Here is a 60948-nt window from a genome sequence, read left to right as displayed (position 1 = left end):
TTTGGCTTGCGGATGGCAACCTTCTCACTGTATCGTCACATGGTCACCCCTCTCTCTGTGTGGTCTGTGTCCTAATCTCTTCTTATAAGAACACCAGTCGTATTGGATCAGTGCCCACTCAGAGGACCTCTGTTTTACTTTCATCATCTCTTTAAAGGCCATATCTCCAAATACAGTTACATTCTGCAGTACTGGGCCTTCGAGCTTTAACATGTACATTGGGGCAAAACACCATTCAGCCCACAACATACCGTGATCAATTCCTGAATGTCTTTTCAGATAAATTGTATTAAAATGTTTATCCGCAAAAATACTTCTGTGCCTGTTGTATACAGTCCTTCTGGATGAAAGGCCCAGATGGGAATAAGAGATGCTTGAAAAACAGTGTCGAGTTAGGATTGCCGATCTGTGGGTCATGTTGATTTTGTAACAATAAGGAAAAACAAAAACCTAGCACCTAGGGAGCTCTGGGGGGAGAGCATTTATGATCTTGGTATCTCAGAACTATTTTGGGAGCTTTCCCCTCTTCCTGAAGGAAAACTCCCAGTGCTGCCTTTCCCAGCAGGAGAGGGCTTTGAGTTCAGATGGCTGGGCCTGTGACCACTTCTGTGCCAGGTATGTTCACTTTCTATACAGAACACCTTAATCTTCCACACTCGTGAGATGGATGACCTTGTGTATTGGACACACGAAACTGTGGTTGGGGGGCAGGGGGGAAGGAGTTCCTATTGTGGCTCAGCAGAAACGAATCTGACTAGTAACCATGAGGTTGTGGGTTCAATCCCTGGCCTTGCTCAGTGGGTTAAGGATCTGGGTCTGGCATTGCCGTGAGAGCTGTGGTGTAGGTTGCATCAGACACGGCTCACATCCCGAGTTGCTATGGCTGTGGTGCAGGCTGGCAGCAGTAGCTTCAATTCAGCCCTTAGCCTGGGAACTTCCATATGCTGCGGGTGCTGCCCTGAAAAAGCAAAAACAAAACAACAACAACAACAAAACACAAAAAAAACCCCCACAAAACTGTGGGGAGGAGTTCCTGTCGTGGCGCAGTGGTTAACGAATCCGACTAGGAACCATGAGGTTGCGGGTTCGGTCCCTGCCCTTGCTCAGTGGGTTAACGATCCGGCGTTGCCCTGAGCTGTGGTGTAGGTTGCAGACGCGGCTCGGATCCTGCGTTGCTGTGGCTCTGGCGTAGGCTGGCGGCCACAGCTCCAATTCGACCCCTAGCCTGGGAACCTCCCATATGCCGCAGGAGTGGCCCAAGAAATAGCAAAAAAAAAAAAAAAAAAAAAAAAAAACTGTGGGGAACTGACTGCCTTTAGACAGTCCCTCGGAAACTAAGGACTGGATGATTTTTTTAGACTGGACTGGAAACTCTAGGGTAGGGAGGCCCCGTGGTAAGCAGCTACCTGGGAGTTGGGGGGTGGGGTTCCAGATAACCTGACTGCCTGCCTAATGGATGCCCTGCATGAGGTCTCCTAACATTATAAAGTCGTTTCCAGTGATCCCATGTCCCCTGTGGGATTGTTTTTCACCTCTGTGCCCTATCACCACACTGCCTCAGCCCTGGCGGGCGTCAGGTCAGCTTGAATTTACTGGCCACAGCTGTGCTGCATCTGAGTCCATGCCTTCAGCCAGGTATAAACAAGTCAGACAGAAACCAAGGAGGAGGTTGCCTGGCTTTCTAAGATAGATTTTTTTTTTTTTTTTTTTTAAGGACTGCACCCGCAGCATGTGGAGATTCCTAGGCTAGGGGTTGAATCGGAGCTATAGCTGCCAACCTACACCACAGCCATGGCAATGCCAGATCCTTAACCCACTGAGCGAGGCCAGGGATCGAACCTGCAATCTCATGGTTCCTAGCCGGATTCACTTCCACTACGCCACGCTGGGAACTCCCCTAAGATAGACTTATGGTTAATGGGATTTACTTTGACTGATTTCAGACTTGTAACAGACATAACTGAGAGCAGTATTGCAGGTTGGTCTCACTCTTTCGTGTGGGGGGCCTAATGATAATAACTTTGCTCCAAGGAAGACTTGGCCAAGGGCCGAGGGGGTGGACTGTGCAGAAGAGAGCTACTAAAGCAGGCCTGAGACTGCTCTCCTTAGAAAGACCTGCTCCGTGGTTGGCCCTTGGCTGGCATTTCAGTTCTTGGATTTCAGGAAGGTTTTCACCATTTCCTCAATGATAAAGAGTCGCTCACTGGGCCTACACTGTGCAAACAATGTGGTTTATGCTGTATACCTGCGTTCCCTCCAGGAATCCGGAATTTGGGTTTGTGCTAGCAGAGGGCGCCCCCAGAAAAGCCCTAGGAGCTGAGTCTCTAATAAGCTTTCCTGGTAGATGACAGTTCATGCATGTCATCACACTCATTGCTGGAGGAATCAAGTGTGTCCTGTGTGACTCCACTGGGAGAAGACTCTGGGAAGGTGGGGCCTGGTTGCCTATGGATTTTGTCCCATGCGCCTCTTCCCTTTTGATTTTGCTTCGTAGCCTTTCGCTGCAATAAACCTTAGCTGTCTGTGAGTAGGACTATATGCTGAGCCCTGGGAATCTCTTAATGAATCATCAAACTGGGGGTGGTCTTGGGGAGCCCCAACACAGAGCACAAGAGAGACTTCTGGCGTGTTGGTAGTATTCTCTTTCTCAGTCTGGGTGCTGTTTACATGGGGTGTGTTCAGTTTGTGAAAATTCACTGAGCTGTACAGTTAAGATATGTATACTTTTCTGGCAGGGTGAGTCAACTTTATAAAAAGATAAAAATGGATATTACACATCACAGGGGTTAAAAAAGAATAACTTAAAAAACTTAGTAAACATTTTATCTTTTTAAAAGTTTTTTATGATAGTTGATTTACCGTGTTCTGTCAATTTCTGCTGTACAGAGTGACCCAGTTATACATATGCATATTCTTTTTTTCATATTATTTTCTATCATGTTCTATGACAAGTGATTGTATAGAGTTCCCTGTGCTATACAGCAGGACCTCATTGCTTATCCATTCTAAATGTAATAGTTTATTTAGCAAACTTTTTTTTTTTTTGCTTTTTTGCTTTTTAGGGCTGTGCCTGTGGTACATGGAAGTTCCCAGGCTAGGGGTCAAATGGGAACTGCAGCCACTGGCCTACGCCATAGCCACGTGGAATCTGAGCCAGATGTGCAACCTACACCACAGTTCACAGCAATCTTTAACTTACTGAGAGAGGCCAGAGATCCAATCTGGGTCCTCATGGATGCTAGTCAGGTTCATAACCCACCGAGCCACAATGGAAGCTCCCTATTCAGCAAACATTTTAATCACTCCTTTTTTTTTGTCTTTTTTTTGTTGTTATTGTTGTTGTTGTTGTTGTTGCTATTTCTTGGGCCGCTCCCGCGGCATATAGAGGTTCCCAGGCCAGGGGTTGAATCGGAGCTGTAGCCACCGGCCTACGCCAGAGCCACAGCAACGCAGGATCCGAGCCGCGTCTGCAACCTACACCACAGCTCAGGGCAACGCCGGATCGTTAACCCACTGAGCAAGGGCAGGGACCGAACCCGCAACCTCATGGTTCCTAGTCGGATTCATTAACCACTGCGCCACGACGGGAACTCCTTAATCACTCCTTTTTATTAGGCACTATGCTGGGAGCTTGGGATATGGGGTAGGAATGATGTCATCATGCCACTTTGTTTATTGGGAGTCAGGTAAAGAGATACTTGTAATTCGGTTGATTTTTGCTGAGTTCTAGCACAGACATTATAGGATGTCTAACTATTACTAAAGACCACTAACCTGGGTAATCGGCTATTGCAGGGTTTCCGCTCAAACATCTGCAGAAGCCGGACAGGCAAATGGGCAAAGGGGTAGCTGGGAACTGTGGCAAACTGGAAAGGTATGTAGGCATAGAGTTGCCACAGCAAGTAGTTTTCCTTAAGAAAAAGCCACAAAACTGATTTTTTAATGTGAGCTCTCTTTATTTTTGAACCTGTAAATGGATCCAAAAATTTAACAGCGGGAGACCAAACAAAACACCTCTGCAGACCAAATTTGGCCTTGGTCTACCAGTTTGCCAGGCATTCCACCAACCAGCCACACAGTCTCTCTTACCAAACAATTGAAGGTCCACTATTTTAGGCGCTGGGAGACAGCAGTGAGCCAGCCAGCCGACTTTCTTGCAGAATAGCGGGGTGGGGGCTCTGGTTCTGAGCTTCTCAAACTTCCCTAAGTGTAGGACTCACTGGGAGGTCTGCGGTGAGGCCTGAAGCTTTGCCTTTCTAACAAGCTCCCAGGTGGTGGTAATGCTGGTGGTTCCTGCACCATACTTTGAGTAGCCTTGAGCTGTAACCCAGAGGCTCAGGAGCAGCTGTTATTTGAAGGAGGGGAGTAGGGGGTTTGTCTTGAAGGTTGCATTTGCCTGGCAAGCATCCTCTTTTTACTTAGATTTTAGTTTACTGCAGGGACTTGGAAGAGAGGTGATGACGTCGAAGGCGGGTGTTAAGGCTCTCCCAGCTACCTCTCGGCGCTGCCGGGTCTCCGTTCTCAGTTTATAAGCTCGAAGGCGGGGCAGGGGTGAAGGAAGGTGGTGGGAAAAACTTCCTGGGGGAGGTGCACGTGGACTGCCCAACCTTCCCCAGCCGCCGAGAAAGGGAGAAACCCCGAACTCCCCCGCTCCTGGGGCTGGGTCTCGGCATCCCCACGCCGGGTCTGGTTTCCCAGGCATCCCACGTGTCCGCGAGTCCCCGTCAATCAAGCTTCTCCTCCCCGGGCTGGGCACGGGTTTAAAGGAGGCTGCTGCGCAAAGAGCTCCCATAGTGCCGCGCGGCGGGCGGGTTTGGATTTTAAATCCCCGCGGCCAATCAGTAGCGCGTAGGCTTTTGTAACGTTCCCGGCGCCGCGTTTGAATTCGAGGAGGGGCAGAGCGGTGTCTAGCCTCGGCCCAGACCCTGCCAGGTCCGCTGAGCAACTCCGGGGACATGAGTGCGGCGGCAACTACAGGGAAGCTGGCGCGGGCACCGGCTGACCCAGGAAAAGCCGGGGGCCCCGGAGTTGCAGCTCCCGGGGCCCCGGCGGCCGCTCCGCCGGCGAAAGAGATTCCGGAGGTCCTAGTGGACCCGCGCAGCCGGCGGCGCTATCTCCGCGGGCGCTTTCTGGGGAAGGGCGGCTTTGCCAAGTGCTTCGAGATCTCGGACGCGGACACGAAGGAGGTGTTCGCCGGCAAGATCGTGCCGAAGTCGCTGCTGCTCAAGCCGCACCAGAAGGAGAAGATGTCCATGGAGATATCCATTCACCGCAGCCTTGCCCACCAGCACGTCGTCGGTTTCCACGGCTTTTTCGAGGACAACGACTTCGTGTTCGTGGTGCTGGAGCTCTGCCGCCGGAGAGTGAGTGTCGCTGCTGGGAAACTGGAGCTGCCTGCAGGCTGGGGTTGGGGCGTCTGGACCCAGCTGCTGGGGAGGGGACCCCCCGGGACTCGGAGCTGCTGGAGAGGAGGTGCTGGGTGGGAATCTCGAGCTGGGAGTGGAGAAGGTCTCGAGTAGAGAGGGGGCTTGGCACTTGGGGCTGCTAGGGGAGGGGGATTCGGGTTTAGTGGAGCCCGGGTCGCGTTGCCTCTAGGGAAGGCGGCTCAAGGACGCTAGGAGTTGGGCGGAGTGGGGGAGGCGGGGGTCGCGGGAGAACCCTGCTAATGGTCTTCCGGAGTTGCTAGGTACGGGGTGCTCTGGACCTTCTGGAGTGGGGTTGGGTCAGGCACAGGGTAGTTGGAGCCAGACTTGGGGGCTTCCGGGGAGGAGAGGGGTCAGAAAAGGGATCTCTTGCTGCGGAAGAGGCCTGACGAGGGGGTGGCTGGGGGGAGGGGGCATACGGGGGACTCTTGAACTTGCTGAAGGGTTGAGAGAGGAGTCCCAGGTAAGGGAGCTGGTGGGAGAGAGGGTGCTCTGAACCGTTGTGGCCTGGCTTAGGGGAGAGTGGAGATCATCGCTGTCCTGGAGAAGGAATGCTGGGTAGGCTCCTAGGCAGCTTTCACCTAATGATACTGCTTCCCTGCCTTGGGCCTGAGTACCCACTGCCCGTTCCTCCTTCCTCCCCTCGCCCAGTCTCTCCTGGAGCTGCACAAGCGGAGGAAAGCACTCACCGAGCCTGAGGCCCGCTACTATTTGCGGCAGATCGTCCTCGGCTGCCAGTACCTGCACCGAAACCGTGTTATTCACAGAGACCTCAAGCTGGGCAACCTCTTCCTGAACGAGGATCTGGAGGTGAAAATAGGTGAGGAGCTGGGCCTGCAAGGGCGTTTGACATTGCAGGAAGTGGGAATGAGGAGGAGCTGGGAGAAAGGAAATGGGAAGGCGAGGAAGGAGGGAGGAAGAGAAGGATGCTCTGAGCTGTTGATTGCCTCTAGAATCATCTCATTAGTACAGAAATTTAAAACAAAGAGCCACAAACCAGCATCCGAATTCGTTTGCACTTTTTTTTTGAAATTGATGTGAAAATCTAGATTCAAAGCTCTTTTTAAAAAATTGGGAGCTTCAGCTGTCCAGGGACAGCCTTCCCTCAGGGCAGCTCTTTGCTAGACTGAAAAGCAGCGTGTTCCTTTAGACATCCGGTTTGCCACAGTCCCCACCCCTCCCTATTACTTCGTCACAAACTTGCCAAGTAGCAGTCTTCATGTTTATTTGCTTAATCCTGGAAGGCACTTGAGTTTTGCTCTCCCTATCAATTCCCTTTGAGAGGAAGACCTCCTTTCTGAGGGGAGGGGTGAGTAGGTCTCTGGGAGGGTGTCCCCCTGCCCCCCGGCCAGCATGGTGGGAGGATTCCTGGGGAAGCCTTGATGAGAGGCTTGAGGGAACTAACGACCCTGGTTCTCTTTGTTTGTTTTTCAGGGCCGCACCCGTGGCACATGGAGGTTCCCAGGCTAGGGGTCTAATCAAAGCTACAGCTGCCAGCCTACACCACAGCCACAGCAAGGCGGGGAGCTAAGCCACATCTGCAACCTACACCACACTTCACGGAGACGCCAGACCTTAACCCACTGCCTGAGGCCGGGGATTGAACCCACAACGTCACGGTTACTAGTCGGATTTGTTTCCGCTGCCCCACAATGGGAACTCTGACCTTGGTTCTTGAAGGTTACACCTGAACCAGCCGTCAGCAGTGACAGATGGCAGAGGCTAAAGTCTGAGGTCCCCCTCTTCCTCTCTCTGTCCCAGGGGATTTTGGACTGGCAACCAAAGTCGAGTATGACGGGGAACGGAAGAAGACCCTGTGCGGGACTCCTAATTACATAGCTCCTGAGGTGCTGAGCAAGAAGGGACACAGTTTCGAGGTGGACGTGTGGTCTATTGGGTGCATCATGTAAGTTGGGAGTTGTCTTCAGGACCCACGCTCGACATCTCCCCCAGCAGATCTTAATCCTGTAGACCTTTCTGCCTGTGGAAAGGCTGCTCCAAAGGACACACTGCCACCCAGGAAGCCTCATTTCCATATCTTTTTTTCTCCCTGATGTTTCCTGATTCCTGTAGCCTGGGCTGCAGGTCCAGGGAATGGAGGAGGGAAGGTCTCCACAAACTCACTTCAGTCCCTTGCCATTCAGAGTCTGGCACACCAGCCAGCAAGCAGCATCTAGGAACTTGTTAGAAACGCAGAATCTCAGGACCCAGGCTTTGAAGACCCTTGAGTGATTTCCTTGCACAGTAAAGTATTAAAACCTCCCATCTAGAAAGAAGCATTGGGTGCGAGGAATGAGGCCAGGAGTTACAGCTGGCGGCAGGAGGGCTTGCCACCTGTCTAGATCAGGGCCATCAGAGGTGGGTGGGTGGTGGGCAGAGTAGGGCCTGTTCAGGTGGTAGCCCTTTCGCTGTTGCTCTGGGTCCTGGAGAGTTAGAAATGAGTTGCAGTGATGGCTTTCCTACTTCTTTGCAGTGGGAGTTCTTCAAATGAAAGCTTGTAGCCTTGAGTACGAGAAGTATTAACTGTGGAGCTACCTCTGTAGAAGCTGCTGGCCCACCTGCTTTGACCTGTTGTGTGTTGGCTGGCGGCCTCTGGGGCCCTAGATTACTGCAGGCTCTAGCCAGAAAGTCACCCACCCATGAGAACCCAGTCTCATCACCTCTATTCTACTGACTCCCCCCACCCCCCATGCCAGTGGACTTTCGGGCTGCCCTCTGGGGCCCCAGGGTCCTAGTGAGTGTCCAGAAGATGTCTGACTTTCTTTCTGGCCCTAAGATGATTCCTCCTGCATCTGGGTTTTGGGTGGGCGCCTTGAGCCAAATCCCTCCTTGTGCTTACAGGTATACCTTGTTAGTGGGCAAGCCACCTTTTGAGACCTCTTGCCTTAAAGAGACCTACCTCCGGATCAAGAAGAATGAGTACAGTATTCCCAAGGTGACTGAAAACACTTTTAAGTTTACATTTAAGTCTTACCCCCCGTCCCCATCCCAAGCTATTTATTGAGCCCCGCATATCCTGAGGACAGAGGTAGGTCAGTCCCACCCTTAGGATACCCACAAGAGTTTTGGGGGGTCCTTATCTGAAATTGTATCCAGAATCTGACATTTGTGCACAAAAGCATTTTTAGGGGTTGGGGAGAGAAGTTTGTAGGTTCTCAAAGGTTGGGCAGATAACCCAAAAGATGTGTAAAATAAAAAGAGAGTGAGGAGTTCCTGTTGTGGCTCAGTAGAAATGAATCTGACTAGCGTCCATGAGGACGAAGTTTCGACACCTGGCCTCGCTTAGTGGGTTAAGGATCCCGAGTTGCCATGAGCTGTGGTGTAGGCAGCAGACTCTGCTTGGATCCCGCATTGCTGTGGCCATGGTGTAGGCCGGCAGCTACAGCTCCAATTCTACCCCTAGCCTGGGAACCTCCATATGCTGTAGGTGCGGCCCTAAAAAAAAAAGAGAGAGAGGAGGGAGTAGGAGGCAGACAGAGAAGCGCTGCTTAAGCCTTGGAAGTGGGCCGTCTTGATTCAGATGGTTTCTGCCACTTAGCAGCCCGAACACAAGGAGCCCCTGGCCCAGAGCACCTCGTGTCAATAAGCGCTCACAGAGTCACGAACCGCTGTGCGTGCAGAGTGGGGTGCTTTTGCAGCCACCAGCTTGAGCACATTGAGAGGGACAGGCTGCAGCAGCCAGGCACACTGCTGCTTTCCCGTTTGGTGTCTTTGCCTTGTGTGTGAAGCTAAGAGCCCTATCTCCATAAGGACAGACGGACTGAATCTGTCACCAAGGGTCAGTCATTGAACAGAGCACAGAATGGTTCCGAGCGTGGGAGCTGGAGCTGCCTGTGCCTCGGTGTGGGTGCTGGCTCCACCGCTTACTAGGGGTGTATTCTAAGGCACTTCACCCCTCTGTGCCTCAGTTTCCTCATCTGCAAAAGGGGGGAGTTACAGAGATCTTTGCGCCTTTGGTGCTTCTGTGGGGACTAAATGAGTTGATATACCTGAAGTGGTTAGAATGCTTTGCTGGCCCATAGTAAGTGCATAGTTGATGCTAGGCTATTACTGTGCATTTGACCTGCGCCAGGCTGGATCTCCTCACCAGGACCCCAAGCTTGGCGCTGTGTCCCTGTTTTCTAGATGGAGATACAAAGGCTCCAAAAGTCAGGTTAATTGTCACAGCTGGTATTAGGGGATAGAGCTGCGACTTAAACCAGGTCTTTACGAGCTCCGAGCCTGTGTTCTCAAGTGTTGCTCTAGCCGTGAGCAACTTGAATTGTGCCAGTGCAAATTCTGGCACAACAATGCCTTCAAATTAATCTCGAGTATTAAGAGGAAGGAGAAAGGATCATTCTCGCCACCTAGGTTGACACTTGTCAACTCGGTAAAGCTCGTAGTGGAATCTTGGCATGTCGGTAGCTGCCGCATGTGGCATGTTTGAGGCTGGGGTGGGGGCCCGCCCTCAGGTCCCCCCCTCACATCCTGCTGATGGCTGTCCCTCTCCGCTCCAGCACATCAACCCCGTGGCCGCCTCCCTCATCCAGAAGATGCTTCAGACGGATCCCACTGCCCGCCCAACCATTCACGAGCTGCTCAATGACGAGTTTTTCACTTCCGGCTATATCCCCGCCCGCCTCCCCATCACCTGCCTCACCATCCCACCGAGGTTTTCAATTGCTCCCAGTAGCCTGGACCCCAGCAGCCGGAAGCCTCTCACAGTCCTCAATAAAGGTAAACCAGAGTCTGAGTAGACCGCAGATGCCAAGAGAGCCTAGGCCTCAGGTGTGTAAACGGCTGGCCCCCAAAGCTCAGGTGTGCAGTGGGACAGGCCCCAGCTTCTGACAGAATGCCCTTCTTCCTACGGCCCTCTCAGGAAAGACAGACCTTAACCAGGGCTGAATCAGGCCTTTCATGCCTCCAAGGAAGAGTGACAGAATGCCATGCCTGAAAAAGTCTTACCAATTAAAAACATTGGCTGCGGAGTTCCCGTCGTGGCTCAGTGGTTAATGAATCCGACTAGGAACCATGAGGTTGTGGGTTTGATCCCTGCCCTTGCTCAGTGGGTTAAGGATCCGGCGTTGCCCTGAGCTGTGGTGTAGGTCGCAGACGCGGCTCAGATCCCGAGTTGCTGTGGCTCTGGCGTAGGCTGGAGGCTACAGCTCTGATTAGACCCCTAGCCTGGGCCGTGGGAGCGGCCCTAGAAAAGGCAAAAAGACCAAAAAAAAAATTTTTTTTGGCTAAAATCACCTTGTATAGTTCATTGGAAAAATGTTGAACAATTTCAGCTACGCACATAGAGCTCAAGGCAGTAGCCCCCCACAGCCCCACCAGACTCAACAGTCACGTTTGCTTCATCGCTCCTGCTTTGTTCCTTTGAAGTTTTTTTGAGCTTAATCCCAAACATCTTGCCATTTCACCCCCATACACTTACAGAGGATGCAGCTCTTTGAGAGGATGGACCTTTTTTACAAAACCACATCCCAATTGTTTCGGTTGTCCTTGTTTCAGAGAACAGAATTAGGAAGGCCATGATAGGGGTGGGGGCACCTTGAGTTGATGCTGCTAGTTCTGATTTGCATTTTTTTTTACCATATTATTTAGATATTATTTCAAAATTATGAAAAGGTGTAAGAGACAAAAACCTTCTGTATCTTGTACCCCTTTCTCCACCAATTAACATTTTTCTACATTTGCTCTCTCTCTCTCGCTTTCTCTCTCTATATATATAATTTTTCCCCTAAACTATCTGAGAGTAAGTTGTATACATTTTGGCCTTTGCTACTTAATACTTCAGTGTATATTTCCTAAAAACAAAGATTTTTTTTTTTTCGTCTTTTTGCTATTTCTTGGGCAGCTCCCGCGGCATATGGAGGTTCCCAGGCTAGGGGTCCAATCGGAGCTGTAGCCACCGGCCTACGCCACAGCCACAGCAACACAGGATCCGAGCCGTGTCTGCAACCTACACCACAGCTCACAGCAACGCCGGATCGTTAACCCACTGAGCAAGGGCAGGGACCGAACCCGCAACCTCATGGTTCCTAGTCGGATTCGTTAACCACTGCGCCACGACGGGAATTCCCAAAACAAAGATTCTTTTACGTAGCCACAGCACACCACACAGTTGTCAAGTTCAGGTAATTTCACATTGATGCCAGACTTAGAGCCATCTTATTCTCCACTGGGAAGTTACTACTTTAATTTTCCTTTGGTAACTTGTGTCTGATTTAAATGTAATAATATAGAATTTTTGCTTTACTTTTTTTTTTTTTGTCTTTTCTAGGGCCACACTCGTGGCATATGGAGATTCCCAGGCTAGGGGTTGAATCAGAGCTGTAGCCACTGGCCTACGATAGAGCCACAGCAACTCGGGATCTGAGCTGCATCTGCGACCTACACCCCAGCTCATGGCAGCGCCAGATCCTTAACCCACTGAGCGAGGCCAGGGATCAAACCCACAACCTCATGGTTCCTAGTCGTATTCGTTAGCCACTACGCCACGATGGGAACTCCTAGAGTTTTGACTTTAATTTTATACTTCTTTTCTCTTACATTGAAAACCTTGTTTCCTTACACTGCATACATGAATTTTCAACATATATAAAGTAGTTACTGTTATGATGTTTACTTCTTGCAGTTCTCTTTGTCCTCAGAATATATTCCGCTTAAAAAAAAAAAAGCCACTTGAGATACTTTCTCTGTGTGGGTATGGCACCAATTTAATATATGAGTTAATTTATAATACTGCTATTTTAAGGATTATATTACTATTTGCTTTGATTCATGATCACTTGGTTAAGGTGGTACCTTCACTGTAGATTTCCTGTTTTTTCCCTTTGTGATAAATTAATACCTTGTCGGTAGCTCCTCTGAGAGGATTCTGTTTCTCCTCAGACTTTAACCCACTGATTTTAGCATCCCTGGTGGATCTTGCCTGCAGCACTTTTTTTTTTTTTTTTGGGTCTTTTTGCCATTTCTTGGGCCGTTCTTGCGGCGTATGGGGGTTCCTGGGCTAGGGGTCCAATCAGAGCTGTAGCCACCAGCCTACACCAGAGCCACAGCAACACGGGATCCGAGCCACGTCTGCAACCTACACCACAGCTCACGGCAATGCCAGATCCTTAACCCACTGAGCAAGGCCAGGGATCAAACCCGCAACCTCATGGTTCCTAGTGGGATTCATTAACCACTGCATCACGACGGGAACTCCCAACATAGACTTTCTTTTTTTCTTTTTTTGGCCGCCCTGGGGCATATGGAGTGCCTGGGCCAGGGATCAGAACTGAGCCCCAATCTCGACCTAAGCCGCAGCTGCAGTAATGCCAGATCCTTAACCCACTGTGCCAGGCAGGGGATGGAACCTGTGATCCAGCACTCCCGAGACGCTGCCTATCCCACACAACGGGAACTCCACAGCAAAGATTTTCTTAAATGAAAATTCAGATCTTTAAATATTTTAAGAAGAATTTATGTTTTCAGGGAGAACTAGTGCATGAAGAATTAAACATTTAAGCATAAAGACAATAAAACTCGCCCATGCTTCTGTCATCCAAATATAAGCAATGTTAAATTTATTTATTTTTTATTTTTATTTTTTTTGTCTTTTTGCTATTTCTTTGGGCCGCTCCCGCGGCATATGGAGGTTCCCAGGCTAGGGGTCAAATCGGAGCTGTAGCCACCGGCCTACGCCAGAGCCACAGCAATGCAGGATCTGAGCCGCGTCTGCAACCTATACCACAGCAATGTTAAATTTAAATGTCAGTGTGTATCCTTTCAGACTTCGGTCATATATAAGGACATAAAGCAGATTTTAGCAAGGGAGAAAATCACTTCCATTTTCACTGCATGCCTGCTTAATCCATCTTGCTGATGAGTTGCAGTTACTGAGCCCTCCCTTTATCCTGGATGCTGAAGATGCATTTAATTCTTGGATAGAAAGCAGGCAGCTCCAAGCTGCTCGTGCCTTCGAGCTTGTCTCCCTGAGTGACCAGGGATGTCCTGAGGGCCCAGCATAGGGTCAGAGGCCTGAGCATCTGAAGCTCAGTGGCTGCATGCAGCCTTGAAGCCTTCCCATAGGTAGCAGTGAGAGTACCAGGCGCTGTCACCTGAGCAGGGCATGTCCACTCTCATAACCTGGCACTGACTCCATTTACCCAGAGCAGTGGCAGTGAAAAGAGCTGTTCCCTGGGGACAGTACCAGCGTGATGGGGGCGGGGGGGGGCTGCACCCTCCCGACCTGCAGCCTAATGACCGTGTCTCATCTTCTTCCCAGGCATGGAGAACCCCATGCCCGAGCGTCCCCGGGAAAAAGAGGAGCCCGTGGTGCGGGAGACCAGTGAGGCGGCTGACGGCCACCTCGGTGACATGCTGCAGCAGCTCCACAGCGTCAACGCCTCCAAGCCCTCAGAGCGGGGGCTGGTGAGGCAAGGTGGGCACTGCGGGCCGGGGCATCTGGAGCGGGCGGAGGAGTCTCAACCCTGGAGTGCCGGAGCTTGGCCCAGGCCCCATCTCCATCATACCTTCACTTCCCCCGTTTTCCCTACATTACAACCCAGACAGGGTGGTCTGCTGGCCCAGGCCCTCCGTGGTCGGGCCCCTTCTTTTTCTTTTTCCTTTTTTAGTCTTTTTGCCTTTTCTAGGGCCGCTTCCCGCGGCATATGGAGGTTCCCAGGCTAGGGGTCAAATCAGAGCTGTAGCCACCGGCCTACGCCAGAGCCACAGCAACTCGGGATCCGAGCCGTGTCTACAACCTACACCACAGCTCACGCCGGATCCTTAACCTCTTTTTCTGACTCATCTCTTCTGCCTCCATAAGCACCGTCTCTTCTAGCAGCTCCGCACGCTGCCAGATATATTTGCACATACTGACTTCCACTTGGGCCTTCAGGACAGTGGAAATGACAGACCTAGATGTGCTCCGCCCTGAGGGGCTCTGGCTGGCCCTGTTCCCTGCCCCTGGCATGCACGTCCTCCAGATCCCTGCATGGCTCACACTCACCCCCTCATGTGTCTGCCACGAGCATCTCCCTGCCCCGCTTCCTAGCACTTCTCAAGTTACCATATTTGTTTATTGTATTTAAAAGCAGGGATCATGGCCTGCACAGAACATGACATTTTCATGTACCTGGAACTCTCTTCTCACAATTTTTGTTGTTGTTGTTGTTGCTATTTCTTGGGCTGCTCCCGCGGCATATGGAGGTTCCCAGGCTAGGGGTCGAATCGGAGCTGTAGCCACTGACCTATGCCAGAGCCACAGCAACGCGGGATCCGAGCCACGTCTGCAACCTACACCACGGCTCACGGCAACGCCGGATCCTTAACCCACTGAGCAAGGGCAGGGACCAAACCCGCAACCTCATGGTTCCTAGTCGGATTCATTAACCACTGCGCCACGACGGGAACTCCTCTTCTCACAATTTTTCAATCACTCAGCATTCACTGACTCTCGCCACGACTGAAGTGACTTACATGTTTACACTGATGGCTCTGTCCCTACGGCCATTGCTCACTGTGCTGCGGTGGCACCTGGTACGTAGTGGGCTTTGGATAAATGGGGCAGCTGGACGCATGAGTGGATGCTCTGCACTGTGACCGTCCGTTCAGTGCTGCCTGTCTGAGCTTGTCGCCGTCAGAGGCCCTGCTGTGCTCTTTGGTGGGGGGTAGGGGGGGGGCCAGGCCTCTTGACCGAGCTGCATGGTGCGGGGATGAGGCTGGTCCTGACTAGTTGTCTTGTCTGTTTCTGCCGCAGAAGAGGCTGAGGATCCCGCCTGCATCCCCATCTTCTGGGTCAGCAAGTGGGTAGACTATTCGGACAAGTACGGCCTCGGTAGGTGTCTCCCAGGCAGGTGGGGGGCTCAGGTCCGGCCGCGCGCCCCTGCAAGTTGTTACGGGCTCTGGCCTTTCTTGGCTCCCAGGTTCTCTACTCTCAACACTCTCCTGTCTCCATCCCAGCTCCCAGTGCCCCCCCTGCTCCCCACTCCCCCTTTCTGAGGTCTCCCTCCACCTGCCGCTAGGGTATCAGCTGTGCGACAACAGCGTGGGGGTGCTCTTCAATGACTCCACACGCCTCATCCTCTACAATGACGGGGACAGCCTGCAGTACATCGAGCGTGATGGCACGGAGTCCTACCTCACCGTGAGTTCCCACCCCAACTCCTTGATAAAGAAGGTGAGTGCGGCCGGCCCTGCGGCCTGGTTATTGCAGGGGAGCGAGGGCCGTGCGCGGGCGGATGGGGCTCTAACCCCGGACTCCCTCCCTCCCTCCCTCCGCAACTAGATCACTCTCCTTAAGTATTTCCGAAACTACATGAGCGAACACTTGCTGAAGGCGGGGGCCAACATCACACCCCGGGAAGGCGACGAGCTGGCCCGGCTCCCCTACCTGCGAACCTGGTTTCGCACCCGCAGCGCCATCATCCTGCACCTCAGTAACGGCTGCGTGCAGATCAACTTCTTCCAGGTGGGCCCTGGAGAGTTGGGGTGGAGGGGGGTTCTGCCGCCCAGCAGCGGGGGGGCCCCCAGAGCCAGGCGGGGAGTGGGAGGCCTGGGGCCCGTCCTTGGCGGCCAGCAGGAGAAGGGCGTGCAAGGGGGTGGGGTGAGGACCCCCTCAGGGTCCCCCCATCCGCTGGGATATCTGCCCTCTCCTGGCCCCCAGCACCCCCGGCAGCTGGGATCCTAGATCGCCCTTAACCCCTGTCATCCATCCTCCTCCCGCTTCCCGCACCCCAGGACCACACCAAACTCATCCTGTGCCCGCTGATGGCCGCCGTGACCTACATTGACGAGAAGCGGGACTTCCGCACGTACCGCCTGAGCCTCCTGGAGGAGTTCGGCTGCTCCAAGGAGCTGGCCAGCCGCCTGCGCTACGCCCGCACCATGGTGGACAAGCTGCTGAGCTCACGCTCGGCCACCAACCGCCTCAAGGCCTCCTCGTAGCCACCCCCACTCCACCACCACCACCACCACCCTGGACTGGCCCCCTCGCACCCCCTCCAGCACCTTGGCCCATGCTGGTTAGCGCCCGTGGTGCTGTTTTATAGTGTGTCCCCTGCCCTGGGGGCCGGGGCGAGAGCTGTGTCCTCCCCGCAGGTGGGGGCCGCTGTGTAAGTTATTTTTGTACATGTCCCGGTGGGGCGTCTGTGGCCTCTTCCCCTTCCCTCAGCCCCACCACGTGAATTGTACAGAAGGTTGCTATTGAATTTGGGACTGTCCTTGCCCTGCCTTTATATACATTAAACAGATGTGAATCTTGCTTTGCTTGTGTTCCCCGAGGGGCGCCTGGCACCTGGGCTCTGGCCACGCTGTCGCTCCCGCATCCCCAGCGGCCAAGCCCCTGCTGATCTTTTTGATGCGGGGCTGGATCAGCTCCCAGCTGCCCCCAGGCTCGGCCCCTTGGCGCCCGTGGCCGGCGCGTAGTAGGGCAGGAAGAGGCTCTCGGAGGCGCAGCTCCGCATAGCGCAGTAGGTGTGGAGCAGCAGCTGCGGGAAGCGGTCTGTGAAGTACTGGACGAAGCCGTCCGGGACGGGGCCCAGGGCCTGCCGTACCACATCCGGGAGCTCCCTGTAGTGGTGCTTCTGGAGGGGTAGAAGCAGACAGCCGGGGCTCAGCTGGACCGGGCCGCCCCATCCGCCCAGGCCCCCTTCCGACCCCGGAGCTCACCTTGTTCCTCACGGCGCGGAGCAGGTCTCGCACTGACGTGCCTTTATACCACCGGAACCTCCTCAGATCTGTGGACAGGGAAGTGGTTGGCACGGCTGTCCCCACTGGATGCCCCCCCCGCCACCAGCCTCCCAGGCCACCTGCGTCTGGCCTCTACCTGACTGCAGCGGCACCGAGATGTGCTTGTGCCAGTCACTCCGGACCACTTCGGAGCCCCCCGCCTCCAGTGCTGTCACCAGGGGCCCCTGCTCAGGCTCCTTCTCCAGCCAGTCGCTGACGTCCTAGGACCCACAGAGCTCCTGAGCCTCCTGGCCAGTGTGGGAGGCCACAGGCCGGGAGGGGAGCAGCCAAAGCTGCACAGTTTAGGGCAAGGACTGTCAGCTCCCGCGGAGTGTGGTGTCTCTGTGCTGTGCCGGGTCTAATCCAACCTGTGATGGAGATGCTGTTGCCCCCACTGTACTACAGATGGTCAAGCTGAGGCTCGGAGGCTCAAGGCCACACAAGTGAAATGGGCTCTCTGGGCACAGGTATAGTAGGAGTGGCAACTAGGGCCGAAAGGAACAGTGTGTGCTGTCACACACGGACAGCTGGGTTTAGGAGTGTGGGCTCTGTCCTGGTTTTAGAGAAGGAGCTCTTTCTCCCCCCAGCCAACCTGGCTCCCCCTGTTCCTGCTGCTTAGGACCCAAACTTGGGATGTTCTGAGGCTGCTCCCAAGATTTCCCCCTGACCTGGAAGAACTGGAGCTGCTTGGCTCTGCTCCAGAAGAAGGGGTGGGCCAGCGCCTGCTGAGCAGAGGGGCGAGCCTGTGGCAGGGGGCTCAACATGGCCTCCACCAGGTTCCGGGCCACCACCTTGTCTGCAAAGGCAAGAGGGGAGGGTGGCTTCAGGCCCGCCCAGCCTCTGCCCTGCCACCTCCCCCCTCTGCCAGGCCAGCCCGGACCCCCTCACCGTGGGCCTCTTCCTCCAGGTGAGCCAGGCAGGGAGCCCCCGCAAGGATGTTGGCCTGGCGATAAAGACACTCTCCGAAGGGGTGGCTGCCACCAGAGAGCACGTAGTAGAACACGCAGCCTGCGGAGAAGATGTCCACGGCGCTGGTCTGGGAGCCAGAGGGACAAGCATGAGGAGGAAGTCGCTGCCTGGCTAGAGGCTCCCAGGGGATGACAGGGCAGCTGGGGACTAGGTTCAGACTACAACTCAAGGACGCTTTGTAAGAGGCATCTCCTTGGCCCTAGGTCCCCTTCCTCTGCACTGTTGAAAGGGGCCTGTGGTTTGCATCCCAGACCTGCCCCTACAGAGCCTCTAGTTAAAGTTTCCAGCTGTCATTTCTTCCAGGTCTGGTGGGTGACACAAGCCAGTGAAGCGGGCCAGGTGTGAGGCAAGGAGGCGGCTGTGCGGTCTGGAGGATCTGGCACCGCCCCTGTCTGCACGTGGCTGCTGGCACTTAGCTTCAGCTGGTTGCTTCCAGGGGACTCTCAGGTGGAGGGCTTTGATTTTTCCAAGAGAATCCAAAAATCCAGACTTTCATGTGGAATTTCCCACAAGTTAAAATACTGACCAACAGTTGGGAAAAAAAAAAAAAATCAAAGCTTGGGAGTTCCCGTTGTAAGGCAGGGGAAACAAATTCAATTAGTATCCATGAGGATGCAGGTTTGATCCCTGGCCTCACTCAGTGGGTTAAGGATCCGGTGTTGTGTGAGCTGTGGTGTAGGTCACAGACGCGGCTTGGATCTGGTGTTGCTGTGGCTGTGGCGTAGGCAGGTGGTTGTAGCTCTGATTTGACCCCTAGCCTGAGAACCTCCATATGCCGCGGGTATGGCCCTAAAAGGCAACCCCCCCCCAAAAAAAAAACCCCACAAAGCTTGCACAAGCACCTAACATTGGACTGCCAGGTTGTCACTTCTAGTTTTCTCTCGACTTCAGGGTGGGGGGTGTCTTTGCGGGTTACTCTCATCCATGCTTGTGACTTTGCCTCACATACTGACTTAAATGTCTATAACCCTCGAGTCTTGAACGCAAGTGTCTGGGGGTCAGACACTGCTCTGTGTTTGACTACATTCGCTCAGCTGATGCTCCCCCAAGCCCTCCACGTCTGGGTGGGTTCTATGCCTTAAACTCACCAGGGGTCAGAGTTATTGGACGTGGGGCCTGGGCACTTGAATTTTCTCAAGTTCCCCAGGGATTCTGTTGCAGAGAAGAGATAAAAAACATTTTCTAGCTCTGGGCTTCTCAACCTCAGTACTATTGACCTTTTGGAGCAGTTAATTCTTTGTCCTGGGGGACCGTCCTGGGCATCGTAGGATGTTTAGCAGTGTCCCTGGCCTCTGTCCACTAGATGGCAGTCACAAGCCTCCCTTCCCTGCCAAGTGTGACAGCCAAAGTTATCTCCAGGCATTGCCCAATGCCCCCCGGGCTGGCAAAACCATGCCTAGTTGAGAACCACCGCTCTAAGTAAGATGGGAAGATCGAACCCAGTTTACAGATGAAGAAGGAGGCTTGGGGAGTTCCCTGGTGGCTCAATAGGTTAAGGATTCGGCTTTGTCAATGCGATGGCTCTGGTTACTGGTGTGGTGCAGGGTTGATCCCTGGCCCAGGAACTTCTGTATGCCATAGGCATTGAACAGAAGGAAAGAAGAAAGGAAGGGAGGGAAGAAGGAAGGAAGAAAGAGTAAGAAAAGAAAGAGAGGAGTTCCTGTCGTGGTGCAGCAGAGACACTCCGACTAGGAACCATGAGGTTGCGGGTTCGATCCCTGGCCTCGCTCAGTGGGTTGAGGATCTGGTGTTGCCGTCGCAGACGCAGCTCGATTCTGGTGTTGCTGTGGCTGTGGTGTAGGTCGGCGGCTACAGCTCCCATTGGAGCCCTAGCCTGGGGATCTCCATATGCCGCAGGTGTGGCCCTAAAAAAAACCAGAGAAACAGGTTTGGAGGAGTGGCTGAAAAGTCACACGGCCGGTGATTCGGAGCTGGACAGAAGAGGCACTGGGAAGGGAAGGATTCCTGAGGACTCACAGGGCTGTCTGGGGGGAGAAGCTGCAGGAGCTCAGGTGCCATCCAGCCTTCTGTGCCGGGGATGCCCGAACGGAGACTGAAGCTGCAGCGGCCAGCAGGTAGCTTCTTGCAGAGGCCAAAGTCTGAGAGGACCACTCGGCCTCGGCCCTGGCCATCAGGCCCTGCGATGAGGACGTTGCCTGGTTTCAGGTCCCGGTGCACTGTGAGAGCAGAGCAGAGCTGAGAGCTGAGAGCCGAGAGGGGAGGCAGGGGCCTGGATGGGGCACGGGAGGCGTGGGTACCTATGTGTAAGGAATGCAGGTGAGCCAGGCCTGACATCAGCTGCTGCAGCGCCATCGCAGGCTCCAGGCCCCAGCTGTCCAGCTCCGGGTGTTCCACGTACTGGGGAGCAGCGAGGGGCAGAGCCTCACCCTGCAGCCCGGGACCCCACCACCACCCACCGTGGGCACCCACCCATCCCTGAGCCAGGCCTCACCTCCCGCAGCGAGGCCCGGCAGAGCTCCAGGGCGATGTAGTGGAACTGGGGTCCCCGCTCTGTGCAGAAGTAGCGGAGCACGTTGGGGTGCCTGTCTGACTCCTGCAGCAGCTGCACCTCCCGCCGGACCAGACCAAAGCATTCACGGAGGAGCCGCTTGACAGCCACCGCCCGCCCCTCGAACTGTCCCCTGGGCGGTGGTGAGCAGAGGGCAGATGACGGAAAAGGTTAGGAATGGCACCCACCTTGGGCATCCTTTGAACGAACAGCTCTCCAGGGGACAGGGGCCCTCTCCAGCCCGGCTCCTGGCCACCACCACTCACCACTCACCGGAATACAAAAGTCCCGCTTGCCCCGCGGCCCAGCACATCCTTAGGGTTGAAGGAAATCTTTCCCACCACGGTGAGCTGCTCGGCTGGGGGGAGAGGAGAGGCGGGAAGGTCTTGCAGAGCCTCCGCCCACAGCCACCACCCTGCCCGATCCAGACCCTGGCCGTGGCCTTTCTCCAGCTCCCCCCTTCCATGCCCGCCCGCTGCCAGATGGTCTGGGTCCAATGCCTGGTGCTGCCACTTATTGTGTGAATGTGGGCAAGTGATTTAACCACTCCGCCCTGGTTTTCTCATCTCTAAAGCCGGGCTAAAGTGAAGGATCCTGCCTGCCTAGTATTATTGGGAAGATTAATGGAAGAAAGGGAGGGGCAGGGGGTTACTATACTGTCCTCTTTTGCTTCTCCCTCTTTTGGCATTTTCTTGTCTTTTTTTTTTTTTTTTTGCCATTTCTTGGGCCATTCGGCATACGGAGGTTCCCAGGCTAGGGGTCTCATCAGAGCTGTAGACGCCGGCCTACACCAGAGCCACAGCAACTCGGGATCCAAGCCGCATCTGCAATCCACAACACAGCTCACGGCAACGCTGGATCCTTAACCCACTGAACAGATCCAGGGATCGAACCCACAGCCTCGTGGTTCCTAGTTGGATTCGTTAACCACTGCGCCACGATGGGAACTCCCTCTTTTGGCATTTTCTGCCCAAGTTTCTTTTCTTTACTCCTGCCGCCACTCTCCTCCACCTTCACCAGCTATAATGAACCCTTAAATTTTTTTTTTTTTTTGCTTTTTTTAAAGGGCTGCACCTGCCGCACATCGTTCCCAGGCTAGGGGTTGAATCAGAGCTGCAGCTGCTGGCCTATGCCACAGCCACAGCCATGCCAGGTTCAAGCTGCATCTGCAGCCTACACCACAGCTCACGGCAATGCCGGATCTTAACCCATTGAGCGAGACCAGGGATCGAACATGCAGCCTCATGGATACTACTTGGGTCCTTAACTTCCTGAGCCACAACAGGAAAACTCCCAATAAACCCTTTAAATTGAGGAATTGGCTTCAAATGGGAGGGAGGTGAGTGCTGTGGCAGAAGAGACTGTCCTGGGTGGGGTGGGGTGGGGGATGAGGGGAGTGAGCATTTGGATGCTGACCTATCCCAGTTAGTTAGTTCTAGGAAGGCCTTGGTTTGTTGTTAAGAAGGGGGGAGGAAGTTCCTGTTGGGGCTCAGCGGGTTAAGAACCAGACTAGTGTTCACGAGGACATGGGTTTGATCCCTGGCCTCGATCAGTGGGTTAAGGATCTGGTGTCGCTGTGAGCTATGGCATAGGTCAAAGATGTGGTTCGGATCTGGCATTGCTGTGGCTGTGGCATAGGCTGGCAACTGCAGCTCCAATTCGACCCCTAGCCTGGGAACTTCCATATGCTGCAGGTGCAGCTATTTAAAAAAAGAAAAAAAAAAAAGAGGGGGGAGTTGGCCCAGGCAAGCAGAGGACTTGGACTTTGGGTCTCTTGCAAGGAACCCCTCACCATGACCAAAGCTCAGCTCCAAGGGGCCCCATGCATACAAGCTAGGTGTATCTGGCGCCCCCTAGAGTTGTGCCCCCCTCAGTGGCCTTGAGAACCCTTCTCCTTATGCAGAGCTGTCAGCTTCAGTCTCTCTAATCTAGGAAAAGCAAATGAAAACCTGCATCAGGGATCAGGGAGAAAAGTACCAAGCTGTCCCTCAGCACCGCTCTGGATTATGGGCTTAAACAGTTACTCTCATCTGTCAATAAGATGCAAGCAGTGACCTAAATTTGTGTATCCTGGACTCTCAGGAGTGTGGGCCTGGAGCCTTGCTGGAAGCATATCACCCAGGTAAGATGGGTTGGTCTCTCTGGCAGCTCAGAAAGCAGGGTCAGAGTTTCTGGAAAGCCTGTTTTTTTTTTGTTTGTTTGTTTTTGTTTTTGTTTTTAAAGGGCTGCAGTTGCAGCATTTGGAAGTTCCTGGGCCAGGGGTCGAATCAGAACTGCAGCTGGGGGCCCACCACAGCCGCAGTGCACCAGATCCAAGCTGCATCTGCAACCTACGCTCATGGCAATGCTAGATCCTTAACCCACTGAGCGAGGCCAGGGGTCAAACTCCACATCCTCATGGATACTAGTCGGGTTCTTAACCTGCTGAGCCACAGTGGGAACTCCTGGATGGCCTCTTTGAACAAGCCTGGCTCAGCTGCTCCAAGTGAGGGTCTCTGAACACTCGTGGTCCCTCTTCTGACCCACTTGCTTATTCTGTTGGGTTTCCTGTCTCTTGCTTCACTGCATTCCCTGCTCTGGATGCCCTTGGCATGAGGTAAGTACTCGCTGTGTGTTTTCTGGGGTAGAGGTTCAGGGACACCCTCAGTGCTGGGATGGAGGCACGAAGGCCTTGAAGGCAGAAATAATGAGCTGGGGAGGCTCAATCTACACATACATATTCGCATACGGGCCATCCCTTGCTTCTTGCTCAGCTTTCTGTATCATGCTAAAGGAGAAACAGCACATGCAGAAAAGTTCTAAAGTAATCAAAAGTTGTCACGTGATGCGGACATGGCACACAGAATTCCCTCTGCAAACTCTGACAACACACGATGCATTGCATTGCTTCTCTCTCTCTCTCTCTCTCTTTTTTTTGTTGTTGTCTTTTTGCCTTTTCTAGGGCCGCTCCCATGGCATATGGAGGTTCCCAGGCTAGGGGTCGAATCAGAGCTGTAGCCACTGGCCTACGCCACAGCCACAGCAATGTGGGATCCAAGACGCATCTGCAACCCACACCCCAGCTCACGGCAATGCCCGATCCTTGACCCACTGAGCGAGGCCAGGGATCGAACCTGCAACCTCATGGTTCCTAGTCGGATTCGTTAACCACTGCGCCACAACGGGAACTCCTGTGTTGCTTCTCTTACACGGGTTGGGAAACCCTTGAAATCAGTCACATACTTTCACGGGCGTTGCCCAAGTGCCAACAAAGGCAGTGTCCCAGATTTGCCCTGGCTTTGAGTTCCTGAGCTGCCATTTACTGGCTTTGTCGGTCTGGGGTAGAGGGGTGCCAGCCTTGAAGCTTTCTGCCTCCATTCCCTCTTCCATACAGCGAACGTTATCATAGCATCCACCTCACAGAAATGTGAATATCATAGAAGTTCATGCAAGTGCAGCACTTAGAATAGTGCCCAGGAGTTCCTGTCGTGACTCAGCGGAAACGAATCTGACTAGGAACCATGAGGTTGCGCATTCGATCCCTGGCCTCGCTCAGTGGGTTCAGGATCCGGCGTGGCCGTGGGCTGTGGTGTAGGTCACAGACACGGCTCGGATTCCGAGTTGCCGTGGCTGTGGTGTAGGCTGGTGGCTACAGCTCCGATTAGACCCCTAGCCTGGGATCCTCCATATGCTGCAGGTGCAGCCCTAAAAAAAAAATAAATAAAAAAAGAATAGTGCCCGGTACACAGTAAGCGCCATATAAACGTTAGCGCTCAGTGTTCAAGCTTGATCGCCCCTGCCAGTGAATATACGTGGCTGGGGTCCTGGAGGATACCCAACCAAGCATGTATAGATGAATTTGTGGAAGTTAAAGGAGAGTAAGACGTGACTCCACTGCAGATGTCACGCGTCATAGAAAAGGTCCCGAGGAACATCTGTCTCCTTGCACAAGAGGACTGAGACATCCAAGGTCAGCTTTCCTGGTGCAGATGTTCTAAGAATGGGTTAGGGACAGTCACGAGGTGCTGGTGCTGGAGGGCTTGTTTTGAAGAGTGGTTCTCGAAGCTTTTTGGCCAACTGCCACTTCATTGATTTGACTATCCCTGCACTAAACCAAGATTTTGATACACTGGACTCTGCATGGCTGCATATCAGATGCACAAGTCCCGGCCTATTAACCGTAGGGTGTTACACCTCACACCCACTCAGCACATACACACACCCTATATATCTACTGCATTGAGAAGGGGTGTTTGAACAACTCCAGGGCGCAGTGGCAGTAGTCACGGGCTCAACAGATATTCCCTGGGCCAGGCTCTGTGTCAACCTTGCAGCCGTAGGCAAGGCAGGCTTAGACATAGCAGCTCAGTCAGCCCAGGCACCTGTTCTCTAGTTTTGCCACAATCCCTACCATTCCCTAGTGTCTCTCCTACTTGGCTCCTTCATTCATTTACTTTATCCACCTGGCCTACTCATGAGCATGAATTTGCAACCCTCCTTTCAGCTTCCAGAATGTGCACCCTGCTTTCCCTCATCTCTGAACTTTTGCCTGGGCTGTTGGTGCCTGCTCTGCTCCTCCCTGTTCACCTGGATCATTCCTTCTTCTCCTTGGGAATCACAGCTTAGACTTCCCTTTTTTTTTTTTTTGGCTTTTCTATGGCCGCTCCCACAGCATATGGAGGTTCCCAGGCTAGGGGTCTAATTGGAGCTGCAGCCGCCGGCCTACACCATAGCCACAGCAAGGCGGGATCCAAGCCGAGTCTGCAACCTACACCACAGCTCACGGCAACGCCAGATCGTTAACCCACTGAGCAAGGGCAGGGATCGAACCCGCAACCTCATGGTTCCTAGACGGATTCGTTAACCACTGCGCCACGATGGGAACTCCAGCTTAGACTTCCCTTTGAGAACACTTCCCATGTGTGAATTACGCACCCCCTCTGTGTTCCTATACCTCCCATCACAGCATTTATCACAGAGCCTAATAACAGCCCATCTTTTCCAGGCTTTGCCTAAAGGTCATGAAAACACCAAAGTAATGCTTGTTAAAACTTTAAACAAAAAAAAAAAGCAAAAGAAATAGAGAGAGTCTCCCTCTTTCTTTCTTTCTTTCTTTCTTTCTTTCTTTCTTTCTTTCTTTCTTTCTTTCTTTTTCTTGTTAGGGATGCACCTGTAGCATATGGAAATTCCTGGGTTAGGGGTTGAATTGGAGCTGCAGCTGCCAGCCGAAGCCACAGCTGCAGCAACGCAGGATCTGAGCTACATCTTCCATCTACGCTGCAGCTCATGGCATGGCCAGATCCTTAACCCACTGAGCAAGGGCAGGGATCAAACCCACATCCTCATGGATACTAGTTGAGTTCTTAAGCCATTGAGCCAAAACGGGAGCTCCTAGAAAGGCTCTCATTAGATTACAGAGGGCATCCTGTATAGAGATTGTTACCCCTGAGTTTTGTAATGAAGGTATCAGGCCCTATCTGGGTGTTTTATGTTCCTGGATTCCTATGTTGAAGCATAGATATCATTTTGACTATTTTCTTTTTTTTCTTTTTTTTTGTCTTTTTGCCTTTTCTAGGGCCACTCCTGCAGCATATGGAGATTCCCAGGCTAGGGGTCTAATCAGAGCTGTAGCCACCGGCCTACGCCAGAGCCACAGCAACACGGGATCCAAGCCACGTCTGCAACCTGCCCCACAGCTCACGGCAATGCTGGATCCTTAACCCACTGAGCAAGGCCAGGGATCGAACCCGCAACCTCATGGTTCCTAGTCGGATTCATTAACCACTGCGCCACGACGGGAACTCCTTGACTATTTTCTTAGAACAAGAAAAGAAGTGCAGGTATTTTATATAACAAAGTGTCCTGGATGAGCCAGGGCTGGGATTTGACATCGTCTTTTTTCCCCCTCTGAGGATTATTGTGTCAACAGACTCACAAGGGGATTGAGGAGACGTCTGGGGAGGGAATCAGTCTATTGGACTGTGGTCGTGAGGAACCACTGAAGGATCATGGAGCGAGGAAAGATAAGGCTGAATGATGGGCACTACCTGGGACCAGGTGGAGGATGAGGTCATCTGGGGAAAGCCTTGGCTCCAGTCAGAAGGCCCATGGAGGAGTTCCCGTCGTGGCTCATCGGTTATCGAAACTGACTAGCATCCACGAGGATGTGGGTTTGATCCCTGGCCTCGATCAGTGGCTTAAAGATCTGGTGTTGCCATAAGCGGAAGAGCAGATCGCAGATGTGGCTTGGTGCCTGTGTTGCTGCGGCTGTGGAGTAGTAGGCTGGCAGCTGCAGCTCCATTTTGACCCCTAGCCAGGGAACTTCTATATGCTTCAGGTGCAGCCCTAAAAAAAAATAACAAAACAAAACAAAACAAAAACATGTGGAAGGTCCCTTTGGGATCTTACCTTCCACAGACGCCAGAGGAAGCTTGACGGGGCTCGTTTACAGGAGGATATTGAGAAAAGAGGAGAGAAATGTTTTAACAATAAAAAGCCCTAAAGAGAAAAGGAACCAAAAGGTACCTAGGTAATTTATTATTATTGTTACCAAATATGATGTTACTTTAACACAAGTATTAATAACATCATCTAGGTATGATTTAATAATACTAGTGATGGTAACCTCTCATAATGAGCTGATGTAATGGGGTGAGTGTTATCATTCCAATTTTTTTGTGTGTGTCTTTTTGGGGCCACACCCACAGCATGTGAAGGTTCCCAGGCTAGGGGTTTAATTGGAGCTGTAGCCACCAGTCTACACCACAGCCACAGCAATGCCAGATCTGAGCCACGTCTGTGACCTATACTGCAGCTCATGGCAACACCGGATCCTTGACCTGCTGAGCAAGGCCAGAGATCAAACCCACAACCTCATGGTTCCTAGTCGGATTCGTTTCTACTGTGCCACTATGGGAACTCTTATCATTCCAATTTGACGGATGAGAAAACTGAAACTCTGGGGAGTTACACAATTCATCAAAGTTAATAGAAGCGGGTAGAGAGAGTTCCCATCATGGCTCAGGTGGTAACAAACCTGACTAGCATCCATGAGGACGCAGGTTCAATCTCTGGCCTCACTCAGTGGGTTATGGATCTGGCATTGCTGTGGTGTAGGTCACAGACATAGCTCAGACCCCGCGTTGTTGTGGCTGTGGCCAGCAGCTCCAGCTCCAATTTGACCCCTTGTCTGGGAACTTCCATATGCCACGGGGGCGGCACTAAAAAGACCAAAAAAAAAAAAAGTTAATAGCAGTGGGTCTAGGTCTAACTCTTCTATCTGCATCTATGGTTCTTGAATATGATTTCAACAGTAAAAATGATGGCAGAGGAGTTCCCGTCGTGGCTGAGTGGTAACAAATCTGACTAGTATCGATGAGGATGCGGGTTCGATCCCTGACCTTGCTCAGTGGGTTGGGGATCCAGTGTTGCTGTGAGCTGTGGTGTAGGTCGCAGACATGATCTGGATCCCGTGTTTCTGTGGCTGTGGTATAGGTCGGCAGCTGCAGCTCCAATTCAACCCCTAGCCTGGGAACTTCCATATGTCACCGGTGCGGCCCTAAAAAATTTTTTTAAAAAGGCAAAAAAAAAAAAAATGATGGAAGACATTTCTAGGGGGCTCAGCTACACAGCAGGCACTATTCCAAATGCTTTCCTATTATTTAGGCTTGGCTACCCCACGATTGCGGCTTGTCATAAGCCGACTTTGAAGCAAAACCCGCCTTCTCATCTCTGTCCCTGACTCTGGCCTTTCCAGGTCACATAAGCTCACCTTCGGGGTCTTCAAGTGGCTGGTCTTGCTCTGAGGGGTTTTTGAGCCTCTTCCGGCTCTGTGGGGTGGCCCCCGAGGGCTGGAACTGGGCATCCTGTGAGAGAGCAGAAGGGCCTGCAGGTGCCAGGGGAGTCGGCTGCTGCTGCTTCTCCATCAGCTGCTGGTGCTGCTGAAACATTAGGGGCTAAGAGGACTCAGCCCGGGCCAGCCCCTTTCCCCCTGAAGAGCCCAGAAGCTGTGCCTGAGATGGCCTGGCCCTGGAACACTGATATACCAGAGCACAGTATTGGGAGCTCTGGGGAGTTGCGAAGAGGAAGGTGGGGGGCAGAGCTGGATCTGGGTGGGGAAGAAGTTGCTATGTGGTCCTGGAGAGGAGGAGCAGGGCTGAGGTCAGGGGTGATGGGCTTACCTGCCTCATCAGGAAGAGAATCCATCCTCCCAGGAGGAGAGCAGTCAGGCTGGCTGCCAGCAGGTCTTGGGGTCCCAGGCTCGGATGCAGGTCTGGGGTTTTCTCTTCGGGATGCAGCTCCAGGTTTGAAGGTGCCATTCGACTCAGGCTCAGGATCTGAGGACAAAGAGGCTTTTGCTCCTAGCAGCCCCTCCCACTGTGGAACCCATAACCACTCTTCATCATGCAGTAAAAGGCTAGGCTTAGCTGAAGGGGTGATGTGTAGTCTCAGGTGGGAAACATGGCCCTCTCCGTGGTGCCGAAACATCAAGGTGCCCAGGAGGTTGGTCTTTCAAACCTAGCTGAGGGCCAGCATTTCCTGGGGTGTAAATAAAAAATACTTGGAGTCCATTGTGGCTCAGTGGTAAAGAACCCAACTAGCATCCATAAGGATGTGGGTTCGATCCCTGGCCCCGCTCAGTGGGTTAAGGATCCAGCGTTGTCATGAGCTATGGTATAGGCTACAGATGAAGCTTGGATCTGGTGTTGCCTATGGCTGTGGTGTAGGCCGGCAGCTGTAGCTCCACTTAGACCCCTAGACTGGGAATTTCCATACGCCACGGTGTGACCCTAAAAAAAGAAAATATTAAAAAAACAAAACAAAATGGGAGTTCCTATCATGGCTCAGTGGTTAACAAACCTGACTAGTAGCCATGAGGACACAGGTTCAATCCCTGGCCTTGCTCAGTGGGTTCAGGAACCAGTGTTGTTGTGAGCTGTGGTATAGGTTGCAGACATGGCTTGGAACCAGCATTGCTGTGGCTGTGGTGAAGGCCAGCTGCTATGGCTCCAATTTGACCCCTAACCTGGGAACTTCCATATGCCACGGGTGTGGCCCGAAAAAGACAAAAAAGAAAAAAAAATACAGATACTCTTGAAGCATCAGCAAAAAGTGCATTCCCGTTGTGGCTCAGTGGTTAATGAATCCAACTAGGAACCATAAGGTTGTGGGTTCGATCCCTGGCCTTGCTCAGTGGGTTAAGGATCAGGCGTTGCCGTGAGCTGTGGTGTAGGTTGCAGACATGGCTGGGATCCCGCATTGCTGTGGTTCTGGCGTAGGCTGGTGGCTACAGCTCCAATTAGACCCCTAGTCTGGGAACCTCCATATGCTGCAGGAGCGGTCCTAGAAAAGGCAAAAAGACAAAAAAAAAAAAAAAAGGTGCATATATCCACCTGCAGAGATTCTGAATTCAGTGGGGCTAGAGTGGGTGAGTCTGATGACCAACCAGATTTGAGATTTATTTCTCCAGATCATGCCACTACCTTCTGACCTTGAACTACCAGCAACTCTTGTCCAGTCCTCTCCCAGGAGGGCATGCTTTTATCATTTGTCTGCCTTCATTATCTCACTTGATAAATATTTTATAAGCTTTAAACTGAAGAAGAATAAAGAAAACTCAGACCCATATTTCAGTTTAGATAGCCAATATCTTGTTGATGTGTTTAACACTTTTCTGGCAATAACAAAAAATTTTTTTTCTTTTGAGAAATTGTGAGGTCAATGGACCCCCCCCCCCAAAGTTGCTCCTGGAAGCCTGAGGAAAGGGTCTCCTCCTGCATCTCCCCCCACACCCTCTGCCCTTCATAGCACTGACCTCCAAGAAGAGAGCTGGGGTCTGGGTGCTCTCTGAAGGTCTGATGGCAGGAGTCCCACTGCCTGGGGTGGGGTGGATTCTCAGCATGGTGGTGTGCAGGACTGGGGGTGGCTCATGGTGTCCTAAGGGGCAGAGAAAAAGCCAGGGGGGGCTGAAGGTGACCCCCGCCTTCCAGCTCCGAAGCTGGGATCACAGGTCCATTATCATCTCCAAATGTGAGTCAAGGGGTCTCACCGATGAGCAGCCACTGGCTCGGGAGGGCCACACTGCCCGAGGGGTATCTGACAGCCGTGCTGGGTGAGCCCTCTCGCTCTCCTGAGACTTGGAGGGTCACTTCATCTGTGGTGGGGCCGTCAGTGGGGGCGAGGGTCAGTCCACGAGGCTGTGGCAGAAGATGGAGAGTCATGCGTGAGGCGGGGGGCTCCTCTCCTGCTCCATCCCTTCTTTCCAGCCCCCCCAGAGACCCTTCTCACCACTAGCGCCACCCCTGTATGAACCAGTGCTTTAGACACATAGAAGCCGGCTTCATCCTTTCCCACGTACAGCGTCATCCTAGTAGGGAGTGGAAAGGGGGAGAAGGTGTGATGATCCTGAGTAGTTTCAGTCACCATGGTAACTGTGTATTGTCTCCTCCTACACTGACGCTGGGCTTGGCCATGTGACTTTCGTTGGCCAATGAGATAACAGCAAATGTGGCACAAGGAGGGGCTTGAGAGGAACTTGTGCACGGGGCTTGCCCTGGCATGTGGTTCTGTGGAGCCCCTAGACCACCACAGGAGGAAAGCCAGGCTACTGTGCTAGGGTGTGGGAGGCTAAATAGTCCAGCAACTATGAGATAGATGAGCAAAGACATCCTAAATCGTCCAGGCTCATCCAAGCCACCCACTGCTACCCAGAATAGAAACCCCCCAGCTGACCCACAAATACCTGCAAAATAGTAAAATTTGAAGCTCTAAACTTTAGGGGGTGGTTTGATATATAGCAAAAGCTAACTGATAAAAAACTCTATAGTCGGGAGATTCTGTCATGGCTCAGTGGTTAATGAATCTGACTTAGCATCCATGAGGACCCCTGGCCTCGCTCAGTGCGTCAAGGACCCAGCATTGCCATGAGCTGTGGTGTAGGTCGCAGACGAGGCTCAGATCTGGCGCTGCTGTGGCTGTGGTGTAGGCTGGCAGCTGTAGTTCCAGTTCGACCCCTAGTCTGGGAACCTCCATATGCCATGGGTGGGGCCCTAAAATGACAAAGGAGAAAAAAAGAATTTGTGGAACGAACAGAATGAATGGATAATTCCTGATTTCCCTAGTCTGTCTCCTGGTTCCCCAAGACGGGGACACTAAGGTAGTCGGTGCTATAGGGAAGGGTCATATTTAAAGTTTTTATTTATTTATTTGCTTGTTTTGTTTTTGGCCACCCCACGGCATATGGAGTTGCCAGACCAGGGATCAGACCCGAGCCGCAGTTGTGAACTAAGCCATGCCTTCAGCAATGCCAGATTCTTAACCCACTGTGCTGGGCCAGGGATCTAACTTGCATCCCAGGGCTCCCAAGAAGCTGGATCCCATTGCGTCACAGGGGCATCTCCTTTACAAATTTTTTTTTTCTCTTTTTACCTTTTCTAGGGCCGCTCCCACGGCATATGCAGGTTCCCAGGCTAGGGGTCTAATTGGACTACGCCAGAGCCACAGCAACACCAGATCCAAGCTGCGTCTGCGACCTACACCACAGCTTACGGCAACGCTGGATCCTTAACCCACTGAGCAAGGCCAGGGATCGAACCCGCCACCTCGTGGTTCCTAGTCAGATTTGTTAACCACTGAGCCACGACGGGAACTCCTCCTTTACAAGTTTTAACCATCAATAAATAAACACAGAGTACCTACCAAGCAGAACAGGTGCCAGCTGTAGCACTGGTTGGGGTGGGGGGCGGGGAGTGGGAACACGGAGGTCCCCTTCCAGGCCTGATTTTACCCCATCGCTTGCTGAACAGATTCCTATCAAGGGAATCTTGGGAGCATGTGGGAGTGGTGCAGGGCCCTGGTTAATTACCAAAATAATTTTTTTTTAGTCTTTTTAGGGCCATGCTCTCAGCATATGGAGGTTCCCAAGCTAGGGGAATCGGAGCTGCAGCTGCCGACCTACGCCACAGCCATAGCAAGGCAGGATCTGAGCCTTGTCTGTGACCTAACCTGCAGCTCACAGCAATGCTAGATCCTTAACCTACTTAGTGAGGCCAGGGATCGAACCTTCGTCCTCATGGATACTAGTCAGATTCTTTTCCGCAAAGCCACAACAGGAAGTCCTACCAAACTGTTTTGACTCCCGATTCAGTGGTACTAGTGTCTCATGGTCAAACATCACACCCGCCCATTGGACCTGGGCTGCAATACCTCCAGAAGCTCTTCCTGGGCCTGGGCACTTACAGCAGCTGGGTGTCTAAGGCAGAGAAGTGGGTGGCCGCGTCCTGCATGCCTGAGGCAGGCAGTCGGATGTGGCCCCAGCGGAGGGCAAGGAAGTGCAGGGTGTCCCGAGCCAGCGTGAGGTGGGGCAGCTGACGCAGACTGTCCTGGTGCCATGTGTAGATGCCCATCACAGGTACGCCCAAGTCCTGGGTCCACAGCACCGCCCCGCTTCCTGGGTCCACTGTTAGCAGCAGGCCCATCCCACAGGATGCCAGGTGGCTCATGTCTGCCGGGAAAGGAGGCTGGGGACATGTGGTCGGGGTGCTCTGGCCTGATGCACCTCAGAGCATCTTGGAGGGTGGAGGTTGCTCTGAGGCTGGGCTATCAGGAGGGCCACTCAGGTATGTGGAAGTCAGGTGAAATCACCTGGAGTGTTATCAAGAGGTGGGAAATTCATTGGGTCTCTCTCTCTCTTTTTTCTTTTTTTTTTTTTTTTTTTTTTTGCTTTTTAGGGCTACATCAGTGGCATATGGAAGTTCCCAGGCTAAGGGTTGAATCAGAGTGGTAGCTGCCAGCCTACACCACAGCCACTGCAACACCAGATCCGAGCAAGTCTGTGACCTACACCACAGCGTATGGCAACCCCGGACCCTTAACCCACTGAGTGAGGCCAGGGATAGAACCTGCATCCTCATGGATACTAGTTTGGTTCTTAACCTGCTGAACCACAGGGGAACTCCTTCACAGGGTCTCTTTGAGCAGGGTCAACGGGACAGCTGTGTAAGATGTAGGGGTCAGTCAGTGTCATCCAAAGGTGACTCAGGTGTGTGACTCAATCCTTGTCACTTAGGACAAGCAGTCAGTCATGGTCTGGCTGCCGATCAGATTCAGGTGGTCTGGAGTTGCATGGGTCACTTGGGAGTCATTTAGGATGTGAAGGAGGTCAGTCAGGGGCCCTGTGTGTGTCACCTGTGATGTGTCAGGATCACCTGCATGAGTTCTCACATAGAATGGTGACCTTCAGAGTCACTTAGTCATTTGAGAAGAGCCCTTATAATATTAAGGGGGTGGTCAGTCTGGGGGAGGTCACTCAGGGTCATCTGTTAGGGATCGTTCAACATTGGGGGTCAGTTAGGAAGTGCGGGGACGGCTCAGGGTGTGTGGGGCTTGCTTGGGGTCCTTGTGGACTCACCCAGCGTGGAGTTAGGAGGAGTTAGGATGGGAAGGGCGGCTCAGGGTATGAGAGGGTCAGGCTGGGTCTTGAGGATGGTCTCTTAGGGCTGCCCATCAAGTGTATGTCCTTTGGTACTTGGGGTCCCTTAGAAGGTCAGGTGGTGGGGCTTGGTCGTGCATGAGCTGAGTGCAGGGACCTTGCTCCAAGGTGGGCTGGGGAAAGGAGGCACTCACATTTCCCAGGGGAGCCGTCCATGGGGGGCGCTGAGTAGCGGCGGTAGGTGGTGTTCCAGCGCAGGGCGGGGGCTCTGGCGTCGTGCATGGTGACCGTGTACTCTGGGGACGCCCAGAAGCAGGGTGTCTGGGAGTGCCCACGTGATACTCCTCCACCCACACCCAGGGGATGTCATCTGGTGAAGGGGGGGTGCTTTCCTAGCCCCCAGCCTGGAGGCCAGGGTCTTTGAGCATCACGAAGGCAGAAACCAGGTCTGTTTTGGTTACTGCTGCGTAACCTTGTTTGGTGCTCCATGAAGGGTTTGCTGATGGACAGACTGATTGACTGGCCAGGACTCGGCTTGGATAGCAACTGCCAGGCCTGGGCAGAGCTTGGGGGGCAGCTGGGGGGGACTCACGTGTCCGGCCGATGTAGAGGCGGGGGGTAGAGGGTCGCTCTGTGGTCAATGTCATCTGTGTCTTCCCTGACTCAGGGTCCACCACGAACCAGGCATCCTGCTTCCGGCCTGTGGAGGTGGAAAGTGTGCCCACTCTCAAGATGGCCTGGAGAGGGTATGCAGTCTGTCCGCCCTGTGCCCAGCTAGTCCGCCCTGACCGAAGTCCCATCGCTGCTGGACCAGAACCCACTGGCTGGAGAGAGACTTACCCGTATAGAAGACGCCATCGGAGCTACGACACGGGGAGGCGTGAACAAGCTCGGGGATGGTGAATGGCAGTCTCTGAGGAGCGGTGAGGGCAGAGAAACACAGACATCCTATTCAGCAGCTATGATTATTATAATATCCATTTCCAGAAAGGCTAAGTCCCTTGGCTAAGGTCGCCCAGCTGCTGAGTAGCAAAGCCAGACCTTGAACTCAACCAGCCAGCTTCCAGAAACCACCCACTTAAGCACTCTACTGCAAGAGCTCTTTTTTTTTTTTTTGTCTTTTTGCTATTTCTTGGACCACTCCTGAGGTATATGGAGGTTCCCAGGCTAGGGGTCGAATCAGAGCTGTAGCTGCCAGCCTACACCAGAGCCACAGCAATGCAGGATCCGAGCCGCATCTGCAACCTACACCACAGCTCACGGCAACACCAGATCCTTAACCCACTGAGCAAGGCCAGGGATTGAACCCACAACCTCATGGTTCCTAGTTGGATTCGTTAACCACTGTGCCACGACATGAACTCCTGCAAGAGCTCTTAAGGAGCTGCCGAAAAGCCCATCCCCAGTGCCAAGATGTCACCTGATCACTCCGGCCTGGCCTGGCAACCTCAGAAACACATGCTGAAGCTTCAAAACTTAAATGGCTGTGACAGCCTCAGAGAGGCTGGGGAACGGTCCCAGATTAAAGGACAATAAAGCGACATGAGGACCAAACACAAGGGGTAACCGTGGTTCCGATTCTGAACTGGAAACCGTAAAGCACACCCTGAGACCCGTGACAAAATTAATATGGCCTGGGAGGAGATCCCGTTGCAGCTCAGCAGGTTCAGAACAAGTCAGAGTGTCCGTGAGGATGTGGGTTTGATCCCTGACCTCGCTCAGGGGGTTAAAGATTTGGTGTTGCCGTGAGCTGTGGTGGAGGTCGCAGATGCGGCTTGGATCTGGTGTTGCTGTGGCTGTGTTGTAGGCCTGCAGCTATGGCTCTGATTCGACCCCTAGCCTGGGAACTTCCATATGCCACAGGTATGGCCATTAAAAAAAAATTAATATGGACTGAGCGTTAGATAACACTACTGCATCAGTAGTGGTTTTGATAATTTGCACTCAGGCTAATTAAGAGAAAGTCCTTGTTTTTGGAATACAAAATGACATTTTAGGAGGAAAGCAGCCTAATGCCTGCAACTTGTTCTCAAATGGTTCAGAAAAAGAAAAATTTAAATATACATGTGAATAATAACTGTCAAGAGAGAATCATAAAGTGAAATTCATAAGAAGTCTTTTTGGCTGCCTCGTTGCAGTGGCTTGATGTGGGATCTCCGTTCCCAGATCAAGGATTGAACCCAGGCTGCAGCAGTGAAAGCGCCAAGTCCTAACCACTAGGTAGGTCACCAGGGAACTCCCAGATAAGATGTTAAACATGGATGAATCTGAGTAAAGGGAATAAAGAATTGCTCTGTACTATCCCTGAATTTTTTCCTTGGGTTTGAAATTATTATTATTATTATTTTATCTTGTTTGCCTTTTCTAGGGCCACTCCTGTGGCATATGGAGGTTCCCAGGCTAGGGGTCTAATCGGAGCTGTAGCCGCCAGCCTTCACCTGAGTCACAGCAATGCGGGATCCGAGCCGCGTCTGCAACCTACACAACAGCTCACGGCAACGCCGGATCCTTAACCCACTGAGCAAGTCCAGGGATCGAACCCACAACCGCATGATTCCTAGTCGGATTTGTTGCGCCACGACGGGAACTCCTCAACTGCTGTTTAATGAGCATCTGTTACTAGCCAGGTGCTGGAACCCAGTTGTAACTAAGATGGACCAAGTGCCTTTCTGTCCAGAGTTACCTCTCTGGGGTGTGTGTGTGTGTGTGTGTGTGTGTGTGTGTGTAAGAAGGATAAAAAACAAGCAAAAACATATTAACCATAATGCCAGGTGGTGGTAAATGTTATTAAGACAAACTTAGAGAGTGACTTGAGATGCTGTTTCACATAGTGCAGCTGTGGAGGAAGAACGCAAGCTGAGTGGGGAGTGAAACTTACACAGGAACATGTGGAGGGACAAGGCAGAGGGACAGAATGCTGAGGCCACTGGCTGGGTCAGCGAGGACACCAGTACACGGGGAGTGGGGATGGAGAGGGGCAGAGTGGCCCGAAGTGAGGTCAGTTGGAGGCAAGACCACAGGTTGGGGACAAGCTTGGAGTTTAAATTGGGACTTGGACCATGAGCAGGAAAGAGCCAGGGGGAATTTTCCTTCATGGCTCAGTGGGAACAAATCTGACGAGTATCCATGAGGATGCAGGTTCGATCCCTGGCCTTGCTCGTATTGCCATGAGCTGTGGTGTAGGTTGCAAATGTGGCTCAGATCCTGAGTTGCTGTAGCTGCGGTGTAGGCTGGTGGCTGCAGCTCCATTTGGACCCCTAGCCTGGGAACCTCCATATGCCATGGGTGTGGTCCTAAAAAGATGATGAAAGAGAGAAAGAAAGAAAGAAAGAAAGAAAGAAAGAAAGAAAGAAAGAAAGAAAGAAAGAAAGAAGAAAGAACGAGCAAGCCAGGGGAAGGAGAGCACATATATTCTGGTTCTTCTTCTGGGATTACAATTCCTTTCTGGCTTAAAGTGGGCACGATCATGGGGCTTGCCAAAGGGTGGGCTCCAGAAGTGCCCATGTCACTTGTACACCGGCACTACAAGAGCCAGTGTGTGGGTCACCTCGTTCCCCCTTTCTGCTTTGGTGGCTGAGAAGCTTGGCTTGAGATGACGCTTCCAGCCACTCCGTCTCCAGGACATCACAGTGTACATAGCACCCTGGGGACCAACGTGGGTCACGTGGTGCCAGCAAGAAAGCCAGCTCTGCAGAGCCGTGGAGATTTCAGTGTGCGGTGATGGCAGCGTGCTATATGGCCCCTCCCGACTGAGTTGGGGAAGAAGAGGCAGAGTGGAAGAGGGTTCCAGACCATGGGGACTGTCTGGGTGAAGACCCAGAGCTGACATAGTCAATAAATTGATTGGCGTGAGCTGGTGCAAGGTGTGTGTGCACACGTGTGCCTGGAGGTGAGCAAACGGGCTGCAGAAGTGAGGTGGCCCAGATCACGGGGGCGGGGGGCGGGGGGGTCTGATGTGCTTTGTCAGCGTGACTGGCTTTGTCTCAGATGCAGGGGCAGTGACGTCACAGACCAAGCACACCTGCCCCAGGGGTCCCGATGGTGATCCCCGAGCTGGATGGGGCTGGATATCCACTCTCCACCTGGCTCTCTCCCCAGGAGACACAATTTTGGATCCATCACTGGGAGCCCTGTGTTCTGGCTTCCAGTGGGGTTGGGATAACAGGGAGGGGGCAGGATCAGGGTGAGGGTTCCCTGGCCTCCTCTCCATGGGGTCATCGTGGGCTGGCCGTGTCCCTCCCCCAGAGCCCTCAGCTCCTGTCAGGTGGCTCTCTCCATAAGCCACCTCCAGTTCCAGGTTGAGGTTAACCACTTCTTCTCCTTCTGAGCTTAGGGCTGATAATGGTACCTCAATGTCATGGCACCTTGTGGTTTCCTATACTCGACCCACAGCTTTGTAAATAATTCCTGTTTGTTTTTTTTTTTTTTCTGTCTTTTTACAGCGGCACCTATGGAAGTATCCAGACTAGTGTTTGAATTGGACCTGCAGCTCCTGCCCTACACCACATCTCATGGCAATGCCAGATCTGAGCCGAGTCTGCGACCTACACCACAGCTCACAGCAACTCCAGATCCTTAACCTGCTGAGTGAGGCCGGGGATCGAACCCACAACCTCGTGATTCCTAGTCAGATTCATTTCTGCAGTGCCACAACAGGAATGCCTAGAGATGGTTTAAAGAATACGGTAGGGTGTGTGTAGGTTATATGCCTACTGTGCTGTTTTGATATAAGGGACTTGAGCATCCTCGGATTTTGGTGGTGGAGGGCGACTGGCCTGGAACAGAACCCCTGTGGCTACCGAGGGACAATTGCATAAGCCAAGCTTGAAAAGTTCTCTTGTGTTGGCCTTGCCCTTTCTTGCTGTTTCTGGTTCCTTTGTTGATGCCATGTGAACAAGCCCAGATTTGCCTGCTGAAGGATGAGAGACCCCTGGCCTGGTCGCCCCTGTAGAAAGGCAGCCAACCAACAACCAGCTTTCAGAAAGAGAGACAGCCGACGGACCACAGACACTTGACTGACCAAGCTCAATTGAGACCACCCAGCTGAATCTAGCCTAAATTGTCATCCTACAAAATCGTGAGTCTAAATTGTCATCCTACAAAATCGTGAGTTAAATACACGGTTTGCATTTTAAGGAGTTTCAGGGCAATTTGTTACTTAGCAAAAGCTAACTGATACATAGGTTTCCCCTGAAAACCCTCAGAGAGCTGAGAGTCGGCTTGCTCTGCATTCACAGCCAGAGCCACCCCAATACCCCCTTTCCTTCCTTTTCTTCTCTTTCTTTCTTTCTTTGGCTGTACCTGTGGCATATGGAAGTTCCTGGAGCCGGGAGTCAAATCAGAGCCACAGCTACAGCAGTGCAAGATCTGAGCTGCATCTGCAACCTACACTGCAGCTTGTGGCAACAATGGATCTTTAACCCAATGGGCAAGGCCAGGGATCAAACCCGCATCTTCATGGATACTACTTGGGTTCTTAACTCACTGAGCCACAACGGGAACTCCCCACCACCCCCTCTTTCAACAGGCCCCTCTGGACAGCCTTCTTGTAGTCCTTGCAGATAATCCTTTTCGGGACATTCAGATTCTACCTGTACGGCCCCCTCCACCCCCTCGGTGCACTGGGTGACAGAAGCCCGGACCCTCGCCCATCCCAACCAGTGTAGGAAACACACCATTAATCCCTGTTGTTTGTGCGTCCCCAAGATGTACAGGCTGCCATCAGCGGGGTCTGAGAGAAAGGCTGTCCTGTGGGCCAGAGAGGAACAGGGGAAGATTTCATGCACGTTCCCTGGGCTCCAAGAGGCCCCCCTTCCCTCCACCTTCGCCACTAGGAGGCGCTCACCGTGGCAGGAGGCACCACAGAGCTCCAGACCCAAATCCCTTAAGTCCAGCACAGCCTCCCCGCCAGGCAACGAGGGCTTCCCCATCTCCCAGCCACCTGCTCCTTAAAAGACTGTAGGTCCACTTACTCTGTGACGTACAATGGCCCTTGGATGATGGGATCTGCAGGGACAGGGACATAGGCATGAGTAGCCCCCTCCAGACACCCCATCAAAAGGCACACCTTGCATTGGGTGCCTACTGTGTGCCAGACACCCAGCCAAGCATTTGACATGAGTGTGGTATAATCCCCCAAGAACTGTGTGTCATAGGCTTGTGATCCTTGGCCCCTTTTATAAGTGAAGACATTGAGACTCAGAGAGGTGGAGTGACTTTTCCCAGGCCACACAGCTAGTAAGTGGTAAAGCTGCCTGCAGACACCTGCTTATTGGATTCTGGACCCCATGTTCTTCTCCTCTAACGCCAAGGTCACCCCACTGCCAACTTGGGGTCCGGGGAAGGAGGAGTGACTGCCCTTGCTTACCATCCTTCAGCGTCCACTTCAAGTCCCCTGTCTGCTTGCTCAGCGCATGGAGACTTCCATCCAGGGTGGACACTAACAGGAGGCTCTCCGGCTTGAGGGTCTGGACCTGCAGTGAAAACAAAGTCACCTCTTCTGGGAGTTCCCATTGTGGCGCAGTGGTTAACGAATCCGACTAGGAACCATGAGGTTGCGAGTTCGATCCCTTGTTCAGTGGGTTAAGGATCCGGCGTTGCGGTGAGCTATGGTGTAGGTTGCGGACGAGGCTCAGATCCCACATTTCTGTGGCTCTGGCGTAGGCCAGTGGCTACAGCTCTGATTTGACCCCTAGCCTGGGAACCTCCATATGCCGTGGGAGTGGCTCTAGAAAAGGCAAAAAGACAAAAAGACAAAAAAAAAAAAAAAAGGTCACCTCTTCTGAGAGACCTAGGACCTTCCTAGTCCCTGCTCTGGGCAGGGCTGGCTGTAACTCTCCTTCCCTGAGAGGGAAACAGTGAAAGAAGGAAGGGGGATTGGGGGAGATACTGGCCCCGCCCACTGATCTCCTCGACCCTAGAGAGGGGTGACAGTGGGAGCTGGGGGGCCTCAGCTTCTGCACAAAAGACTTCAGCATCCCTAAGAGATTGGTGGTGGTATTATTCTCTCCGTTGTACAGGTAGGGGAAATTGAGGCTCAGGATGGGTAGGTCTTTTTTTTTTTTTTTTTCTTTTTAGGGCCACACCTACGGCATATGGAGGTTCCCAGACTAGGGGTTGAATTAGAACTACAGCTGCTGGCCTGCACTACAGCCACAGCAACGCCAGATCCGAGCCCCGTCTGTGACCTACACCACAGCTCACAGCAACATTGGATCCTTAACCCACTGAGCAAGGCCAGGGATCGCCCCACGTCCTCATGGATACCAGTTGAGTTCGTTAACCCCTGAGCCTTGATGGGAACTCCAGGAAGCTTAGGTCTTCAGCCTCCAGCCACGCAGATAACAAATGACAGAAGTGGGACTTGAACCACCATCTCTCTGCTTCTGGGATCCAGTCTCTTTCTCCTGTGCCTCACAGTCTGCCTCTCTTGGGATGACCCATTCTGCCTCTCCAAACTGGCCCAGCTGCTTTCAGTGCCAGGCTCTGACGGGGGCCCCCTGAACCGAGGCTGGGGGGGGTGGGGGTGGCCGAGGGAGGGAGGGCTGGTGCTGCTCTTGCATCTGGCCCCTGCTGGGCTAACTCACCTGTTCTAGCCCTTCCTTGAGCAAACAGGGCGGGGCTGAGCTCCTAGCAGGAACCCTAACATCCGGGTGGCCCAGCCACACCCCTGCAAAGGCCACATCCTGCTCCAGGACCCTCAGGCTTGGAGCTCAGCCAATGGTTTGGGAGTCAGGAATCTGTCTCCTGGCTCTCTCTTTCCTAGGCCTGTTCTGTGATCTGCAACGTGGCAGAAGGGAGAGGGGTCTGGAGAAGAAGCTGCAGACTGATTGCCCACAATGGAGTTTGGTTTGACCATCACTGTATATTTTTAAAAATCTGCTTTTAATTAGCTACCGATTTTGAAAAAATTGGAAAGATCTCACTGAAACATCAAGATTTCTAATTTTTTTCTTTTTCTTTTCTTTTTTTTTTCTTTTTGTATTTTTAGGGCCGCACCTGCCGCATATGGAGGGTCCCAGGCTAGGGGTCTAATTGGAGCTGTTGCTGCCAGCCTACACCACAGCCACAGCAACATGGGATCCGAGCTGAATATGCGATCTACCCCACAGCTCATGGCAATGCCGGATCCTTAACCCACTGAGCAAGCCCAGGGATCGAACCCACAACCTCTCTGTTCCCAGTCAGATTTGTTTCTGCTGCACCACGACGGAAACAATTTTTTTTTCCCATTTCTAGTTTTTCCTCAATTTTCTGCAAACACCTGATCCAGCCACTGACGTCCCATTCCTACTTGGCAGCTATGGGGTGGGTCCTGGGCTGGAAGTGGGTATGGGGTGGCATAAGCAGTTATCTCTAAGTTCCCATTAACTGTTCCGGAGGCTCCAGGCTGGACAAGGGGATTCCAGCCCTGGCTTTGCCTTCTTATTGCATTTCTGTACGACTGGACTTTTCTGAGCCCAGCAGGGCTGGACTAGATCCTGGTACCTCTGGCTTATTTATCCCAGGGGTTGTGAATTCCGGGTCCAGTCACGGATAAGGGGAGAGCGCCTGATCTGCCTGAATTGGTCCATGAACCTAGGTGTGTGGGCGATTTCTCCACAACAGACCTCTAAGTTGATCATAAGTTCCAAGGAAGCCGGGATTCTAGAAGTTTCAGTAGGAAAGCCAGGGCCCCCTCCCGCGGGCTGTTCCCTCCACCCGCACCCCCACCCAGACCCTGCAGGAGGGCGGGGGGTTGGGTCTACCTGCGCCCTTCCACGCTGGCAGGTCTTTCCAGCTCTTGAGGCAACTGGCAAATTCCCAAAGCTAGGGGGTTTTCTCAGGCCAGGGGCCGAATTGGGGCGATCCGGCCCCGGGGGAGGGTGAGGTGCCCCCTGTGGCTCTGCCGCTCCCCCACCACCTGCGCCCAGGACGCGACCTGCAAAGCTCCGCATCCGCCCGTTTCTCACCTGTGGCAGGAGCATCCCCAGCAGCGCCGCGAGCCAGAGCAGGAGCGGGGACCACGGGCCGGACCTCCGGGCGGTGCTCGCCATGGTCCGCTTAGACGGCAGCCACACGGGGCGGGCCGACCCGGTCCCTTGGTGCCTCCAGGGGACAGCACGGCTCCCCGCCCGACGGAGGAGACTCCGCCCCGGGCTGGGCCAGCTGGGTACGCAGAGGCCAGGGCACAGTCTCGGCCGGCACGCCGTTTGCTCCCCAGCCTTTCCCATCGCACTAATACGCGCACGCATCCCAGGTCACCCCGCAAGGGATGGCTCTGAACTTTCCCGAAAAGGGATTTTTACCCATTGAGCCCCTTTATGGAGAATTTGCCACCTGCATTAATCTTCACAGCATTTCTGATGTAAAGGCTGAGGGTTGGAACTGGGATTCGAATTCAGATGTCTCACCTCAAAGCTGGTGGCCTTTGTTACTATGCTAGCGGCCTTTGCTGAGACATGATGAAATATAGATTAACTGGTTGACTCAGTTATTCATTCAATAAATATTTACTTTTAACCCCAGCCTGGGAAGCAGGGGAGATAGGTCCCGGTTTTCCTAGAACTTACAGATTTTTTTTTTTTTTTTTTTCATTTCTTGGGCCGCTCCCACGGTATATGGAGATTCCCAGGCTAGGGGTCTAATTGGAGCTGTAGCCACCGGCCTACACCAGAGCCCCTATGCGGGATATGAGCTGAGTCTGTGACCTACACCACAGGTCAAGGCAACACCAGATCCTTAACCCACTGAGCAAGGCTAGGGGCCGAACCTGCAACCTCATGGTTCCTAGTTGGATTCGTTTGGGCTGAACCACAGCAGGAACTCCTGTTGTTTATTTTTTTAAAGAGCCCCACCCAGAGGCATAAGGAAGTTCCCAGCCCAGGAACTGAATGCAAGCTGGAGCTTCGACCACAGCTGCAGAATTGCCAGATCCTTTAACCCACAGAGTCAGGCAGGGATCGAATCTGCACCTGGGTAGTGAGCGGGAGCCGCCACAGATGGATTCTTAACCCATTGTGCCACAGCGGGAACTCCTGTTTTTCAAGTTGTGGGTTTTTTTTGTTTGCTTTTTGTTGTTGATGGTGGTCTTTTAGGGTCTTTTTAGACCTGTGGTCTGTGGATGTTCTCAGGCTAGGGCTCAAGTAGGAGCCAGAGCTTGCTGGCTTACGCTATTGCAGTGCCTGATCTGGGCAGCATCCTCGACCTATGACGCAGCTTGTGGCAACTGGTGATCCTCAACCCACTGAATAAGGCTAGGGATCAAATCCGCATCCTCATGGATACTAGTTGGGTTCTTAACCCACTGAGCCACAATGGGAACTCCTGATTTCAAGTTTTGATTCGTTGAGTTCCCCTGCTTCTTTGTGTAAAAATCCCTGCTGATTTGAGGATCATACAGCCTGGTTCTGCCACTATTTCCCCTCCGCTTTGTCATCTTTGGCCCTCCCGGTCACACCCCCAGTAGTCACTGAAGATTTTGCTACCTGGCCCACAGCTTTCCTCTGCACCCCCAATCCTGCTGTCATCGGTGTCTTTAGTGTCACCTGCTCTTGCACGCTGACGCTGGCTCATCCTTTAATCAGCTCACAATCACCCAGACTTGCCCAAATAACCCCAAGTAAATCTTGCCTGGCTGGCATCCCCAGCTGCTCCGAGGATGGGCTGCTAGGGGCTCCCAGGTCCCCGCCTCCCTACAGAATTGCCCTTTGCCACTGCAGCAGCCTGGTATCCCCTGCCTATGGCTGAGGGGCATGGGAGTACAAAAGACTGGCCCCTTTGTTTCAAGGTGGAACCAACCGTGTGGTTCAGTTTGTGCTCCAGAGGTCCCCATGGAAGCAGGATGAAGCCCGTCTCCAGCTGAGACCTCTCCTTTCCTTGGCTCTTCCCCCTGCCCCATCCTGCTTCCCCCTCACCCCTTCCCTTAGAGAGGTCTCCCCAACACAACACTTGAGCAAGAATACCTGTCTCAGTCTCTGCTTTAGGAACCTACCAAATTTAAGGCATCCTCTAATCATATTGTCCTCAAATGCGGCTTTAGAAAACCCAGCTGTCTCATGGTGCAAAAACCTCTTTTAAAATCTATACAGGGAGTTCCCTGGTGGTCTAGTGGTTAGGATTTGGTGCTTTTACCTCTGTGGCCCAAGTTCAATCCCTGGTCTGAGAATTGAGATGCCACATCAAGCCTCTGCACCCTGAAGAGTGTGTGTACACACACACACACACACACACACACACACACACTATATACATCATGAAATCTGGTTCACTTGGTTATGCCTGCAGCGTGTTTTTATATATATATATATATATGTATTACATATATATATATAATATATATATCATGAGGTCTGGCTCACGTGGTTATACTTTCAGTATATATATGTGTGTGTGTGTATATAGATAGATAGATAGATAGATAGATAGATAGATATAGATACACATCACAAAATCTGGTTCACTTGGTTATGCCTGTGGCATGTTTTTATATATATATACATAAATATATATAAATAATATATATTTATCATGATGTCTGGCTAACTTGGTTATACCTTCAGTATACATATATACACACACACGCATCTTGAAATCTGGTTCACTTGGTTATGCCTTCAATGTATGTATGTGTGTGTGTGTATAAAAACTATATACATCATGAAATCTGGCTCACTTGGTTATGCCTTCATGCTTAGTTGTTCCGATCCCCCCAAATCAGCATAGAAATCCTAATTTCATAACAGAGGGATTGCTTGCCACTCTAGAAACCAACCCAAGCTACTGAGCATGCAAGCCCCCTTTGATGCTTTATATTTTGTACACTGTGCATCTGTTTGGAAATGTACATTGTGTTTGTTAATTATGCTTGGAGTCATCGGGATTCTTCATGCAACACATGTGACTTGAAGAGGATACAGACTACAAGAGAACTGGAACAGATAATTTTTGAGTGTGTGCGATGTGTGATGATAAAGGTAATCCACATTTTAGAAACTCTGCAAAACTCATATCTCTATCTCTATCTATCTATCTATCTGTCTGTCTGTCTAAGGATAGTTCATTCGTGGCTCCACCTCCTGGAAATAAAGTATCTCTGTGAACATTCTATTTCCCCAGTACTGTTTTTTTCCTGTGCCTATGTCTGAGGGGTACTGTGCTGAAATATTAACAGTGTTTTTCAGAGTTCCCGTCGTGGCTCAGTGGTTAACGAATCCGACTAGGAACCATGAGCGATCCCTGGTCTTGTTCAGTGGGTGAAGGATCTGGCGTTGCCATGAGCTGTGGTGTAGGTCACAGATGTGCTTGGATCCTGCATTGCTGTGGCTGTGGTGTAGGCTGGCAGCTGTAGCTCCGATTGGACTCCTAGTCGGGGAACCTTCATATGCCGCGGGTGTGGCCCTAAAAAGACAAAAGACCAAAAAACTTCACAAAAAAACAAAAAAACAATGTTTTCCCCTCCAGAGCTTCTTTTCCCCTTTACAGCCCTTCCCTTATTCCAGCCAGTCTGCTCTGAATTTATTGCCTCAGAGAAGGGGTGAGGAAGCAGAGAGAAAACAAAGCTTCTTTTACCTTTTGAATTTTTATATAACTCAAGGCATGAACCTAGACTTAAGAGAATGAATAATGAGAGTAGAACAGTTTCCTCAGACAGGGAGAGGAAGGAGGATAAGGAGTGAGAAGATGGTGTGCCCATGATGGCTCAGCAGTTAACAAACGACTAGTATCCACCAGGACCCGGGTTCCATCCCTGGTCTTGCTCAGTGGGTTAAGGATCCAGTGTTTCCATGAACTGTGGTGTAGGTCACAGACGCAGCTCGGATCCCCCATTGCTGCAGCTCTGATTGGACCCCTAGCCTGGGAACCTACATATGCCATAGGTGTGGCCCTTAAATGACAAGAAAAAAAGAGGGAGTGAGAAGATGCTGCAGGTACCTGAGAAAGGGGGACCACTCTGCTGCCTCCTCACCAAGGACAGGAGCCCACATAGGACCCAGAACAAGAGGATCTCCTGGGTGGAGATGCTGCGTGCTATGTCTTTCCCGATAGGGGGCGCTAGGGAGGTTCCCACTGCCTACTGCCTTCTGGAGGTGGGGGGATGTTTTCTACATGTCTGAGGGATGGAGAGAAGAAGAGAGACAGAGCAAGAAGGAAAGACTCTTCAGAAAGAAAAGAGAGATGATGCAGCAGAGACTAGTAAGGACCAGACAGGACACAATGAGATGCTCAGCATCTCAGAGGATGCTGGCTGGGACAGCTGATGACAAAGGCTCAGTGTCCTCTTGCAATAAACGCCGTGGAATTTAAATCCACCCTGGAGAAAGGCTGGGAGAAGCCAGATGGGGATGAATTTCTTCCACCTGGCACAAAGAGAGCTTAAAATAAAACATTATATTGAGTGGTAAAGACATAAAGTTACATTTCTTCACCACACCTCAGTTTGTGTTCTGCTTTTAGACAACTACCAGTAGCCTATCTCCATTCTAGCAAAAGACTCGAGAACACAGAAATAGTAATGGGAAAAATATTCCAAACACGATAGCAATAAAAAGAAAATCCTTTGGAATAAATTTAACTAGAGAGGCACTGGACCTAGATGAAAAACTGTAAAATCTTATGAAGGCTATAAAGCAAAATGTGAATTAATAAAAGGATATGACCCTGTGTGGGAAGACTTAGTATGATTAAAATGTCAATTGACTCTCTAAATTAAATTGTAAGTATAATGAAATTCTACTATTACTAGAATATTAAACCTATTACACAGTCTTTTTTTTTTGTCCTTTTGCCTTTTCTAGGGCCACTCCTGTGGCATATGGAGGTTCCCAGGCTAGGGGTCGCATCGGAGCTGTAGCCACCAGCCTACGCCAGAGCCACAGCAACGCAGGATCCCAGCCGCGTTTGCGACCTACACCACGGGTCAAGGCAACACTGGATCCTTAACCCATTGAGCAAGGGCAGGGATCGAACCCACAACCTCATGGTTCCCAGTCGGATTCGTTAACCACTGTGCCCATGACGGGAACTCCAATATTCTTGTACTTATCTTTTGGTGACCACATCTATGTATTTTGTTGGTATACACTTAGGAGAGAGTTCTAGGTCATAGGATTATATATATGTTCAGCTTCAGTAGATTTTGCAATTTTCCGGAGTGGTTGTACCAGCTTACAATTGGTGGTGGTGATGGGTAGTTTCTTTTGTGACACAGAAAACATAGAAGCTGTAAAAGAAAAAAATATATACTTAAAATATATAAAAAATTGGAGTTCCCCCTGTGGCACACTGGTCTAAGAAGCTGGTGTTGCTGCCGCTATGGTATCATTTATAGCTGAGGCTTGGATTTGATCCATACGCTGAGAGTGTGGCCAAAATATACATTAAAAACCTAAAACTTTAGAAGGGCAAAAGATGCCATAAACAAACATTAAACATATTGACAACAGAGAAGATAAAGATTGGCATCCATAATACAAACTGCTCCTATAGATTGATAAGAAAACAAAACAAAACAAAAATACAAAGGCTATGAATAGGCACTTACATAAGATGAACTCCAAATGTGTGAAAATGTGCTCAAAAATCACTAGCAGTCAGAGAAATGCAAAACAAGATCTTAAAAAAGGAACAAGTCTATGGCTTTATGTCCATAAATTTGCAAAAACTGAAAAGAAGCCTTCGGTAATGGCAGAATATTGATAATTGCTGAAGCTGAGCTGTATTTGGGGCTCATTATACTCTTCTATTTGGTTTCAAGATTTTGAAAAGTCTATGACAAAAAGAAAAAACTCAAACTTGAGTTTCCATTGTGGCTCAGTGGTTAATGAATCCGACTAGGAACCATGAGGTTGTGGGTTCGATCCCTGGCCTCCCTCCCTTGGTTAAGGATCTGGCGTTGCTGTGGCTGTGGCGTAGGCCGGTGGCTACAGCTCCAATTAGACCCCTAGCCTGGGAACCTCCATATGCCGCGGGTGCAGCCCTAAAAAGATAAAAAAAAAAGAAAGAAAAAACTCAAACAAAAATAAGGCAAAGCCCATTGCTGCCAGGGACCTGAGGGAAAAGCATACCCTCACGTGAGGTAGCGGAAATGTAAACCGATACAGACTTTTTTGAATGAAATCTGGAAATGATTGTTTAAAATAAAAATTGCATACTCCCTTTGATCTGGAAAACCACTCTTGGGAATCTTTCCCTTAAAAATATAAGATCTTTATATATGGAGTTCTCTTGTGGCTCAGCAGGTTGAGGATCCAGCATTGACACTGCAGCAGCCTAGCCTGGGTCACTGCTGTGGCTCAGGTTTAGTCCATGGCCTGGGAAATCCCACATGCCGTGGGCGCAGCCAAAAAGATCCTTATATAAAATTATTTTAAAAATATACTTCTAAAATATTTATACGGAGTTCCCATCATGGCTTAGTGGAAACAAACTGACCAGCATCCATGAGGATGCAGGTTTGATCCCTGGTCTTGCTCAGTGGGTTAAGGATCTGGCATTATCCTGAGCTCTGGTGTAGGTCACAGACCCAGCTCAGATCTGATGTTGCTGTGACTGTGGTGTAGGCCGGCAGCTACAGCTCTGATTTGGCCCCTAGCCTCGGAACCTCCATATGCCGCCGCGAGTGCGGCTCTAAAAAGCCCCCCCGCCCCAAAAAGAAGGTTTATAATGGTAGAGGTATAATGGTGCTTATTGGAGCATTGTTCTTGGTACAAACAAGTAGAAACAAAGCAATGATCCTTCAACTGAGAGAGAGCTGACCTAGTTACAGAACATCTGCGTTTTTAAGTATTATGCAGCCACTAAAAATAATAGAGTATATTCATTAACTCAGAGAGGATTTTTATGAGTTATATTAAGAGTATCAAAATTCAGAAAGAGCATTATAGGAACCCATTTTGTAAAACCATGTATATGTATATATACATGGATATTTCTTTCTTTTTTTTTTATTTGCAGCATGCAGAAGTTCCTGGGCCAAGGATTAAACCCGTGCCACAGCAATGACCCAAGCCCCTGCAGTGACAATGCCGAATCCTTAACCTGCTGCCCCACAGGGGCACTCCCTAAATTATTTTGTATGAATACAGAATGTGGAGTTCCCATCGTAGCGCAGAGGAAACGACTCCAACTAGGAACCATGAGGTTGCCGGTTCGATCCTGGGCCTTGTTCCGTGGGTTGAGGATCCGGCATTAGACCCCTAGCCTGAGACCCTCCATAGGCCATGGGTGTGGCCCTAAACAACAACAACAAAAAGACAAAAATACAGAATGCAATACATTGGCTTGTTAATGAGAATTTTGGAATATGCTAGAAGAGGTATGTTATACTAAGGAAGGGGTAAAACCAGCAAAAAAGAAAAAAAAAATTAAAGCTGCTCAAAAAAATATCATCATGCATACATCCCATTTACGTAAAAGTAGATGTACATTATGTGGGGTGTCTGTAAGCATTAGGGTGCAGTAAGTCCTTGCCCCAATGAAATAGAAGTCTGTACATGATATACAGCAAATTTCATGCCCACGTTTCCACACCCTGTCAGTTCTATGCATCACCGAGCACCCACAAAATAGGAGTCTCCTCTTCATCCTAAAGATAAAAATAGTACAATTGGGGAAAAAAAAGGAAGACTCTCTTCTTTCTTCAAATATAAGATCTTATCTGGAGTTCCCGTCGTGGCGCAGTGGTTAACGAATCCGACTAGGAACCATGAGGTTGTGGGTTCGATCCCTGCCCTTGCTCAGTGGGTTAACGATCCAGCGTTGCCGTGAGCTGTGGTGTAGGTTGCAGACGTGGCTCGGATCCCGCGTTGCTGTGGCTCTGGCGTAGGCCGGCGGCTACAGCTCCGATTCGACCCCTAGCCTGGGAACCTCCATATGCCGCTGGAGCGGCCCAAGAAATGGCAAAAAGACAAAAAAAAAATCTTACCTAACCTGTTAACTAAACTGCAAGGAAGGTTTTATTTATTGATTGATTTATCTATTTGCTTTTTGTCTTTTTAGGGCCGCACCTGTGGCATATGGAGGTTCCCAGGCTAAGGGTCCAATTAGAGCTGCCGCTGCTGGCCTACACCACAGCCACAGCAGTGTGGGATCTGAGCTGCCGCTGTGACCTACACCACAGCTCACGGCAACACCGGATCCTTAACCCACTGAGCGAGGCCAGGGATGGAACCCGCATCCTCAGGCATACTAGTTGGGTTCGTTACCACTGACCCACAACGGGAATGCCAAGGAAGGTTTTATTATTCCCATTCTATGGATGGGCAAAGTAAGTGTCAGCGAAGTTAAGTAAAATTTGCCCAAATCTACAAAGCTGGTAAAGGAAGGGGTGGGGATTACACTTAGCTTTGCTTGGCTTTCGGATCTGTGACCTGGAACTCTGTAATAGTTCCTTTCCCCTATTCTTCTCCTGATGTGCTTTTCCATGGGTTCACTTGGTCTAGATAAGGGTCACCAAGACAGCTGGGCCCAGGATGACCCAGGCAGAAGCCGTCCTCTTCCTTTGCCCACTAGCTCACTGGCAAACCCCACTAGGGTTTGAGGTCAAGGCCCCATTTGGGACGCTTCTGCCAGAACTTGGTCCCTATATCTCCCCTGGGAAAACTGTGGCCCCGGATCTCCGGGGACTCACCCACACTCAGATTTCTCTATTTGCTTCTGCCTGGGTTGTGAGTAACCAACTGCAGACAGAGGGGAGTAAGCGCCCAGGACTGGGTTTCTGTCCGTGCCTCACGAGAGGCCTCTAGTGGTCACACTTCAAACTGCAGGCAGGCATACGATTCCACCGGTGTTAACTTAAAAGCAAGCAAACCGATTCAGCTATTGGAAGTCAGGATATTGGTTACCCACCCACGGAGGGTTCTGATGGAAAGAGGCCAGGGACCTGGTGGACGCATGGACCTTCTCCGGGAATCTAGTCATGTTGTATCTTTCCTTTTTATGGTTGCATACTTTTTTATTTCGGGTTGCACGCCGGGGGCATGTGGAAGTTCCCAGGCTAGTGGTGGAATTGGAGCTTCCTCTGCTGCCCTATGCCACAGCCACAGCCGTAGACACTCAGGATCCCAGCTGTGTTTGTGATCTACACCACAGCTCATGGCAACGCTGGATCATTAACCCCCTTAGCGAGGCTAGGGATTGAACCCTCATCCTCATGGATACTAGGTGGGTTCACTACTGCTGGGACACAACCGGAACTCCCTGCATACTTCATTGTGTATATTTCATTGGTGTGCTCAAATCAGTTCATAAGAGCCAACTGTTACATTTTCCGGAATTTTGAGAGCTGCCCGTTAAACCCAGCCCGTAAAAGATTAAATTATATAAGCTTATAATGAAATATACTGCATTTAAAACAAACATTATTTTACTGCTTTCTCTGCCTTGAGATGATTTATGTCTATGCTATGGGTACGTTGTAAATACTACATAATGGTTGCTAGGTGCATTGCAGCATCCTAACTCCATGCTCAGTGATGTCTCATTAGCAGCTTAAAATCGGCATAGCTGGAGGATATACACCATGGAAATTAGCAGATGCTACAAACCAGACTTGATTGCCAGGTTTTGTTGCTTGCTTAGACTTCAAGTAAGGAAGAAAATATTAATAATGCAAATTAAAATTTTTTTTTGTCTTTTTGCCATTTCTTGGGCCGCTCCTGCGGCATATGGAGGTTCCCAGACTAGGGGTCTAATCGGAGCTGTAGCCACCAGCCTACGCCACAGTCACAGCAACGCGGGATCCGAGCCGCATCTGCAACCTACACCACAGCTCACGGCAATGCCAGATCCTTTAACCCACTGAGCAAGGCCAGGGACCGAACCCGCAACCTCATGGTTCCTAGTCGGATTCGTTAACCACTGCGCCACGATGGGAACTCCACAAATTAAATTTGAAAGTGCTCTGTGAATTGTATAAAAGGAATAGAGGAAAGCTATGATTCCTATTGAAACCTATGCTCTGATTCAACAAGGAAATTGCTCACATCATTGAAGAATGAGTGAAGTTTCAAAATACATCTTTGCTGTTCCATTTTCTTCTTCTTTAATGTAAATAAGAATATCAACCAAAGCTCACACCAGAACTGCATCTAGAGAGCCTGCTGTCAAAAATTCATCAGCACACCACTGGTTATATTTCAATAAAAGGTGAAAATCAAATAGAGAAGCAGGATCTATGCTCTATGGTCAAAGTGAGCCTCATACACCGTAGTTTTGATTAATTTTCTTTAAAAAAAATCTAATAAGGAGTTCCCGTCGTGGCTCAGTGGTAATGAACCTCACTAGCATCCATGAGGATGTGGGTTTGATCCGTGGCCTTGATCAGTGGATTAAGAATCTGGTGTTGACGTGACCTGTTGTGTAGGTTGCAGATGTGGCTCAGGTCCTGGGTCGCTGTGGCTGTGGTGTAGGCCTCAGCTGCATCTTCGATTCGACCCCTAGCCTGGGAACTTTCACATGCTGTGGGTGCAGCCCTGAAAAGACAAAAAAAGATCTACCAAAACTCTCCTAACCGCCCCCCCCCAACACAAGTGTGTGTGTATAGGAGCCACAGCCACAGCAACTTGGGATCCAAGCCATGTCTGCCACCTACACTGCCAGTTGTGGCAATGCCAAATTCTTATCCCACTGAGTAAGGCCAGGGATCAAATCTGCATCCTTGTGGATACTTGTTGGGTTCTTGACCTGCTGAGCCACAACGGAAAGTCTCATTTTTTGAGGACCAGCTCCCACCTCAAGTGAGCCATACTCTTGCAATTTTTTTTTTTTTTGGTCTTTTTGCATTTTCTAGGGCCGCTTCCCATGGTATATGGAGGTTCCCAGGCTAGGGGTCTCTTCGGAGCTGTAGCTGCCGGTCTACATGACAGCCATAGCAACGCGTGATCCGAGCCGCATCTGCAACACAACCACAGCTCACGGCAACACTGGATCCTTCACCCACTGAGCAAGGCCAGGGATCGAACCTGCAACCTCATGGTTCCTAGTCGGATTTGTTAACCACTGTGCCACGACGGGAACTCCAACTCTTGCAAATTGATCTCTCTTCTGGGGCTGGTTTCTAGGGCAGCATCTGGGAAAGGGTTAGAATGAAAAATTCTTCGTGCCACCCCAGATCTACTGAGTCAGAAATTACGAGGGTTGGGCCCAGCAGTTTGTGTTGTAGCAAACCCTCCAGATGATTCTGAGGCACACTAGGGTTCGAGCACCACAGGTCTAGGTGTGTAAGGTGCCACTTGCTCAGAGAAGAGACACACCTTGCATTTAGTAGACAGACCCCTTCACCTCGCCCCCAGAATAAGAGGGGATTAACCACTGGATTCGTGGTTTCTCCCATGAATTTTAAGATCAGAGGTGGGGCAATTAGAACGATTGGCATCTTGGCAAAGCTAAGAAGGCAAGAAAGCTTTCCCTCTCTCTCTCTCTCTCTCTCTCTTTTTTTCCATCTTCATCCACACACTTTCCCTTTGGCTGGTAATACAACAGGCGTTGAGATGTTTGGATCAGGGATCTTGCTTTTGGGTTGGAAAATGCTACTTTAGGAAAGAGTCAGTGATTTGATTTTAAGCTGCAGCTGTAGTCATATTTGGTTCTGATGTTTGCTTGCATTTTTAGAAACTTGGGGTACAGGAGTTCCTGTCGTGGCTCAGCGGAAATGAATCTGACTAGTATCCATGAGGATGCAGGTTTGATCCCTGGCCCTGCTCAGTGGGTTAAGGATTCAGCGTTGCCGTGAGACAGATGAGGCTCTGTCTCACTAAATAACCTAATTCTGGTGGTGTTGATGGACCAATATGATCCAAGCAAGCTCCTGAAGAAGAAACCAACCCACCGATTGGGTTCTTCCAGCCTGTCAAACCTGGGACTGGGAGGGATGAGAAGGGACAGATAGAGAACAGCCAGATCGGAACAACAGGAGTTCCCGCCATGGCGCAGTGGCTAATGAAACTGACTAGGAACCCTGAGGTTGTGGGTTCGATCCCTGGCCTCACTCTGTGGGTTAAGGATCCAGCATTGTCTTGAGCTGTGGTGTAGGTCGCAGACGCGGCTCGGATCCCACATTGCTGTGGCTGTGGCATAGGCCAGTGGCTATAGCTCCGATTGGACCCCTAGCCTCGAACCTTCATATGCCACGGGTGTGGCCCTAGAAAAGACAAAAAATAAAATAAAAAGTAACAATACTATGCTGACGTGTGCCAGGCCACCCTGCAAGGATATTACAGAATCATGGACTTTGTTCCCCACACTGTACATTTCACATCCATGACTCACTTATTCTGCAACTGGAAGTTTGTATCTCTTAGTCTCCCTTAACTATTTCTTTCTTCCCCTTACCCCAGTCCTCCCTTGTAACCACCTGTAAGAAGGATTCTTTTTTTTTTTTTTTTGGCCATGCCTGTGGAAATTCCTGGGCCAGGGATGGAACCTCTGTGACAGTGGCAACTTGGGCTGCTGCAATGACAATGCCAGATACTTCACCCGCTGCACCACAAAGAATTCAAGAATGGTTACCTTTTCTTGCCCCCTTGCCTGACAAGAGGCTTGCTTTTAAGTCTGAGTTATCCTGAGGAAGGAGGAAGAGGGCTGGACGCTACGGGACCCCAAGAGCCTTCTCCACCCCTGTTCTGATGGAAGCGTTCTCAAGTTCAGACTTTGGCCAGATTATTTCATTTTTATTCTTTTCTCATTTGTGCCTTTGGTTTTTGTTGTTGTTGTTTTGTTTTGTTTTTTTGTTTGTTTTTTTTGCCTTTTCTGGGGCCGCTCCCGCCCCCGCCCCGCGGCATATGGAAGTTCCCAGGCTGGGGGTCTAATCAGAGCTGTAGCTGCCAACATACACCAGAGCCATAGCAAGGCGGGATCCAAGCTGCGTCTACAACCTACACCACGGCTCACAGCAACACCAGATCCTTAACCCACTGAGCAAGGCCAGGGATCGAACCCGCAACCTCATGGTTCCTAGTCGGAATCGTTAACCACTGCACCACGACAGGAACTTCAACTCATTCGTGACTTTGAATGGTTCCTCTTTTCTCTCCCTTGAGGCTGGTGTGGTAGAGAAATCTGGAGCTGCTTCCTGCTGTACGTGTGTGTGTTTGTGTGTGTGTGTGTATATGAGGGGTATGTGTGTATATTGTATTCTTATGTGTATATCTATGTGTGAGTGTGTAAATGTGTGAGTGTGTATATGTGTGCATGCATGTGTGGATCATATGTGTGTGTGCACAGTATGTATGGATATGCATGTGTGTAGGTGCGTGCGTGTGTGTGTGTGTGTGTGTGTGTGTGTGTGCTGGGTTTTTTGTTTTTTGTTTTTGTCTTTTTAGGGCCACACCCACACATATAGAGGTTCCCAGGCTAGGGGTCTAATCAGAGATGTAGCTGCCAGCCTACACCACAGCCACAGCAACATGGGATCCCAGCTGCGTCTGCAACCTACACCACAGCTCACGGCAACGCCAGATCCTTAACCCACTGAGCAAGGCCAGGAATTGAACCTGTGTCCTCATGGGTACTAGTCGGGTTCATTAATCACTGAGCCAGGAGGGAACTCCTGGGTGTGTGTATGGTTTAGAAGAGTTTGGCTCTAGGTAGATCTTGATAAAAAATCCTTTGCCCCTGAGTTCATCTTTCCTCATCATTAAAATCGAGAGAACTGGAGTTCTCTAGTGGGGCAGCACGTTAAGGATCCGGCTTTGTCACTGCTGTGGTGCTGGTTCAATCCCTGGCCGGGGAACTTCCACATGTCTGCTCAAGGCCAAAAAAAAAAAAAAAAAAAAGTCATGAGATCTCGTTTGAAGGTGGTTAAGGGGCTACACAAACTACAAAACAGTAGGGGGCAGTAGAGTGTAGCTGTTAAAAGTGTGGACTTGCAGTTTGACCTTGGCTTTATCTGCTGTTTCCATGCATGTGTGATCACACGCCTCTCTCAATGAGAAAGTTTTTTCATATGCACCTCAAGTACACTTAAAACTATTGATAAATTATATCCGTGATTCCTATTCTTATATTATAGATGTATATGCTATAAAATATAATATACACATGTTATAAGTAGAGAAAAATGGTGAAAACCACTCTTAAAAATGCTTTCTTAAGCTGTAATGGACCATAAACGGCACATATTTAAAGTGCACCCTTTTGGAGTTCCCACCGTGGCGCAGCGGGTTAAGAATCTGACTGCAGTGGCTTAGGTCTCTGCAGAGGTGCAGTTTTGATCCCCTGTCCTGTGCAATGGGTTAAAGGATCCAGTGTTGCTGCAGCTGCAGCTCGAATTCAATCCTTGGCCCAGGAACTTTCATATGCCAAGGGTGTGGCCATAAAAAAATGCATAATTTTATAAGTTTTGACATGGCTATGCACCCATGAAGCTATCACACAATCAGGAAGGGGAATAGAACCATCATATCCCAAAGTTTCCTCCTGTCCCTTTGCCCTGCTCTTTCCCACACTTCCTGCTCCCTCACCGCTGATCTGCTTTCTGTCACCATAGGTGAGTTTGCAGTTTGTGGAGTTTAATATAAATGCATTATACAGCACCTACTCTTTTGAGGGGAGTCTGGCTTCTTCCAACTCAGCATAATTATTTTGAGTTTAAGATAATTTTGGGTGGGAGTTCCCCTCATGGCTCAGTGGAAATGAACCCGACTAGCGTCCATGAGGAGGCAGGTTCGATCCCTAGCCTTGCTCAGTGGGTTAAAGATCTGGCATTGCTGTGAACTGTGGTGTAGGTTGCAGACGCGGCCGGGATCCTGTGTTGCTGTGGCTGTGGTGTAGGCTGGCAACCGTAGCTCCAGTTCGTCCCCTAGCCTGGGAACTTCCATGTGCCACAGGTGCAGCCCTAAAAAGACCAAAAAAAAAAAAAAAAAAAAACCAAAAAAAACCCAAAGATAATTATGATGACTGCATTAAGGATGAAATATACTTTTTATTAGTATTATTATTATTTTTTTTGTCCTTTTGCCATTTCTAGCACCGCTCCTGTGGCATATGGAGGTTCCCAGGCTGGGAGTTGAATCGGAGCTGTAGCCACCAGCCTATACCACAGCCACAGCAATTCGGGATCCGAGCCATGTCTGCGACCTACACCACAGCTCACGGCAATGCCAGATCCTCATCCCATTGAGCAAGGCCAGGGATCGAACCTGCAACCTCATGGTTCGTAGTCGGATTCGTTAACCACTGAGCCACGACTGGAACTCTGAAATACACTTCTAAATAATATTTTTGTCTCAAGTTATGAAATATTTTGGTCTCATTTTGTCTTCATGTTCTAGATGCTAGATTTTTCCCCCCTTTTTATACTGATTAAAAATTTTTAAATTTAATTTTTGGATAGGGAATATATTCTAACAGATAAAAAATGTTGAAAATGAAACGAAGTCCCCCTTCAGCTGCTAGTGCCCATCGACCTAAGTTGCATGGTCTCCCACTTTCCAAGTTCCCACTGGGTAGTTTCTTAAGTATCTTCAAGACTTACTTGAGCATGGAGTTCCCGTCTTGGCATGGTGGTTAATGAATCCAACTAGGAACCATGAGGTTGTGTGTTTGATCCCTGGCCTTGATCTGTGGGTTAAGGATCCCGAGTTGCTGTGGCTGTGGCTGCGGCTGTGGTGTAGGCTGGCAGCTGGAGCTCTGATTAGACCTCTAGCCTGGGAACCTCTACATGCATCGGGAGTGGCTCTAGAAAAAGCAAACCGACAAAAAAAAAAAAAAAAAGATTTGCTTAAGCAAATATATATATATATACGCACACATATTTTTTTGTATTCTACCATGTTTTAGAGAAAAGATAGCATGTTTATTCACAATGATACACCCTGTTATGCAACTTGCTTTTTATTTTTAATTAAAATTTTTTTCTTTTTCTTTTTAGGGCTATACCTGTGGCATATGGAAGTCAAATCAGAGCTCCAGCTGCCAGCCTATGCCATAGCCACAGCAACACTGGATCTGAGTGGCCTCTGTGACCTATGCCAGAGCTTGAGGTAACGCTGGATCCTTAACCCACTGAATGAAGCCAGGGATCAAATCTGCATCCTCATGGATATGAGTCTGGTTCTTAACCTGCTGAGCCACAACAGGAACTCCTGCAACTTGATTTTTATTTTTATTTATTTATTTATTTATTTATTTATTTATTTATTTATTTATTGTCTTTTTAGGGCCGAACCCTTGGCATATGGAGGTTCTCAGGCTAGGGGTCTAATCAGAGTTGTAGCCACTGACCTATGCCACAGCCACAGCCACACCAGATCCGAGCCACGTCTTCAACCTACACCACAGCTCACCGCAATGCTGGATCCTTAACCCACTGACCGAAGCCAGGGATTGAACCCACAACCTCACTGTTCCTAGTTGGATTTGTTTCCAATGCGCCGTGACAGGAACTCTTTTATTTATTTATTTTTATTTTTTGGTCTTTTTAGGGCTGTACCTGTGGCATATGGAAGTTCCCAGGCTAGGGGTCCAATTGGAGCTGCAACTGCCAGCCTACATCACAGCCACAGCAACGCCAGATCCGAGCCTACACCACAGCTCAGGGCAACGCCAGATCCTTAAGCAAGGCCAGGGTTCAAACCCCCATCTTTATGGATACTAGTTGGGTTTGTTACTGCTGAGCCATGATGGGAACTCCCTGCTTTTTAAATTTAATCTGTCTTGGCCTTCTCTTTATATCTGTTTGTTGGAAGCATTTTTTTTTTTTTTTTTGCAGTTTCATTGTGTTTCATAGTTTGTGTACTTGGACGGTTTCCAGGTTTTTTTTAAATTTATTTTTTATTTATTTATTTTTTTTACTGGAGAAAGCAATGTTGCATCAAACAACCTTGTGTACACAACATTTTACAAGTGTGCAAATTATCTGTAAGGTGAATTTTTTAGATGTTGGATTGTGGGACACAAGGGTACACTTTTTTTTTTTTTTTAGCTGCACTCATGGCATGTGGAAGTTCCTGGGCCAAGGATTGAACCCTCGCCAAAAGTGCAAACTGTGCCACAGCTGCAGCAAGCTGGACCCTTAAGCAACTGCATCATATGGGAATTTCTGAGTGTACGCATTTATTTATTCATTTATTTACTCTTTTCTAGGGCGGCACCCGAGACATATGGAGGTTCCCAGGCTGGGGGTCTAATCAGAGCTGTTGCTGCTGGCCTACACCAGAGCCACAGCAACTCGGGATCTGAGCTGCATCTGCGAACTACACCACAGCTCATGGCAACACCGGATCCTTTACTCACTAACTGAGGCCAGGGATCGAACCCGCAACCTCATGGTTCCTAGTCAGGTTCGTTTACCACTGCGCCACAACAGGAACTCCACATTTTTTTTTTTTAATTTTGTAATGATTTTTATTTCTTCCATTATAGTTGGTTTACAGTGTTCTGTCCATTTTCTACTGTACAGCAAAGTGACCCAGTCACACACATATATATACATTCTTTTTCTCACATTATCCTCCATCCTGCTCCATCGTAAGTGACTAGATACAGTTCCCTCTGCTAGACAGCAGGATCTCATGGCTTATCCTTTCCAAAGGCAATAGTTTGCATCTATTAACCCCAGATTCCCAGTCCACCCCACTCCCCCCTCCTCCTGGCAACCACAAGTCTATTCTCCAAGTCTTTGAGTTTCTTTTCTGTGGAAAGGTTCATCTGTGCCATATATTAGATTCCAGATATAAGTGGTATCATAGAGTATGTGTCTTTCTCTTTCTGACTTAGTTCACTCAGTATGAGAATCTTTAATTCCATCCGTGCTGCTGCAAATGGCATTTTCCGAGTGTTCACATTTGTAACTTAGCTAGAATGCCCATGTGACCTGCACAGGGGTTAGACACCAAGCAACATGCCCGCCTGCAGTGCAAGAATGTGCCTATTTCCCTACAGTCTTTTGGACTTCTTTCCAATCTCAAAAATATAAAACGGTATCTCAGGGTAGTTGTTTTTTTTTTTTTTTCTTTTTATCT

The 60948-nt window shown here is 50.7% G+C and overlaps 2 protein-coding genes across 3 annotated transcripts; one reads left to right on the top strand and one right to left on the bottom strand.

Moving 5' to 3' along the window:
• The first annotated feature begins 3590 nt into the window (after nucleotides 1-3590).
• On the top strand, nucleotides 3591-16656 carry PLK1 (polo like kinase 1). The gene is made up of 10 exons (XM_047780297.1): nucleotides 3591-5363; nucleotides 6075-6243; nucleotides 7185-7329; nucleotides 8265-8358; nucleotides 9920-10139; nucleotides 13678-13833; nucleotides 15154-15231; nucleotides 15419-15573; nucleotides 15682-15864; nucleotides 16134-16656. The coding sequence occupies exons 1-10, from the start codon at nucleotides 4956-4958 to the stop codon at nucleotides 16338-16340; spliced, it is 1815 nt and encodes a 604-aa protein (XP_047636253.1). The 5' UTR covers nucleotides 3591-4955; the 3' UTR covers nucleotides 16341-16656.
• Nucleotides 16581-43123, bottom strand: ERN2 (endoplasmic reticulum to nucleus signaling 2). 2 transcript variants are annotated; one of them, XM_047780295.1, is made up of 22 exons: nucleotides 42961-43123; nucleotides 40377-40482; nucleotides 39982-40015; nucleotides 39685-39757; nucleotides 34850-34922; nucleotides 34602-34709; nucleotides 34204-34305; nucleotides 32818-33082; nucleotides 30868-30946; nucleotides 30629-30776; nucleotides 30395-30516; nucleotides 28761-28916; nucleotides 28352-28520; nucleotides 20875-20959; nucleotides 20545-20734; nucleotides 20351-20450; nucleotides 20070-20269; nucleotides 18012-18159; nucleotides 17792-17919; nucleotides 17221-17344; nucleotides 17064-17131; nucleotides 16581-16978 (listed from the first exon to the last, which is right to left on the bottom strand). In XM_047780295.1, exons 1-22 carry the CDS (start codon nucleotides 43042-43044, stop codon nucleotides 16766-16768), a joined length of 2775 nt encoding a protein of 924 aa, XP_047636251.1. In that variant the 5' UTR covers nucleotides 43045-43123; the 3' UTR covers nucleotides 16581-16765. The 2 variants fall into 2 exon arrangements, with proteins under 2 accessions (XP_047636251.1, XP_047636252.1); XM_047780296.1 differs by having other exon boundaries at nucleotides 28352-28517; nucleotides 42961-43122.
• Between the last annotated feature and the right edge of the window lie 17825 nt (nucleotides 43124-60948).

The sequence above is a fragment of the Phacochoerus africanus genome, chromosome 5, assembly GCF_016906955.1.
Source record: "Phacochoerus africanus isolate WHEZ1 chromosome 5, ROS_Pafr_v1, whole genome shotgun sequence".
NCBI lineage: Eukaryota > Metazoa > Chordata > Mammalia > Artiodactyla > Suidae > Phacochoerus > Phacochoerus africanus.
Note: the sequence above shows the minus strand (reverse complement) of the source record. Positions and strands in the feature narration are given on the sequence as shown.

Coding starts and splice junctions, on each gene's coding strand:
- PLK1 (XM_047780297.1), top strand. CDS start 4,956: ATGAGTGCGGCGGCAACTACAGGGAAGCTGGCGCGGGCACCGGCTGAC. Junction 5,364..6,074: donor TGGAGCTCTGCCGCCGGAGA/GTGAGTGTCGCT, acceptor CCCCTCGCCCAG/TCTCTCCTGGAGCTGCACAA. Junction 8,359..9,919: donor ATGAGTACAGTATTCCCAAG/GTGACTGAAAAC, acceptor TCTCCGCTCCAG/CACATCAACCCCGTGGCCGC.
- ERN2 (XM_047780295.1), bottom strand. CDS start 43,044: ATGGCGAGCACCGCCCGGAGGTCCGGCCCGTGGTCCCCGCTCCTGCTC. Junction 18,160..20,069: donor TTCTCCCCCCAGACAGCCCT/GTGAGTCCTCAG, acceptor TCTGGCTCCCAG/ACCAGCGCCGTGGACATCTT. Junction 17,132..17,220: donor CTCGGTGCCGCTGCAGTCAG/GTAGAGGCCAGA, acceptor CCCTGTCCACAG/ATCTGAGGAGGTTCCGGTGG.